General features: G+C 36.9%; 1 protein-coding gene across 3 annotated transcripts; it reads right to left on the bottom strand.

Moving 5' to 3' along the window:
* Positions 1-11,862: 11,862 nt before the first annotated feature.
* Positions 11,863-66,184, bottom strand: LOC121429554 (glycerophosphodiester phosphodiesterase domain-containing protein 5-like). Of its 3 annotated transcripts, none has more exons than XM_041626633.1 (16): positions 66,055-66,184; positions 50,679-50,831; positions 48,625-48,728; positions 45,410-45,503; positions 44,330-44,389; positions 43,922-44,020; positions 42,822-42,915; positions 41,720-41,877; positions 40,647-40,732; positions 38,710-38,860; positions 37,995-38,222; positions 34,942-35,048; positions 32,691-32,838; positions 20,606-20,691; positions 19,037-19,094; positions 12,048-12,136 (listed from the first exon to the last, which is right to left on the bottom strand). In XM_041626633.1, exons 2-15 carry the CDS (start codon positions 50,775-50,777, stop codon positions 19,043-19,045), a joined length of 1,566 nt encoding a protein of 521 aa, XP_041482567.1. In that variant the 5' UTR covers positions 50,778-50,831; positions 66,055-66,184; the 3' UTR covers positions 12,048-12,136; positions 19,037-19,042. The 3 variants fall into 3 exon arrangements, with proteins under 3 accessions (XP_041482564.1, XP_041482567.1, XP_041482565.1); XM_041626631.1 differs by having other exon boundaries at positions 12,049-12,136; positions 19,033-19,094; XM_041626630.1 differs by lacking the exon at positions 19,037-19,094 and having other exon boundaries at positions 11,863-12,136.
* Between the last annotated feature and the right edge of the window lie 5,905 nt (positions 66,185-72,089).

Below are 72,089 nucleotides of genomic sequence, written 5' to 3'. Positions count from 1 at the left end.
AAAGACTTTGGACTTATATTACCATTTTTGAAACAATCGGGTCTAGAATAAAGACTTTTGGATGATATGATTATTTTTTAAACAACCAGGTCTAGAATAAAGACTTTGGACTTATATTATTATTTTCTAAACTACCGGGTCTGGAATAAAGACTTTTGATTTATATTATAATTTTTGAAACAACAGGGTCTGGAAAAAGACTTTGGATTTATATTTTAATTTTTGTAACAACCGGGTCTGGAATAAAGACTTTGGGCTCATATTATTATTTTTGAAACAACCGGGTCTGGAATAAAGACTTTGGGCTCATATTATTATTTTCGAAACAACCGGGTCTGGAATAAAGACTTTTGGCTCATATGATTATTTTTTAAACAACCGGGTCTGGAATAAAGACTTTGGACTTATATTATTATTTTTAAACAACCGGGTCTGGAATAAAGACTTTTGATTTATATTATAATTTTTGAAACAACTGGGTCTGGAATAAAGACTTTGGGCTCATATTATTATTTTTGAAACAACCGGGTCTGGAATAAAGACTTTGGATTTATATTATAATTTTTGAAACAACCGGGTCTTGAATAAAGACTTTGGGCTCATATTATTATTTTTGAAACAACTGGGTCTGGAATAAAGACTTTGGGCTCATATTATTATTTTTGAAACAACCGGGTCTGGAATAAAGACTTTGGATTTATATTATAATTTTTGAAAAAACGGGTTTGGAATAAAGACTTTGGACTTATATTATAATATAATTTGTTAATTAACCGGGTCAGGAAATGAGACTTTGCACGTTTGTGCTAAATGAACGCATTACTAAACGATTTTAGCTTAGAAAGGAGTTGTCAAAAATCCCTTCAAATTTATTACATTTGTGGGTAAAGTCATTATTACATTTGTGGGCGATCAAAAATTATTACATTTGTGGGTAAAGTGCATTATTACATTTGTGGGTGAAATTATTACATTTGTGGGTAAAGTGTTATTACATTTGTGGGCGTTATTACATTTGTGGGTAAAGTGTTATTACATTTGTGGGCGTTATTACATTTGTGGGCGATTATTACATTTGTGGGTGTAACAGGGGGTTAACAACACTTCATTCAGCTTGAATCCTGCGTTCGCTAACGATGATAGTACATCAACTTTTGTTAAAGTACCCTGGGGAAATATGAATGAAGAAATTTACCTCAATGAAGCGTGGCAAAGCAGTTTACTCTTAATAGCCAATTAAATGCAATGGTTTTAGTAGCTTATGACAATTGTTGAATTATTTTCCAAAAACATTTCCCGACTGTCATCTGAAAATAGATCGCCCAATTAGTGATAATTAGATCAATAAGACATCGTCATATTTCTATAATTATTGTCCCCTTTCGTAGCTTTTCTGCCAGTGTGACATTTCTTTTATTAGAACATTTTGATGGATATTGGCATGTGCCAGTGCAAGACGTTTGAAAAAAAGCGAACTGGTTTATGATTTAGCGCTGAAAATGACTGCCAGTTGACGGATCGTTGTATATACCCCCCCCCCCGATTCGCTTTACAATGGGTTTTTTTCTGAATAGATACCAGATTATCATCAGTATTCCATCCTCCAATGCAATGTTCTTGGGGGTAATGTATTACAATATCTCATCAATTTCTCTTTGTATACAGTATATTTTTCATCGTTCAGTTACTTATGTAGATACTGAATCAATTATAGTTCTTTTTATTATTATTTACTTTGGAATTGGTTAGGTCATAAATTATGATATGGACTTAGAAAAGGGGTCTCTAAAAGCTCTGTTTTTATTCGGTCTCCTCGCCTCTTAATTTCATACTTCCTTTTTGCAAAGTGATTTATGTTGTCAATCTATATTAAAGTATATCATCATTGTTAATACTGAAATATTTAAAGAGGAAAATTGAAATGAATTGTAAAATATATTAATTCTTCAAACGAAATATTTATGTATAATCTACAGAAATGTTAATACATTTTTACTTCTTTTCTATTTCATCTGGAAAACGAACGGTCTTTGTGCCAACGGATTTTGTATGAAAAGACGCATGTGATAGCTGCGGCACGGTAGATAACTCATTTAAATCAAGGACCTATGAGAGTTGGACATTCATTTGTTAGTTGATGAATTCACGAATACGTTATCTGTCATTGCCATCTGAATAACAAACTCTTCATATTTATCTATTTTGATCCTATCGTGATCCTTCCGTGATAGGCATTGATATTGCATAAATCGTATGCGCAGAACATATCAAATCACTTAAGTATTTCTTTTTTGCATCTGCTAATCTTAATTCCATGGGTTTTCTTTGGGGGAAGTGTATGCAAATTTTAAGATAAGAGGCTGAATTGTGATTGATTGGTTATAATCCCATTTTTTTAAAGGTTTCCTCATGATATTTCAGAGAACATATAGCTTATACAGTAGAGGACGTGTCTCTCCCGTTGTTAGTAAGGTCATTATATGTGTGGAGTGCAAATCAATAATAACTCCAAATCTGGAACATGTGGATTGAAAGGTATTTCTGATAAAGGACATCAGCCAATATGGCCAACAAACTCAAAAGTCTTGGGAAAAAGTTCTCAAGGAGACTCGCGTCAATATTCCGTTTCTAATAGGTTCATGTTCAAACGAAATTGCTAAAATAAGGTAAAAATTCTATATTTAGCAACACCAAGGCAGAAGGAACCATGCCAAAATAGGACGAAGGACAATCTTGACGCGCAATGCACAAACACACAAACGTACACACACCCCTTGCCACGCACGCGCCCTAACTCACACATGCACCTACACACACAAACCTCTTTGATCCTCACCTTCTTATACCCCCGTCACACTTATTCGGAATCAGCAGGAATCGAGCAGAACCAGCCGGAATGAAGAACTTTCAAAATTCGTGCCACATTCGGGAGGGAATTTGAAATTTTCACTACTTTTGCAAAAATGTCGTTCCTTTTTTGCGACATGACCGGGTGACTTCTACTGCCAAATGACGTTACAACAGCAGCTGGCCGCGTTTTATGCGATTCGGTTTTCTCTAGAATGCGATCAGAATGCCTCGAATGCTCTTAGAATGTCGTAAGAATATTTAGAATGCAGTCAGAGAGCAGTCAGAATGCACTTCGAATGTCGTTCGATATTTCTCCACTTCGAATGCACTTCGAAAGTTTTGAACATGAGCAAAACATTCGGGCCGGTCACAAGAATGGACCCGAATGTCTGGAATGCACTCAGAATGCAGTCAGAATTTTTAGAATGCGCTTCGAATATCCAGGAATGTACCAAGAATTTTCATTCCGACGGCATTCCGCCTCTAGTGTGACGGAGTTTTTACATGGCCTCACCTACAGACACACACAACCACTCCCCCACCCACACTCTCACACACCCACCAACATAACGCCGACACATACTCCCTCACACACGCGCGCGTAGAATACCCTCTCACATTGCCTTCGAGACACCAACCTACGTTGAATGTTCCACACGTCGAAATACGAAAAGCGTAAACAAAAAATTCTGCGATACAGTTTTCAATACGTAGATAATTTTATTTACAAAAAAAGTAAATGAAAGACTTGAAAGGAAGACATTTTGTTTAGATTCCTACCAAACTCATCCACTACCTAAGCAAGAAAATCCCTTTATCCACACCGATTCACACCTCAATCTACTGGCAATAAAAGGCCAGGCCATATACTATACATCATTATATTATTTTGTCAAATTATATCTGCTAGGAAAGAAGTCCTATTATTTGCATGTAGCCACGAAAATACTATGTGACGCGGATCGTTACAATCCTTCACAAACCTTTAAAACAAATGTCCTTTGTCATGTTTTTTTTATCATTATACAAAACAAAGCATGAATTTTCTTCCAAAAATGTGATATACATATACATAAAGGTGTGATTTAGCACCGTCTGAAGGGTTACTATGGTGTCCTTAAAACTGTATTTGAAACAGACATGTCCCATCAATCTCCATCAACACCGCTATCTTCAAAAAAACAATTACAAGAATATTAAAAACAATAATTCCACGTATCACAATAACCACAGAAGGAATGAAATAGGAGCATGCGCATATGGAGATTTCTTGTCACCTTAGGGAGACGAGACGACCCGCTCTTACAGGCTGCTCTACAGTATCAGAAAATTCGAGGGAGGGGGAGGGCACTTTGAGTTCCCTTCCCCGGTTACACTTCGTAATTCCGAAACACGTAAATTGCATGTACCTCGATGTTCGTTAATCCGAAAACGTAAAAGGGTTCGTTGATCCGAACATTTGTGGCATTATTCCGAAGGTTCGTTATTCCGACGGCTCGATAATGCGAAAACAAAATGAGGTTCGTTAATCCGAAAACAAAAAGAGGTTCGTTGTTCTGAAGATTCGTTAATCCGAAAACGACTAAATAAGGTTCGTTGTCCCGAAGGTTCGTTAGTCCGAAAACGAAATAAGGTTCGTTAATCATTTCGTTTTCGAATTAACGAACCTTCGAAAGTACGAACCTCATTTCTTTTTCGGGCTAACGGACCTTCGGAATTACGAACCTCATTTCGTTTTCGGACTAACGAACCTTCGGAAATACGAACTTTCGGAAATACGAACCTTCGGAATAACGAACCTTCGGAATATCCGCACCTTCGGAATAACGAAGCTTCGGAATTACGAATGTATGCGCCCTTCCCCAATCATCGCACATGAATTGAAGTATATTTACACAATTGCATACTATCGTACATAAATATTTACAATTTTCGATATATTAGTCCGGGTTATAATTGAGCAAGGTGCCACACGAAAAAGGAGAAATTTTCATATAGTGCTTCTAGACCAGTTTTTTACGCTGAATATGAATATATGAGGTAACCAGGCTGTATCCTGAAGATTAACCCGTGAGGGCGCTTTTTTCAAAATGGCCGCCAAATTTTCAGAACATTTGAATTTTTGTACATAGATTTTGACATGGGCAATTCATTGCCACAAAATTAGTGTCATATGAAAGACAAATAGATTTCCTACAATTTGGTACCATTTATAGGGGATAAGTAGGTCATTTGGCTGAGATTTTAAGTAGAAAACTGCATTTTTTGTCATTTTTTCCCAAAAATTGAAAATTTTGCAAATACATGATTTTACATAATTCTAAGAAAAATGAATCAATTACCTTGAAATGTTCTAGAAAACTTTATTGATATACTACTATCATGTGGATGAAATTCCGGCTCTGTATCATCTTTCCTAGCAAATCTATAAGGTATCAAACTTGAATACTTCAATTTCAGAAATGTCGCTTTTTGTATGCATTTCCATAGACTAACACGTATAACATGTGTAATATGTACAATGTATAGTACAAGTTAAATGCAATATTATCTCCGCTCGTTAATCACTTGGATAGTTAACAATAGGCATTTCTCTATCAGCTACATAAAACAAAACGTTGGCACATCAAGGCCTAACACTCTCATGGGGTGGGGGTGTCAAAGCCCCCCCCCCCCCCTCCCCGCCGCCCCGACTTTAACATGTTGTTGTATATTGCCTATTTGTTGAAAAAAATCACTGTTTTGGGGGGCACCCATTGAAGCAAAAACAGTCATTTCTACTCTACAGTACGCCTACGGCCACTTTGATTGCTTTGAAACCACTTGGAGAGGAAAGAGTAGGCTTTGTTCTACTAGCTACATCCAAAGAAGTGGCACATCAGAGCCTACCCCTCTCGGGGGGGGGGGGGCTTTTGATCAATATTGCATATTTATTTGAAAATTCAAAATTTTTGACCCAACATTGAGGCCAAAGAGCGTTTGTGCTTTGTTGTACACCCCATTTTATTGATTGGAAACCACTTAGGAAAGATTAGAGTTTGTTCTACCAGCTACATATTAAGCACTGGCACATCGAACCCTAGCCCTCTCTGGGGCTGTCTAAGTCACCCCCCCCCCCCCACCTCTTTATCATGTATATTGCCAATTTATTGGATATTTCACTATTTTGGATCACCCATTGGGGCAAAAGCGCTTTCCTACTATATAGTACAGCCAATGTTATTTTCTTGCTATGACTTCGAGAAGAAAGAGTAGGCTTTGCTCTTTCAACTACATAATGAAGTGTTGGTAAATCGAATCTCCTTCAGGCCGCTGTATATGTTACCCCACAAAATTTGGCTTTTTGTTGAAAAGTCACCATTTGGAGCCCCCATTGAAGCAAAAAAGGTGTCACTGATATATAGTTCTGCCACTATTATTGCCTTGAAACCACTTTGAGAGGAAACAATAGGCTTTGCTCAATCAGCTACATAATTTTGTTCTGGCAAATAAAAGCTTACCCCTTCTGGGGGGCTGTCGAAATCAGCCCCCTCACCTCTTTGTGTTATTGCCTATTTATTGGAAATTCACCATTTTTGAGCCCCCATATTTCTGCCACTTTTACTGCCTTGAAACCAATTAAGGAGGAAGGAATATGCTTTGCTCTATAAAGAAGTGCTGGCACATTGAAGCTTACCCATCTGGGCAGCTGTCAAATCACCCCACCCCTCTTGCATTATTGCCTAATTATTTGAAAATTCATAATTTTTGAGCCCCTATTGAGGCGATATGTACTTCTGCTGTATAAAACACCCGATTTCTCTTTCTTGAAACCACTTGGAGAGGAAAGATTAGATACCCCTTTTTCAGTTATAATGAATTGCTGCCATATCGAAGCCTGACCCACTTCAGGGGACTATAGATGTTACCCCACCTTTTTTACGATTTTTGCCAATTCATTGGAAAACTCGCCATTTTGGACCCCCATTGAGGCAAAAACATGTTTCTTTTACATAGTTGTTAGAGGAAAGCCTGCTCTTTCCTCTCCAAGTAGTTTCAAGGTGGTAATAGTGGCAGAACTATATATCAGAACCGCCTTTTTGCCTCAATGGGGGCTCCAAAATGGTGAATTTTTCAATAAATAAGCAATAATGAAAAAGGGGTGGGGTGATTTCAACAGCCCTCTGATGGGGATAGGCTTTTATTTATGAGCATGTCTTTATGTGTAGCTGTTAAAGCTAAGCCTATTCTTTTTCTTTCCAAGTGTTTTCAAGGGTGAAAAAGTGCAAAAACATTATCAGAAATGACTTTCTGCCTCAATGGGGGCTCCAAAATTGTGAATTTTCCAATAAATAGGCAATAATACAAAAGGGATAGGGTGATATCAACAGCCTCCCGGAGGGGGTAGGCTTTTATTTGCCTGCAGTTCTTTATATGTGGCTGATAAAGCAAAACCTATTCTTTCCTCCCTAAGTAGTTTCAAGGCAGTAAAGGTAGCAGAACTATATATCGGGAACGCCTTTTTGCCCAAATGGGGGCTCCAAAATGGTGAATTTTCCAATAAATAGGCAATAATGCAAAAGGGATAGGGTGATTTCAACAGCCTCTCGGAGGGGGTAGGCTTTTATTTGCCTGCACTTCTTTATATGTGGCTGATAAAGCGAAACCTATTATTTCCTCCCTAAGTGGATTCAAGGCAGTAAAAGTGGCAGAACTATATATCAGAAACGTCTTTTTGCCTAAATGGGGGCTTCAAAATGGTGAATTTTTCAATAAATATGCTATAAGGCAAAGGGATGGGGTGATTTCAACAGCTTCCCGGAGGGGCTGGGCTTTTCTTTGCCAGCACTTGTTTATAATTATGTAGCTGATAGAGCAAGGCCTACTCTTTCCTCAGCAAGTCATTGTAAGAAAATGAAATTGGCTTTACTATATAGTAGAAACGCACTTTTGCCTCAATGGGCGATTCAAAATGGTGTAATTTCCAATAAATAGACAATATACATGATATAGAGGGGGAGGAGTTGACTTAGACAGCCCCTGAGAGGGATGGGTTTCGATGTGCCAGCGCTTCTTAATAATATGTAGCTGATAGAGCAAAGCCTACGCTTTTCTCTCCAAGTAATTGCAAGAAAATAAAATTGGCTGTATGATATAGAGACACTCTTATGCCTCTGCCTCAATGGGTGATCCGAAATCGTGAAATTTTCAATAAATAGGCAATATACATGATATAGAGGGGGGAGGTGACTTAGACAGGCCCTGACAGGGCTAGGGTTCGATGTGCTAGTAGATATTTATGTAGCTGGTAGAACTATAACTCTACTCTTAAAGCAATAAAACACTTTAAAGAACAAACGCTTCTTTGCCTCAATGTTGGATCCAAAACGGTAAGTTTCCAAATAAATTGGCAACAATAGCAAAAGGGGGAGGGGTGACTTCCCCAGCCCCCCCCCCCCCGAGAGGGGTTGGATTCGATGTACGTGCCACTTCTTTTGATGTAGCTGGTAGAACAAAGCTTACACTTTTCCTCTCCAAGTGGTTTCAAAGCAATCAAAGTGGCCGTAGGTGTACTGTAGAGTAGAAATGACTGTTTTTGCTTCAATGGGTGCCCCCCAAAACAGTGATTTTTTTCAACAAATAGGCAATATACAACAACATGATAAAGTCGGGGCGGGGGGGGGGGGCTTTGACACCCCACCCCATGAGAGTGTTAGGCCTTGATGTGCCAACGTTTTGTTTTATGTAGCTGATAGAGAAATGCCTATTGTTAACTATCCAAGTGATTAACGAGCGGAGATAATATTGCATTTAACTTGTACTATGTACATATTACACATGTTATACGTGTTAGTCTATGGAAATGCATACAAAAAGCGACATTTCTGAAATTGAAGTATTCAAGTTTGATACCTTATAGATTTGCTAGGAAAGATGATACAGAGCCGGAATTTCATCCACATGATAGTAGTATATCAATAAAGTTTTCTAGAACATTTCAAGGTAATTGATTCATTTTTCTTAGAATTATGTAAAATCATGTATTTGCAAAATTTTCAATTTTTGGGAAAAAATGACAAAAAATGCAGTTTTCTACTTAAAATCTCAGCCAAATGACCTACTTATCCCCTATAAATGGTACCAAATTGTAGGAAATTTATTTGTCTTTCATATGACACTAATTTTGTGGCAATGAAATGCCCATGTCAAAATCTATGTACAAAAATTCAAATGTTCTGAAAATTTGGCGGCCATTTTGAAAAAAGCGCCCTCACGGGTTAATCTTCAGGATACAGCCTGGTTACCTCATATATTCATATTCAGCGTAAAAAACTGGTCTAGAAGCACTATATGAAAATTTCTCCTTTTTCGTGTGGCACCTTGCTCAATTATAACCCGGACTATATAATTACAGATATATCTAAATAGCAAATATCAGTCAGGTTAGGAAGGACTTTGCGTGGATAATAATCACGCGCATCACTTCAAAATACATCATTCATGAAATAATCATAACAATAGCATTGCGATGAAAATATCGAAAATAAAAGACATCTGTATTGTAAGGCGCAATCTTGAAGGCAAATAGTAAATTATTCCTATTACATAAGATATTCACCGACATAAACAATAGATTCATTTATCTATTAAAACATAATATATATATGTACATAATATATATAAAATAACATCGACCACGTATCAATTGTGTCAGAGTATTCATTAAAAAATATTTATAATATTGAGCTATTGTTAAAATCCATAAGCTCTCCTCTAGAAGTAATGTATATGAACCATGGAAAAATTGATCCTCAGTGTGCTGCACTCAACCCAGGTAAGGTAAATGGGTACCGGTAGGAAGTAATTCCTTGAAAAGCTGTGTGCACTATGAACGCCTACCTTAGCCGGGTAATATAGGAGCGCCTTGAGCACCTAACAAGGTGGATATGTACGCAATGTAAATACCCTATATTATTATTATTAATATCACGTTACGATAGCCTCCCATGATTTTTCTAGTGGTGAAATACCTTTAACAATCATTTTAGTAAGAAAATACATTTAATGTATTTAAACATATCCTGTTTATTAAAATGCATGTTTTCATTTGGTTACATAGTCATTAACTTTGTTAATTTAGGCCTTTCATTCAGTTTCTTTACTTTTTTTTGGGGGGGGGGTAGGGTTAAGTAGTAGAGAAGTAGTTAAGAAGATGTACGAATATCACATGGAATTCAAAAAAGGTCGCCACGTGATCAGTGAACTGGAGATATTGTTCAGATATTCCAAATCCAAGGCCTTCATCAAATAACCTGCGTGAAAATAAAAACATTCGCGAGAAAGAATTCAATCGACAGAAATAAATATAAAACAATTTAAGAATTTTATATTTCGTAGATAATCTTTAAGATTCTTCAGATCATGGGGGAGGAGAGAGTTGCTTTTAAATAATGATTGTGTATATCATACTAGAAGATGCTCCCAGAATTGAGAGTAGTGAAATTACAAAAAAATGAAAGGAAAGAAAAGAAAATCGGATTAGCACTACGGGGCAATGTCAGAAACATCTCTAAGAAATATCGTATTAAGAAACATCGTATAAAGTAACATTGTATACATCTTTTCTTAAAAAAGCAACATTAAACAACTTGACATAATATAAAACAAAACTTTAGAGGAGCGACGTATATTATAAATTATCGGCGTTAAAGGGAGTCTCATGTAGAGAAATGTTGTCGACTGATGAAATCTTAATTAAAAACAGCATATCAAACCATATCGTATATATTATATAAATAGTGTACAATCTATTGTACAATATACTGGATTATATGTACGACAAATATAAAATTATCCCGAGTGCAGGTTTATTTCACCGAGGCCGAAGGCCGAGGTGAAATAGGCTTGCACGAGGGATAATTTTATATTTGGAGTTCATATAGTCCAGTAATATTGTATGATAGAACGTTCACTATTTATTATAGTAAATAGATCCCTTAATCTAAGCCCCCCATCATGGATTTTGCCATCCAAAAATCGAAAGTTATATTGTACATATGTACAATATAACTTTTTGAAGGGAGGTCACGTGGTACAAATCCAGCAAATCACAGCGCGTATTTTACTACCACTATTTACTATAAACAATTATCGTTCTTATAAATTATCTGACGACCCCCCCCCCCCCCCCCTCCCCGCCGCATATAGCACATATAGGAAAAAAGGCGAAAGCAACATTTTCATTAAGAAACGTTGCCCCAAGAAACATTGACTTAGCTCCAAAATAATGGATCACTGTCTGAATACGGGAAGTGATGCTGTTAAAAATTAAAAAAAATGAATAAGAACCCAATATAATTAATGATAAAGAACGTGTTGAATTATCACATTTATTTCATTATTTGTTCTCAAATCTGCACAGGATGATGGTGGTCAATGAATATTAATATTTTCTTTTAAAAAATCGTGTTTACATAATTTTCATACCTTATAGGCTGTGTTATTTATCGACAAGCTAGAAGATAATCGTAAAGCTGCCATCCAGGCGTCGCACTGCCCCCCCCCCCCCCCCAAAAAAAAAATACTTAATTAATAAAACAAATAAACAATTTCCCAGAAAATATGATTCCGTTATAATCTGGAGAAGCATTGGCTTATTCGTGGGATCATCTCAAAACGTTGTACTATCACCGCTTATGGATTTATCCAGCTTCGCAGCAGATCCGTAAGCGGTGGTGGTATACAGGCTTCGTCACACGAAACCCGGTCTTCGTAACGGCATCCCAAACCGTATTCAGTTCGCTAACCAGACGTAGTGAATAATGTAATATGGTGATATCCGCCTCTCTGTAATAGTCTATGACCAAAACATGAACATCAAACTTTTCATTCTCTTTACAATCCGCAAGATCCATACTGCTCCAAGACCGGGGACTGGAGAATATTCAGTGTGCTGACTGGAACAGTGAGGCATGCAACGAAATTGTTCAAGGACCTCGCGACGGAATTCGTATTGTATTCGTAACATTTCCGTTCATAATTATTTATAGGGACCGTGTGGTGAATGTCTAAAGGATGAAATTGGTGATGGTCGGTTGAACCGACATACCCTTCGGTTTCTCTGGTATCGACTTCCCAATAAAAAAAAGCGTCGGCCAAACCCTGTTAAGCCATACAGGTGGACCATTGGACGTTTTACGAGGCATACATATCCGCTGGTTTGTCTGACATAGCAACGAATTGGTAGTTATACGTAGACCCGTCAGAAACATGCCGTCTCAAACGCTGTTTCTGTCGCCTACATTTTCTGTAGAAAAACGAAGAAAATAAAAGAAGGATGAAAAGAAAGTAACGATTTTTGTCTTTTCTTGGAATTAAGTAAAACACATTGAACACAGTGTCACAGGAAAGCATTTAAAAGAAATAAAAAAGGGGAAAGTGCATGCTACTTCCTCCAATGGACACATTATATATGAGCCTTAACAAGTTTCAACGTACAACGCATGTATAGCGAAAAATATATTGAAAAGTACGTTAACATGAAACGAAATTATTTGAAACTTGATAAGTGAAACCCGAAATTTCAGGTGGAAATATTCAGGCATAGTATAGATTCCCATTTTATCTCGTAACTCCAAGTTACGGGATTATATGAGATACGAGCTGCGCATGCGCACATCAGTGAGCCTTGTGCATGTTCGACTGACCACGGGCAGTCATTTTTCGTCAGTTATTTTTGGAAGAATTTTGCGCTTTTCGCACTCTACAGGAGGAAAGCGTTAGAGTGCTTATTTGTATACTAATTTTACAAGTTCTGAGCCCGGTTCTAGAACTGTAATTTGTGAATTTAGCCTGTTATGGCTAATTTTGCAAGTGAAGAAAACCAAAGGTCCTGGTTGGAAACCGCCACTGACAGTGTATTCTCACCGGAGGCCGTCCGCACGGCGGTACGGGCCTCCAATGCAGAGGTGAGTGCCCGGAGAAACGGGACGGCTGGAGGTGATGGAGTGGTCTTCGCAGGCACGGCTAGCGATGATCAGATAAGTGAAACCTTTGTAATACCTAAGATAACTAATACTAAGTCAGACAAAAGTAAAATTGCTACTGCTAAGAGTGCTAGAGAAAAGGTTATGGAGTCTCATTTGCAGTCTCAAATGTCAGTTCCTAAACAAAGTATTTGTAAGCCAAAGGCTAATACTACTAGTATTAGCAAGGGGAAGACAAGACAAAAAGCAGGACAAGTATTGTCTGATTTAATTCCTAATCAAGGGAAAGAAAGGTCCTCTGGAAGCGGAACCCAAAATTATAATGCTAGTTCCAGCAGCAGCCAGTCAGAGTCATCCTCTGCTGTATCTGAACAAAGATTCCAGACCTTAGAAAAAGCAATAGAAAAGCAAAACCTCATGTTCGAAAAGCTCTGTGAAAAGTTATCAGTCGATGAAGCTGGTAAGAAACAATACACAGCTCATACTAGGCCAAAACCTAACCCTACCCATCAAAGGGCACAACATTATCACAATTACATGGGAAGTTTTGCCCTTGGAGAAAATGAAGAAGGGGACTTTGAACCGGATTATGAATATCCTTATGAATATGAGGAGGATGAGAATTCTTTCTCCCTCCAATCTGCTCAGGTACAGGTAGACCGTCCTGATGAAGAAGAAGAAAATGAAGTAGAACAAGTTTTGGTTCCACCAGGGAATACTGAAAACACAGTCAGCCCTGTAGTTGCAAGAGGTTTTGCGGCACGTTTTCAGGCGCAAGCCCCCTCGGGACCTGACGTGAGCGATGAACTGGCAGACAGCCTAAAAATCATGCTATCAGAGCGTTTGGGAATGGAGAACATGGCCACCCTCATGGACAAAATTGTCCCACCAAAAAATGTCCCTAACCTAGTGGTACCTAAGGTCAACCCCCTGATCTGGGAAAACATCCCCTCCAAAACAAAATCGAGAGATTTGCGTCTGCAAAAGCTCCAAAAACCTTTGATCAAAGGCCTGACAGCAGTAGCAAATTTAATGACAGAGAATTCATCTCCACAGCATGAAGAAATTCTGGCCCTGTTAGCCCATGCAAATTATGAAATAAATATGTACAGAAGAGAGAGTATCAGACCGGAACTAAACCCCAAATACCAGCCACTCTGTCGGCCAGAGGTGAAAGTCACACAACACCTGTTCGGCGAAGATCTCGGCAAACTAGTAAAAGACATGACTGAACAACAGAAAGCGGTGGCGGTGACAAAAATGGGCACTATGAAGTTCAAAGAGCTACGTTATGCTCCGTACCCAGGAAGCCAAGCCAAACCAACCTATGCTGGTAGGGGCCGGGGAAACCCGATTCCTTCGTCAGAAGCTCTCCCTTTTTTAGTCAATGTGCCGACCAGAGGGCGAGGACACTTCCCGAGAGGCAGAGGGAGAGGACTGATGTTCATGAGGGGTCAGAAGAAGATGAGAGGTGTCAAGGCACCATCCACCCACTCCAGGCCTGCCTACTAGAAAACCACCTTGACAAGACAGACGATCAGGTGAGAAATGTTTGTCCTAAGAGTAGCACTCTGAAATGTATCCCTTTCCAAGGAGGCCAAATAAACTTGCATTTAGATCAATGGGAAGACCTCACTTCAGATAGGAATATTTTGAATATTGTAAAGGGATACGAATTGGAATTCATAGGACTCCCCCCCATGCAAAAATTCATACCTCACCCTTATAAGCTCACGCTTGATGAAACAGTAGCTGTAGATGCAGAGATTAATAGCCTTTTGCAAAAAGAGGTCATTGAACCTTGTGAACACATACCTGGTGAATTTATTTCTAATATCTTCACAAGGGAGAAGAAAGATGGAAAACTTAGAATGATACTTAACTTATCCAAGCTAAATGAATACTTGGACTTCCACCATTTCAAAATGGACACATTTGAAACAGCTATCCAATTGTTGACCAAAGAATGTTACATGGCATCACTTGACTTGAAGGATGCATATTACAGTATCCCTATAGATCACAAATGCAGGAAATTCTTACGTTTCCTCTGGAAAGGGAAATTGTTTCAGTTCAGAGCGCTACCCAATGGGTTATCATCAGGGCCGAGAATTTTCACTAAAGTGCTCAAAGTGCCTTTAACCATACTCAGGAGCAGGGGGCATGTTATCATTTCCTACATTGACGACACTCTGATAATAGGAGACTCTAAAGAACGTGTAGTCCAGGCGGTCTGTGACACAAAAGAGATACTCTCAAGGTTAGGGTTTGTCATTCACCCTGAAAAATCCAGATTTGAGCCAAGCCAACAACTTACTTTCTTGGGCTTTGATATAAAGTCGGACACAATGACTGTCAGACCAACAGAGAGAAAAGTCACTGAAATTAGGGAGTTTGCTTTGAAACTGCTCAGAAAGAGTATAGTGACAATCAGACAACTGGCCTGTTTCATTGGGAAAGTTGTAGCTACCCTTCCTGCCTGTGAGCATGGGAAAATGCACTACAGAGCACTTGAGAGAGATAAAATCTGTAATCTGAGGACACATAGGGGCAATTATGATGCTAGTGTTACACTAACAGTTGCTGCAAAAGAAAATTTGGTCTGGTGGAAAGAGAACATACAGTCTGCAATCAGACACCTGAACAGGAGGAAACCAGACATTGAGTTGAGTAGTGATGCTAGTGGTTCAGGCTGGGGAGGAACAGATAATAAGGCCCAATGTGGTGGTCGATGGAAGCAATCAGAATCCCTTGCCAACGGGAACAATATCAACTATCTCGAGTTACTTGCAGCTTTCTTTACGCTGAAAGCCTTTTGTAAGGACAAGAGAGGCATACATGTTCTCATGAGAATAGATAATACCACAGCTGTTAGCTACATCAATGAAATGGGCGGAATAAAGTCTAAAGAATGTGATGAACTAGCTCAGATATTATGGAATTGGTGTATAGAGCATGATATATGGGTCACAGCAGCTCACCTTCCCGGTGTAGAGAATGTAATTGCTGATAGGAGGTCTAGGCATTTCAGAGATGAAACAGAATGGATGTTAAATCCTAAGTTATTTAGAGAACTATGTAACTCTATGGGTACACCAAACATTGACCTCTTTGCTTCTAGGCTGAATAACCAGTTACCAATTTATGTGTCATGGCAACCGGACCCTGGGGCTCTTGCTATAAATGCATTCACATTAGATTGGGGTGAATTCGAGTTTTATGCCTTTCCTCCATTCTGTATCATAAATAGATGTCTTCAGAAAGTTGTGGAGGACAAGGCAGAGGGGATAATGATTGTTCCGAAATGGGCCACACAATCATGGTTTCCCCGGTTGTTACAATTACTAATTGAAGTACCTATTGTTCTACCACAAAATGAACAGACATTAATCCAACCAGAAACGGGAAGAATTCACCCATTATGCAAAAAACTGTTTTTGCTTGCTTGCAGATTATCATGGAATCCCTCCAGGCAAAAGGAATTCCGGAATCGGCTCGACCTATCATTCTGGCCTCATGGCGGACATCAACCAGGAAGCAGTACATCTCTTTCATCAGGAGATGGATTCACTTTTGTCATGGACGGTCGACAAATCCACTGCAAACACATGTTGGGCAGGTTTTAGATTTTCTGACAAGCCTTGTAGAAAAAGGATTAGGATATAGTGCCATTAATACGGCAAAATGTGCTGTAGGGAACTACGCTGTCTTAGAAGGAGGACATTCTTTAAAGGAAAGTCAGATGGTGACTAGATTCATGAAAGGAGTCTTCAATTTGAAACCACCGAGGCCTCGGTATTCTGACATTTGGGATGTCAGTCAAGTGTTGAACTATGTTCGATCCCTACCAGTAAACTCCAGTATTTCACTACGACAATTGACTTTGAAACTTTGCATTCTCATACTTCTTGTGTCAGCACAGCGGGTACAGACACTCCATCTATTGAACATAGATAACCTGAATTTTCATGCAGATAGCGCAGTGTTTGCAGTTACAGACATGTTGAAGCAGACTCGGCCAGGACACTGTGGCACAAAGATTTGCTTGAAGGAGTACCCACATGATGAGCGTTTGTGTGTGGTACACACTCTTCGTCTTTATTTGGACAAGACACAAGCACTACGTGGGGAAGAGAAACGTCTGTTCGTAAGCTACAAGAAACCACATTCCGCAGTATCCAAGGACACTATAGCTCGTTGGGCAAAGGAGGCTTTGTCAAATTCAGGGATAGACATTGCTAAATACAAACCTCATTCTACAAGGGCAGCCTCAACGTCTGCTGCTGAAGCGAGAGATGTGCCCATTAATGACATTATGTTGACGGCAGGCTGGTCGTCTGAGAACACCTTTCGTACATACTACAATAAGCCTTTGAGAGACACTCATGTGGATGTTTTCCAAAGGGCAGTGTTGGAAGCTTGACTGTTATTTATGTATACATTACAATGCACGTTTTGAATGCAACTCAAGTTATGCCTTGCATACAAGTGGTTATGCAACTTTGAAAATATGTTATGTTTGGGTATTTTGATAAATCCCTATGTTTTTAGTTTGTTGAAGCACATGTATTGAACAAAGTATTAAAAGCTGATACATGTACTTTTCTTTTTCATGTGTGATTATAGTGAGTCCAGAGTGGCTTTCAATATCTCATATAATCCCGTAACTTGGAGTTACGAGATAAAATGTATAGATTAAACGAGAACTTACCTAAGTTTGAAGTTTGATCTTCATTTTATGAAGTAACGGAGAGTCTAGGGATTATGTGCCCGGCCCTCCCTCCCAATGCCCTCCCTCCCAAAGGTTTAGCCTAAATGTAATGCATGTAATACATTACGGAAAGGTACAATGTTTTTTCCGTTTAATCTCTCCATTTACTCTGGCATCACTATTTCCTTTCAAAACTGATGTGCGCATGTGCAGCTCGTATCTCACATAATCCCTAGACTCTCCGTTACTTCATAAAATGAAGATCAAACTTCAAACTTAGGTAAGTTCTCGTTTAATCTATACATTAAACGCTGGTTGCCCGAATCGCTTTCAACTGGTCGTTTATACGGTACCGTACAGAGATTTAAACAACCAAAACAAACAGTTGGTGCATGCTAATTCTATTGACGGCATGCGATGGTTTCAGCAAATCTAGCGTTAGTTATGCCTATATTTTTCACTGAATCTATCCAAAGTTGTTTGGGGGTAAAATCTTGTGCGAATGCATGCGTAAAAATGAAAGAGACAAACATAATTCACGATGGAAACGGGGATGCAGAAACATAGCAAATCATTTAGACCAGAATTATAAAGTTTCACTCAAAATATTGATGTCATTTTACAAAAAAATATTTGATGTCATAATATGTACAGATTCTGTCCTTTGCTCCCCCCCCCATACACGCACACATACACACCCTCTCTCAATTCACTCTCTCTCTCTCTGTCGACGTCTTTCTCCCCTCTCGTCCGACCCCCCCCCCCTCCGGCTCCCCCTGTCTCTCTTGTATAATAGCCCCCTTCTCCTATATCTCTACCTCTTTCCCTTTATCCATCTACCCCCCCCCCCCCTCTCTCTCTTTGAATCACTCTCGTCTTCTACACATTGTACCTCTGACATTTCCTTGTACAGTACCGAAGTGATGACGTCACATTCTTATTCGTATCAGAATTTCAGCATTTTTACACCATACCTCTGAGAAACATGATCAAACACCTCCACAGTCCATGGAAATCGGTCCACGGGTGCCTGAAATATGACCTCATGAATACATAATTAGCCCTATTGAAGTCAATGTATAATAACCACGCAGGCCAATAATACACTGAATTTCAATGGGGCTAATTATATATTCATAAGGTCATATCTAAGGCCCCAATGGACCGACCCCCACCAAATTTGGGTTGTAGAGGTATCTTATCCTGGTCAATCGAAGTATGGTATCAAAAACTGCAAAATACCCCAAAGAAAGTTGATGACGTCACACTTCGGTCTTCTATATATTTTCACCGGTCTCAATCCCTATCACAAAAACAATAAAATATCATGCATTCTAAATTAACTAGAAACGTAAAAAAAAATAAGAGAAGGGTTTATAATACTCATTCCTGACCAAAACAGAAAAAAATGAAATATAAACGTGAGGTCATAGCAGGCTTGCGTGCAAGTTATTTTGATTAGTGATTGTTGGTTAGTCTTGCATAACAAAACTGTGAATTACACACCCACACCGAATTAATGAAGAGAAGACATGGGAAAGCGACGAACACGTTTCGATCTCTTGCGACTGTTAGAAAGGTAAAATACAGAGCAAAAGTCATGAGATATACAATAAGGTGATATTCGTTACTTAAAGGTGCACGATCCCCGGATTTAGAGAGCGGTGTTGGACATACGGCGCGGTGCCAGCACGGAACGAAAATGAATTCATTTCCGTGGGTGCCAGCTAGCAGCTTTTACACCAACGTTATACGACGCGTAAGACGCGTACGAATATGCCACGTTCCAAATGCCCAAACTCTGACAGTTCTAAGTTCGCGTACGCTTCGCCCTCTCTCGACAATTTGTTTTTAATCTTACAAAAAGGGGGTCTTTGAGCAATTATCTTACCATTTAAGTGATCGGATAACATAAAGCTACGAACAATTACCACATCCTGAAATTTGCAGCATGTTTCAAGCATAGGAAAAGATTTTACATCAAGACAGAAAAACAAAACACCTACTCTATTTTGAAGGGCACCCGACCAGGAGAGAAAGTTCTTGTAATATCGCAAACTTTGTCATCATGTAAAACACACATTTCCACATCATATCTTATTTACAGTTATTAATCCTGTAGTCATTTATTGGAAAAGTGAAAGACCCATTTGGCGGAATATCACGAAGCTGAACCCAGGGTTTATTAGGCTTGCGTCAATGAATAAGACAACCAAGGATGAACGTGAATATGATAGCTATAAGCGCTGATAATATTGCATTCATTTGCTTATCTAGTGACTCGGACCTATATTGGCCCTATATAGATTTTCACGTTCGGTACTGGATGACGACGTGTGGGTGCCACATTTGAAGCAGTGCACATGCGCAACGAAGAGTAGCAGAATACTCGAACGTTGGCGGTTCACCCTTATTTTGCAAAAACTGTGACGATCGACAGTTTGTTAAAATGAAACACGAACAAAATTCTTCTTAAACACGTTGTTTATCGAAAGACAACATGTCGACATTGCGGGATACGTTATCTTGTCGAGTCAACTTAAAAATAGTTGGATGTAGTCATGGCGAGATATGTTAAAGTGTCGAAGAAAACGATAACGTAACTCGCTAAGATATCAGTTTTTAAAAGTTGATTTGGAAAATAACATATCTCTCCACGGCGACATTCTAACAAGGCTATTACGTCGATATGGTTCGATTATCTCGCCAAGTTGACATAACAGTGATTTTGTGTCGACGTGGCAAGATAAAATATTTCATCATCTTGTCAAGTAAATTGCACTTTGAAGCTTCCGAATGGGTGGGTGATGATTAGCATACTATTGTGAACATCGCCATCTGCAGAGTCGACGCAGAGGAATTCATGACGTCATTTTAAAGGTAAGAATAACGCATGCGTCAAGTCTTCTAGCTCATCGACTGCGTCAATAGAGAAAACGTCTGTACCGTATTCGACCATAAAAATTATTATAAATATATATATATATATATATATATATATATGTACATAATATATATGAAATGAACAAGCAAAATCCTTATCTAATCAACCAATTAGCAACGTTGATTTTAAACTCACGTGATTTGAATGACGAAGACAACGATCACCCAGATAAAAGAAGCTATATCAAAGAGGATCCACATGATGAGATAATGTGTAGGAGTCTAGATAAAGGAAATAACAAAAAAGGATTGGTTACAGTCACGTAGTACAGGTAGTGCGTTTACATCCATGGAAATAATTTATAAAGCATCGACATCTGACATTCTGAGCCTCGCAACAAAACGTTTTTTAAAAGTTTATACAACGCTATCGACTATTATGAACCTTACAGTAGTTAACAATCAATTTATTTAATTTATTGATTGAATATTACAGTTATACTTTGTTTACGAATTTAAACACTTGTTTGAACTATTTGGACAACTGCACACGGCGTTGTATAAACAAAATTAAACAGAGTTTTTAATGTATACTACTTTCTTTACTACGTTCTAAAAAAATAAATGATATAGTCAGTACTTTGGGAGCCTGTATGAACTTTAGGGTGCAGATTTTCACAGCACTTAGGTGCTTTTGATCGCTATTAAGAAAAAAAGCAGCGATTATTGAAGTGCTGGTTTAGCACCCACAGCCCAGCCCGTATGCATAATAAAATAATTTCTAAAGTGATTAATTTAACACTTCATTTTCAATAGTGTATCACTACCACTTCCAATAACAATTTAACAAGAATCATACATTGTAAATACATGTACAATACCATGATAAAGTTACACCACTTTATGCATGTTGATATTTGACGGTTCATTTTTTTTCTTGTAACGCCATTCTTAACTCCTATTGGATAACTATTTGACAAGTGAATACTGTGACCAAAAAACTAGGCAAGAAAGCGGCCTTTTGACGAATAAAGTTATTCATACGCATGACTCCTGAAGACGGACAGTCAACCTGCCCGAAACGTCGAGTCTCTCTACTGCTTCTACTCATCATTTCTACTCGCCGACTCAAGCTAGCATCTCCTCATCAGCTCTACTACTCAAGCTGTTCCCAACTCATCAATCTCTTCTGGTTTAAGTCCTTTTCAGGACTATTCTCAAGAAAGAATACTCTACTCTCAAATCTCCATTTTCTCACCTATCCATTTCTTCTTCTTCTTCTATCCACTGTTTCTATAACACTCCGCATGCATGGTGTACCGTTAACCACATCAGTGCATTATTTTACATTTAAAAAACAGACTATGTACTTGCTTTGTTCAATCATCAATTCTTTAAAAAAATAAGTTATTATGTTATGAATGAAGGGCATGCTAGAAGAGCAGTCTTATGATTTAAGTGGCTACCCTTGGTAAATAAAGCGTTTTATTATTCTTATCATCATCATCATTATTATCATAATTATTACTATTATTATTATCATTATTGTTATTGCTATTAAAGGTCAAGTCCACCTCAGAAAAATGTTGATTTGAATCAATAGAGAAAAATCAGACAAGCACAATGCTGAAAATTTCATTAAAATCGGATGTAAGATAAGAAAGTTATGATATTTCAAAGTTTCGCTTATTGTCAACAAAATATGAACGAGCCAGTTACATCCAAATGAGAGAGTCGATGATGTCACTCACTCACTATTTCTTTTGTTTTTTATTAATTGAATTATACAATATTTCAATTTTTACGAATTTGACGATTAGGACCTCCTTGCCTGAAGCACAAAATGTTAAAATAATGGAATTCCACGTGTTCGGGGAGGAATGAAACTTCATTTCACATGACAATGACGAGAAAATAAAAATATTTCATATTTCATACAATAAAATACAAAAGAAATCGTGAGTGAGTGATGTCATCAACTCTCTCATTTGGATGTAACTGGCTCGTTCATATAACTATTTTTGTTGAAAATAAGCGAAACTTTAAAATGCCATAACTTTCTTATTTTACATCCGATTTTGATGAAATTTTCAGTGTCATGCTTGTTCAATTTTTCTCTTTTTATTCAAATCAAGTTTTTGTTGGGGTGGACTTGTCCTTTTAATATCAAATTGATTTACATAATTACAATTATTTTCATGACTCGGCAATGTTCACATTCCAGATTGAACGATGAGTTAACCCCGAATAGGACATATGATGTCAACATGCCACTTTCCTCCCTTACAAATCAAATGAAAAATAACAAGACAAATTACAATAAGAAATCACCTCCACGACTAATTTTGATTTGTCAAATGAGACCATATTCTCGACTAATTATCATTTTATTAAGTGTATGCATAGCAAAACGTTCCACATATGCACGATCGGCGCATAAACCGTAAATTTGTATTGGTGGCACAATGCGTTTACAGTATATAGAAGGGTGTACGAGGAAGGCCGCATACATTCGTAATTCCGAAGCTTCGTTATTCCGAAGATTCGTTATTCTGAAGGTTCGTAATTCCGACGCTTCGTTAGTCCGAAAACGAAATGATTAACGAACCTTATTTCGTTTTCGGATTAACGAACCTTCGGAACATCGAACCTTATTTCGTTTTCGGATTATCGAACCGTCGGAATAACGAACCTTCGGAATAACGCCACAAATGTTCGGATTAACGAACCCTTTCACGTTTTCGGATTAACGAACATCGAGGTATAGGCAATTTACGTGTTTTGGAATTACGAACCTTCGGAATTACGAAGTGTAACCGAGGAAGGCTCTCAAGGCGCCCCTTTAAAAGATGTAGACACGTAACAGGAAGTCTGGTTTTTGTATACATTATGAAAAAAAAGACTTTATGATATGTATATCAGCCAACATCAATATTTTTCTCCTGGGGACTCAGAGAACTACAGACATAATAAAAATTGTATAACCTTGAAGTAATTCTTTCAAGAAATGACACAATGAGAATTCATTTTGTGGGGAAATTAAATGACACAGTGTGAAATCATTTTGAGGGAAAATGAAATGACCATGGTTTTTTTGAGAAAATGATTATTTTCTACTTTCTTGAATGGAAATAATGGTACTGGTAATTGCTTCCTATATGTTACGTAAGAGAGATAACAACTTTAATTGTATGTTTTAGCACAAAGGGTAATGAGAAAACCGATTAATACGATTTGTTCGGAGTGTTTTTATATGAATGAGCACTTCCGTCAACTTGAATATGTTTACTGCTAAATTACTTTACTTTCCCCACAGACTGTACACATGGTCCACATATTTCCAGTATGCAGTGTATTGATATACGTTTAATAATTTGAGATTTTTTTAAACATCCCTGCAGGGAAAAAGGTTAAAATTAGTATTCCTACTTAGCCTTTAAAGCTTTTTAAAAATATTTAAATGCTGGAGAAATTAGCGAATGAATTTTGTCTATGAAAGCCTTAATCCTGGAAGTTAGACAGCTACATGTAGCTATCTTGATGAGGAAAAAAACCTAGCACTGATTAGAATATAACCTGGTGGCTCAGTGGTAAAGCGCCCGTCTCCTGAATGGGAGGTCGTGGGGTCGATCCCCGACAAAGTCATACCAAAGACTTCAAAATCCAAAATAATCGACAGGCCTCAACTTTAAACATAAAATTATGTTTCTGTTTATGCACTCTAAAAAATGAAGTGCTTGAACTAGACAAATCAACACTCCGAAGTGCAGTCACTATACACGCTCTTTAAGAGCTAAATTAGCACTTCATTTTTTAGAGTGTGGTAACTCCCGTAGGAACTCGGCAGGACAGCACTTTTTCTGGTAAACACCAAGCTGGTATATGACCAATTACCTAAGAAACATTTTACGTCTGTCAATCAGTCATTCTTGGTTTTGAAAAACAAAGAATCAATAGGCCTTTATTGCAGAAACCGTGTAGTGATTACTATAAAAAGAGTGCCCTGATATTAATACTTTTCATACAAAAAAACCCAAAGCAAATGCGAACAACATGCTCGATGTGATCAAGCACTGGAGATTAAAAATGGAAATATTTCGCAAGACCATTTCATTCCATTTTGCATGTATACTATACCTGTTGGCGGAATGTTTGTTTTGTATTTCTAAAAAAAAAACCCGACCTTAATTATAAGAACGATCGTGTTAAGTCTTTTCTTTCTTTAACCTTCATGATTGATCATATCATCACCTTAGGGGGCTGTTTCACAAAGTATTCGTAAAATTACGAGATACTTGATTCTCTTATAATTGCATTAATGAAAGTTGAAATATTACAGAAATTGCAAAATATTCTTTTATTTTTTTCGTATTTTCCAGAGGTCATTATGCAAAGTAATGACACAAATTTTCCAAATCAAACGAATTGACAGAAAATGTATCAACATAATTTCACAATACAGTACAAACATAAATTACTTTGCTTGGACAATGGGGATCACACAATGGCGCTCCATAGCCTTGTCGTTTGAACAAAAAAAGGTTGCAATTGAACCTATGAACTAAAACTATGGGAGGCCGGCACCTCCAATATCTAAAATGAGTAAATCCATTCAAATTGTTTTCTGCATGACATATAGTCATGCATGTATCATTGTCTTGACAACGTCAGCTCCTCCTAGCTCCTTCGCGAAGGGTCCTAGTGTCAATTTCATGTAAGAGGAATCATGACACTGACGGCCTTCCATATAGTTGAGACTGACCAATCACAACTCTTTGTAAGATGGGGTCCTCGCACGTTTTCGACGCCTTTGCTCTTAATCTTGATTCATAGAGCAAACTGTTCATCCCCCTATTAAATCCACGACTGCGCTTATTAAGATCAGGAAATTATATCACAGTTTCTCTTTGGAGCACTTAACGAGGTGAAATTGGATCATAATCGATAAAAAATTACAAAGCCTGCACAATGACCTCGATACATGGATATTGCTATTTGCGAAGAAACGTCCAGTTTGGTACACAAAGGCTTATTAACACTGCCATATTAGCTCAAATTAATATTGAAGAGCTTGGTTTGAAAAGCTGATCGCATATTGAATTAGGCCAAGAAAAATGACATCATTCGAGTATATTATTCGTTTTTCGATGAAATAGTTTTATTTTTCAAAATGAAACATGACATAATTTGATTTATTCAAACAAATTCATTACTGAAGTAATTTTATTTGTGTATTAAACTGCCAATTTCTCTTCTTTTAATAGTCATAAAGAACCATTCGATCTCATGGGTGTTTAAATGCTTAGAATAAACTTAAAATCATTTTTCGATCTCTCTTTTGATGTACACGGGGAATCAAACGACTGATTGATATCCAAGCGAATTTGGAATCTGGGAAACCCCATATGAAGTATGATTTCATGGCCTCCTTGTCTCTTCATGATCTATCATCATCATCACCATTTTGTTATTCTTCTTCTTCTCTTTCTCCTCCTCCTTCTTCTTCTTGTTGTTCTTCTTTGTCTTCATCTTCTTATCCTTCTTCCTCCTCTCTTCTTCTTCTTTATTTTTCTTTTTTATTGTTCTTTTTCTTATACTGCTTCATGTATCAATATAAATCAAATCATTAAAACTACTATTATGAAGAAATTATAATGATATTGATGATGATGCATACAACAAAAATAGAATGATGACTATCTAAAAAAAAAATTTACGAAATAGTATCAGGATGATGGTCGGAGATCTTCAGAAATAGATCAATTTACTTTTTATTAACCACTTATATAGCCATACCTCTTCAAAACCAATCACATATCTTTATACTCCAAACAAAAGTTTTTGTCAATAAATTCTCTTTCATCTGGCAATGTTAACAGCCACCAGTCCTGTATAAACATCGGACGTCAGAGAGAAAGACCAATCCTTGACTTTATTCCACCAAATTATTCGATGAGACAACTTGATAAAATTCCAACTCTTCCTTCGATACTTTGTTAGCAACCCGCGATTGGGGAAATTGGATTCTAATTGCGCGAAGATGAATTAAAGGCCGCGGAAAACATAAACATAGCTACCAAACAATGATTCCATAAACAGCAGCTGTTATGTTTCCATGGATACGGACGCGGGTTCATGGTTAGCCGTCATTTTCTTTTTGGCCATTGTTTGCGTAACATCTCAATCTTCTTCCATTACTGTAATAAAGAACACAGACCTAACTCCTGTCTCCGGTGGACAATGATTCGAAACATTTCAAACTGTACCTTTCATTTTAATGTATGATATGTCTTCATTCTGTCATCGGGAAAATATATTAATCATGTTAATGGTATACAGAGATGAAATAATTGTTCGACTTATACATATTGGTGATTTGCGATGGTGATCAAGTAAAGATACATTTCTCCATGTTACGATTGAAAAAAAGTGGGCATGCAGACCAGTTGCGAAATATTTTGGAGCGACATGAAGTTTTGGATAACACAATTCATGAAAATGCCAAGAAAGAGAAACTAAAGCGAGCAAAAACCATTGAATTTTCAGATATGTAGAGATTAATATGTATTGAAATGTTTGTCTCATTTCAAGGAAAAAATGCGTTACGACAAACAACACTGTAAAAAAATGAAGTGCTTATTTAGCACTTACAGTGCTTGTATAGTGACTGCACTACGGGTGCTGATTTTCTAGTTTAGATTTGAAGTAGAAAATCAGCACTCGTAGTGCAGTCACTAAACAAGCACTGTAAGTGCTAAATAAGCATTTCATTTTTTTACAGTGAATGCAGGAACATACAGTGGAACTCAAAAGTTTAAGTGAAAGCCACCAGAAAATGAAGATATTTAAAGTATTCAAGTTCTGCCATGCTTAAGAAACTTATCATGAAATATTACATACAGTAAAAAAGAATTTCTAGTCTCACCGAAGTGTGTTGTAGTCTACATTCAGCACTCAGCATTAAGGGATGTATTGGATGGGGCTCACTAACAACTGTATATACCTATTTATTCATTATTATTCATCAATCAATTCATCAAGGGCGAGCGACTGCGCCCCCCCCCCCCCCAAAAAAAAAAAATACCCCTCCAAAATTCTATCTAAAAGTAAGTCAGAGGGAAATAAGTTTCTCTATAAACATGATAAAGTTCAGAATCGCCATTTATTCACGCAACCTTGTTTGCAACAAACTATAAGCAATTTGTAAGCGATCCAGATCACTCATGAAGATCGCCTTGCGAAATAAAAGAAGAACAGGAAATATATGAATTCTTAATAGGCCTATGGCAATCTATCAAAATCAAAACGACAACTTCGTGTGAAGGCCAATCTTGCAAGCAACCCACTTTTTATCATTACAATCGTCAAGTTTATTGTCTTTTGCGATTGAAGATAACTCGAGGAATCTGTTTCATAACAGGATTGGTTAAAAACAGGTGATAATACAGAATACATATGGAACACAGAGGTCACGGCCCCCCTTTTTTTGTTTAATGAAGTCATGGTAACAAAAACTTTGACGATATTACCCAACAAATGCAGGCTCAGGTTTTTTGTAATCATTTAGTTATATCCTATCATCCACGTAATTATCAGAATATTAAAAAAAAAACCCACATTAGTAGTAAGGCCTATTCCCTAAAGGTGTAGGGACTCATTATTACGATCCATGACTAGATAAAAAAGAAGGAAAAAAAGAGGATTTAAAATTTAAAGAATTTTCAACATATTTAAAGGGTTTACATATGCAGCCTCAAGTAAACAAAACTTAACCGATTTCAATCTCCGACATGTCTTTCTCTTGAAAAGTTTCTTTTAATATTGGCTCGCACTTGACCACTTCATCTTTTTCTTTGAATTAAAAGTCAAGCCATGTATGACCAAGCACTTGATAAACTACCAAGAATTTGCTTTCATTAGAGAGGAGACAGCCTTGACCGAGGGATATAATCTCATTTCACCTGTTATAATCAGATTTTGGGCCAAATTGTCACTTAGTTAATCATACCGATAGTGGAATTAATGAAAATAAAATCAGAGTCAAGGCGAGCAAAAGAAGTACATGGTTTATGATACAGGGAAGGTGCCGAGTTTCATAACCGTGACATTTTATCATTGTCACGGTTATGAAACTCAACATTTTCCCTGTATCATTTTATCATTTGTTTGATACCCCTTAAACTCTGAGAATGGTATAACAGAAAATCAAATGTTCACAGAATTGAACAATACTTACACAGAATTATATCCGTGAAACGATTATATAGGAAAATGTATAATTGCAGAAATGGACAAATGAAGATCTGAAAAAAAATACTGAAAATGACCGTCAGTTTGTGGCGTGGTCCAACACGTTGTTTTCTGCGTTAGCTACACCAGGAAAAACACGTACGTGGTAATGAAATGAACTTATACAATTCCAAGCATGCCTGACTTATTTCTTTTGAACTTTGTTTGCTCAATAATACATTGGTCACATTTTTCATACGGCGGCCGTACGGCGAGTCGAAAACAGTCGTTTTATTCATTTTTATTCAAACCACCTATATGTAGCTGGTACAAAAAAATGTTAAACAGCTGTTTTCGACTCGCCGTACGGCCGCCGTAGAACAAATGTGACCAACATGACCAAGGTATAAGTATTTTGACGCATGATTAACACTTTCGTATTGTTTTCAACCATTTCCTATCAATATTGTAATTCTAAACTATAACTCGAACTAATTTGCTTTAACCAAGATCGTTGCCATCAAGAATCTCTATACTTTCACTCTCAACTTTTTTTTTGGGGGGGGGAGCATTAAAAAATATATGTTCTTTTTTGTTTAATGACAGCGCCGTTAAAAACCAATCACCAGCAACTTTGTTGATAATAATTTCGCCCCAAACTGCGGGAATTATGCCCCATGGTCAATATCAGTTGATCAATTCGTGTGTAAAGAAAGTGCTTGTTCTAAAACAAATTAAATTTCAATTAATCCTACCTGACAACTCACACGCAGCGCGCTCGTTGTCCCAAAATTAGCGCGATGTGCCAAATGCGGACATTTTGCAGACCAACGCCACTATATAGGCAGAAGTGCTGCTCAACTGTCCGTCATCATTTTCTTACCAACGGTTGTGGTCACATTGAGTTATATCATTGACTTGTACATTTATTCTCATACTTAATATTTTTGACCTGTGTGATCATTAGTATACTTTATAACATTGACTTGTATTTTATTTGTATACTTTGTACTACAGACATACCTTATATCTTTAATTTTCATACTTTATATGAAAATGTCAATAGAATGATTATAAGTTGTTAAAAAAATTTGAGCAGATTAATTTTAAGTTTACATTTGAAATTCATATATATTCCTTTTCTCACCATGTTAAAATGTTAATGTGTTAACTTGAAACAATTAAGTTTTAATGTCATGTTATATATATATATTTTTTTTTTACATGTGATATGAGGAAGAAATAAATATGATTTAAAACAAAAAATAGAAGAAAAATAAAGGTTTACTCGAATTGACGTATGGCAAAGTTTACCTTTACATTAACGATTTCCTTAATTTTTAAGGGGGCCTTCGATCTACAAGCTCTGCTAGTTTAATTTCATGTTGGCATGAAATTTTATACCGATTGATTGACAGTATCTTCTTTATTCATCATACGAAACAAGGTACATTCAAAGTTAACATATACATTACATCGAAAATCGTGAAATAATGAAATGTTGATTAAAATCTAAAGATTTTCTTTTGAAAATAGTGATTATGAATGGATGAGGGGGCAACTAGAAAAGCAAAGCCCTGTTTGTGTTGCCACCTTGACAAAACTAGGAAATGAAAATGTGAATATTGTGGCATATATGATGTAATGCACTGTGAAATAGTAAATTGAGCTATCATTGTGAATACGCAAATGACTGAAATAAGAAAATGAATTAATTGAATTGAATCTTAAGTTTACTTTCTTGTGCTAAAATAATAATAAATCCCCACCAGGTCTACTTAGCCAAAGTAGCAACTGAGAACAAGATCCAGACGGGCATGATTTTACGAACAGTTTTATGAAAGACCACCCAGATGATATAACATTCGTTTACAAGATTATTATTACATGTCTCGAAGGGTTTATCATGCTTATCATCTATTTATTCCTACGAGTGTCCTTCTTCGGCTGATGAGGCTCAGATGGTGTGCTCACCGGGTTGCCAGCCTAATGGCTCGGAGGCGTAGAATGCGATCGATGGCAAACATCCCCGCTCATTTCGCGCTTTTTATGCTTAATTTTAAAAAGGACAAGTGTCCTCTTATCCTTAGGCTAATCAGTAACATCATATAAAATAGTTCTTAAAAAAGGCAAGGATTTTGCGAATATATTTGAAAAAATAAAAAGTCTGCTATTCTCACGCTATCGTCGTAGATACAGATGCAGATAAAGACAAAGTAAGCTGAAATTGACTTAAAGCAAGTCCATCCCAATGAAGGAATCGAAGACAAGTACATCACTTAAAATCTCATCAAATCGAATGAAAAATAAGAATGTCCTGACGCTTTTTTTCATAGTTTCGCTTATTTTCGAATTCACATTAACAAAAAAAATTGTACGTCCTGGGGTGTTTCATCAAAATGTGTCATCTGGGCCACGTCTTACAAAGAGTTGCGATTGATCCAATCAATCGCAACTATGGAAAGCCAGCAAAGTCAACATTTTAAATGCATGTTTGTTCAAATATTTTCCAGATATGAATGTATATCCATAAATTCATTGATTTCTTGACGTGGTGAGTTCTCCTTTGTTTACAAAGGACAGTTTGCAAATTTCATGTATAAGAAATAGACGGATTTCCATAGAGTTACGATTGATTGGATCAATCGTAACTCTTTGTAAGACGGGACCCAGATGCTTATTACATGTATTTGCTATTTATTTAGGGTAGCGAGAATCTGACATCTTTCCTTTAGTTATGATTGGCCGAGAGCCACAGGTGTCTGACCAGAGGCGTCGATTATGGGGGGGGGCAGGGGGGCGATCGCCCCACCAATGAAAATATTGGGGGGCAAACATATCGTTTTGCCCCCCAATAATTCCGCATGTGCTAAAAATAAAATAAGATTGTAATGTTACACAGAAATCAGCAAGCGAGATTGAGATACACAACTCGTTCTTCGTCTAAAATCGTGCTTAAAATGTCCACTTTTCAGATTGGGAATATCAAAAAATTTCAGCTCGCATTTCGCGCTCGCATCATTTATGTAACAAAAACCCATACTTTCCATGATTAAATAGGTGAATATGGTCCCGTTTTCAGTTCTAAACCTCAAAAGAACTCCCACTTCGATTTGCAATAATCTTTTGTTGGATATATATATTTTGTTCTTTATTAAAAACGTCCATTAAACTCTTTTTTTTTCAGATCGAAATATCAACATTTTCAGCTCGCGCTTCGCGCTCGCATTAATCTGCTGGTGAGATACGTATATATATATATATATAATATCAAAACAGGAAGCCGACAAGGGTGATTCAATGATGTTACAAAATAATTCTCGTGTAAAAGTTGCATGTATTATATATCAATGTCAATTCGGCTTATCACATGTTATTTTTTACAGATTACTTGGTGATGAAAGGAGATCTACACCGAAACAATCATGATTTTTTACATGCAGATAATACCTTGAAATACTTTATTCTAGATGATCGTTTTGCTGGCTTTCCATAGTTGCAATTGATAGTATCAAAGACAAATCCTTGTGAGAACTGGTTCGGGGGTGTTTCATAAAGCTGTTCGTAAAGTTACGAACGACTTTACGCACGACTGGAACATGTTCTTAGGTCATAACTCGATTACATAGAGATATCACATAGCATATTAAAAAGAAAGGATCACCAGTCGTGCGTAAAGTCATTCGTATATTACGAACAGCGTTATGAAACACCCACCAGGCATGATATTGGCCTATACAGGTCAATATGCACTATGCAATATTCATGATTTAATATTATATTACAACCAAAATTATAAACCAAGGTGAAGAAAGAATGTTATAGCCTACATGTCAGTGGTATGAGCGGCATGTCACCGCACAAGATAGGCCTACATCATAGAGATATAACATCTCTTAGTCTGGGAAATGGCCTACATACATTTATTTTAAAAAGAGATAATTATCTCGTCTCGCGAATTTCGAGATTTTCGGACCTATTTTGGGTAGCGAGAATCAATACATCTCTCAATCCATGGCGTATTAAAAATCTCATCAATCAGTGTTACTTACCAACTGCCAAACAAGAGAATTATTCCCGCTCAGCGTATGAATTGATGACGTAGTCACGGAACTTGCACCTGCGCACCAGTAATATTGAAAAAGCCACGCCTCGTTCACCGTCCACACGTTCGTAGACACATTATTTTCAAGGGCGGACCTGCAATACAGAAATTTTGATTGATTCATTGGTTTGAATTTAATCAATTTATTCAATATATTCAATCAATCAAGCAAACAAAACATGGATATTGATATTGGCGTTTGTTATTGTTACGTTATTGAATGATTATTAATATGTTTGGAGTAGAATGAGGACTGATAGCTTTTCATGGTTACAATAAATCGAATAGAGCACGATCTTGGGTAAAACTTATTGGAAAAGTGTGATAATTTCGATTGCAAATAAACATACGGATTATGGTTATGTATGATGGCGTGATGTATGATCATCCGTTCGTGTGATGTCTATATTCAGAAAAAAAACAACAATTCTTGGCATAAATAAAATGTCCCCAGTCACATCACAGACCAGCCATTCACCCCCCCCCCCCCGTCTTGACCCCTAAGTCTCTCTGTCTGTCTGTCTATCTATCTATCTATCTATCTATCCATCCATCCATCCATCCATCCATCCATCCATCCATCCATCCATCCATCCATCTATCTATCTAGCTAGCTAGCTAGCTAGCTAGCTATCCATCCATCCATCCATCTATCTATCTATCCCTATTCCCTCCAATCAAAATTGAATTGTACCGCCCGTGGCGTTCTGTAATATAATTATTTCAATGGTGATAAGTTGATCGACTTGTTAAAAATCATGACTTTCTAATATAGTACCTTACAAAATAATTCTATACATAAATGTTGCGCATTATCATCATTAAAGATATAATCATCATTCGACTAAGAAGAACTACAACATATCCGAAAGAGAAGTGGTATTATGGCATAATTTGTTGTGAAGTAAAAGTCATCGAAGTGGCCAATTCGAAATTCACGCATGTTTTGTTGCAGATCGTGCATGGAATAAAAACAAATGGAAAAGAAAACAAAAAAGAAACCCCGTGAATGGCTTTTTTTTTCAAATCAACAAATAATGGGAGAGTAAGAGAGACAAGATACAGGGTTAGAATCACGTAACGTTTTCTCGGTAACCATGGTGACATAATGATTGTGTACACCTTGGGGTTTCTTTTTTCATCGGTTTATATGACATTCCAATAACGGAATTATACGTAAGTCTTTTAATTGTATATCCTTGTACATGATTAATGTAGATAAGTGGAGTTGTACATTTAAAGATGCAACCAAGAAAAGTGACAGTGTGTGAGATGAAAGCAAAGGTAAACATTTGAAGCAGAGAAGTAGATAGACAATTGAGAGAGGGAGACAGACAGAGAGAGGGAGAGAGAGAGAGAGAGAGAGAGGGGGGGAATATGGGATGGGTCATATAGCAGGGGCGGATCCAGGATTTTCCTACAGGGGGCACATTTTCCCGATGAAAATTTGACAAGCAAAAAAAAAGGGGGTTCACCTAAAATTGAAGGTAATTTCTTCAGCAGAAAATTGGACAAGCAAAAAAGAATTAAAAACAATAAATTAAACAAAAAGTAAAAAAGGGCCTCACTTTCAAAAGGAGGGGGGTGCACTTGAGTAAAAACGACATATCTACATTACAAATTTTGATTATGGCTCAAAGGAGGGTGGCATGGGCCGGCTGTGCTCCCTCCCCCTGGATCCGTCTCTGGTTATAAGCATAAAAGAGAGAAAGGAGGGGGAGGAAAGAGGATGAGAGACAGACAAAAGAGAAAGAGAGAACAAGGGATAAATGAAGATATATATATATAGAGAGAGAGGGAGAGAGAGAGAGAGAGAGTCGAGCTGTGGCGTACGGATGGGGAGCTTTGGGGCGCTTGACCCTTCCAAACAAAATCACGAACAAAAAAAAAAGAAAAAAGGAAAGAGAGAAGGTGAAAGACATGATTTTCTGAACATAATGTCAAAATCAATCACAAAGTTTGAATTTTGTAATGAAAATGTCAAATTTTATGCTCGCTCGCTTTGTTTTCTCCCAACTTTTTTTTTAAATAAATAATACCCAATACGCCATAATGCCCCCTTATTTGGGGGCGCATTACGCCACTGGGGGAGAGAAGGGGGTAAAGAAAAGGGTAATAGAAACGTATGACAGAAAAAGAAACATGATAGAACCAGTATGCTCGACATTTATTCTGAGCACACTACTGAATGTCCTTACCTTACTGATTCGAATGCGATGTCATTGTAGACATTCTGAATGGTCCGGTTATCATAGAGTTGGATGAAAAATACATAGTGAGGGCCATCGGGTGATTCCCAGTAAGTCTGTAGGATAACAATTAAACAAATTAAGTAAATTGCGGAGCGTTGTGGCCCAGTGGATTGGTCTTCTGACTTTGAAACGGAGGGTCGTGGGTTCGAATCCCAGCCATGGCGTAATTTTCCTTCAGCAAGAAACTCATCCACATTGTGCTGCACTCAACCCAGGTGAGGTGAATGGGTACCTGGCAGGATTAATTCCTTGAATGCATGAGCGCTGAAAGGCAGCTCGAGCTAAAGCCGGGGTAATAACAATAATAACATCGCGCCTCTGAATAGAATATTTGTAGATAGACGGCGCTATATATATATGCCTATTATTATTATTATTATTATTATTATTATTATTATTATTATTATTATTATTATTATCATTATTATTATTATTATTATTATTAAATAGATGGTTTTGATTATTACTAGTGGTCCAGTTATATGTAGGATGATAAAAAACATATGATAATAATCAAAATATACATTAGGAACATTACGAAAGTGTGGAGTAAGATGATGATTATGATCATTACCAGTGGGGTATTGAGCCAGAAGATTTGAGGGGCACAAACTTAATGGCACATGTTGGGAAACTGGGGCCTATTTGAAAATATTTTTTTTTATTTCATATACACATTACGACAAAATATTGACCAAATCATAATATTTTAATCCTTTTTCCTTTGATCCTTCTTTGCTTTTTTCTTTGTCGTGAATTTCTCTTTTTTTGGGGGGGAGGGGATTGGCCAAGCCCCTTCCCCATCAGTACACCAGGGACCTTTTGTACAAAGAGTTACGATTGATCCGATCAATCGTAACTCTATGGAAATCCATCAGTGTCATAATTTTTTCTACGAAAAATTTGCACAATGTCCTTTTTATGCAAAGAGAAGCGCAGTGAATTTTCAAGAAAACAATGGATGCATGAATATACATCTCAGCTAGAAAATATTTTGAACAAACATGTATAATAGATGTTGACGTTGCTGGCCGTCCATAGTTGCGATTGATCGGATCAATCGTGACTCTTTGTACAACAGGGCCTAGTAATCATCACAAGATGATGAATAATATACATGTATACCAACAATTGATTTCCAAAGTTCTTAGACCGAAAGGGGGAAAGAACGACAGAAAGAAACAACGAAATGAGGAGGAACAAAGGGAGAAAATAAAGGAGGGAAAAATGATAAGATATGATAAAATCTAAGTAATTTGGTTCGGTTTTGACTATTTGCGACAACAACCTGTACAATCAGTATTATCATAATTGCGAAGTGTGTAAAAGATTTAGGGGAAAAACATTAATTATAATGGAGTTCACTTATTGATGAATGAATCAAACAATGTCTTAAATTGGGGGTCAATTAGATTTTCGATTCGCAAACAACATTTTGGTCTTGTCTCCGTGCATTGTGCACAATGTCAATCGGAAATGAAAACATTGTATGACAATTCAGCTACATGATTACTGCGTTGCGAACTTATATAATATGAAACATTGATCTAGAGGGAAATTTCGTCCTTTTTGGGGTAAATTAGATTTTTGAATCGTAAACAACATTTTGGTCTTGTCTCCGGGCATTGTGCACAATGTCAATCGGAAATGAAAACATTTAAATGACAATTCAGCTACATGATTACTGCGTTTCGATCTTATTTATATAATGAAACATGATACTAGAAAGTAATATCGCTAACTGCAAGCCGATACATTTATATTGCATAATATCCTGATTAATTATTTATTTAATTTCAACTTAAAGAACACTACCGGACATTGGTACCTCCTCACAATGCCCGATTCACGGGGAGGGGGGTAAAGGAATTTAACCCCCCCCCTTTGGCTTCCAAGTAAAGAAAAGTAATTACCTTCATTTTGGAGTCAACTCCAATTACCATCATAGTACAGTGAACGTGAAACCCTTTTTCTTTGCTTGTAAAAAAAATCCGCGCCAAAATGACCTTCATTTGATAGTGAAGCCTTTTCTTTTGCTAATCGAATTTCTCGGTCAACCCCCTCCTTGAAAAAAGCACGATTCGCACTTGCCTCATAATATAAAAGGACAGTCAATCTTGATTTTTTAAATCAAGGTTTAGAATCAAAATTTAAAAATCACAAAACTTTGATCGCATATTCCCAACCGTATATTGCTTGAACAATAATGGTACCTGTCATGCACTTGTTGGGGTCTTTATATGCGGATTTGATACATTCAAAATTGTATATATAAAAAATTATGTAAGTATACAAGGCTTTGATAAGAATTGGGTGAAATTGAATAAAATTTGTGAAATTAACAGGTCGAAAAACACACTCTATATTCCAAGGATTCAAAATAATTCCAAAGCGGTTGTGAATTGTGACCAGCCGATTGTTGAATTTAATTTGAATCATGGAAGTATTTATTTCTAAATCTGAAAAGATTTGAATTCAACATTGTTAGAAACTTTATCTTGACAAGTCGACATGATATCCTTATTATAATGTTGACATGGTGAGAAAATGTATCTCGTCAAAGTGACTTATAAAAAGACATATGCCGACATGGCGAGATACATTATCTTCAAAGTCGACGTATGAAAAATTATTTCGACAGAGCGAGATACATTATCTTGCCAAGTCCACTTATAAAAAAGTTATTGTCGACATAACAAGATATATTAGTCGATTAAGATATATTAATTCCTAATGACGACATCAAGCTTTTTGTAAGTCGACTTGGCAAGACATCTACCTCACCGTATAAACAAAAAACTGCCATAAGTCAATTTCGACTTCCCGAGAAGACGTATCTCGCCACGTCGATATAAGGCAAGATAATGTATTTCACCTTGTCGACATAATAAGAATATTTTGTCGACATGGTAAGAGGAAATATCTCGCCACATCATCAATTAGATGGCACCTATTCCTTAGACCTTCCGTAGATTTAGAATGGAAAAAAAATATCTTACGAATTCACTTGGATCAAGCCCGATCTCCGTTGTTATGACATCGATCGTTGTGTTGAGCCAGGACGTTGCGTACGGATGCTCGCTAGGGGGCGGTCGTAGATCGAAGAGGAGAGATTTCTTGCGGGCGAGAACGAGCTCAAACATTTCAACCATTGTTAGGATTCCTTGCTGGCTGAATTCTTCCTTTTCCTCGTCAGATATGAACCATGCGGTCAAGAAAGGTTTTTTCTATGGATAAAAAGAAAACAAAATCGGATAAAAAAAATATTTCTAACTTTAAACACGCATTGATAAAATAATTCAGAGATATTATATTTTGCCTTTTAAGATTCAGAAAAAAATTGTTATTCAAACGTCAAAAGACGCAGTTTTTTTTCGAAGCGATAACAAGGACTGTCCTTCAAGAATTAAAACAAATATTTTTCAATATAAATACACATTAATGCTGAAAATTCAAACTTTGCCTTTCAAAACTTAAATCAGACAAACATTTTGTTATTCATAAACCAAAAGACGTATTACTTAAAAGGGATATCAAACTTCTTCTACTTTATATTCTTTTTCTCATTCTTCTTTGTCTTTTCCATTTCTCTCTCCTTCTTCTGATTATTCTCTGTTTTTTCTGAAATTAGAACAAAAAAATAACAGATTTTGAAATAAAAGTAAAATAATTTTCTTTTATATTTTCAAGATCTGTTATTTCAAAGATGTTTACCCTAGCAAACCATGATCCCGCGTCTAGCTCCCTTAGTTCATCCATGGTAAACATGTCTGCGGGCTGGCGGTAGTTCTCGGGGAAAGTATCGATGGCATTTGTGGTTCGAGTAAGGATCTCGTCGTGGAAAACATATGGGACACCATCAAAACTGTTAAACAAAAAAAGGAAAGAAAACTGTTAAGCCAATAACCCGAAAAACATCGTAATGTGAGATGAGTATTTAAATCAAAACAAGTACGATGTTAATTGACATTAATGATGTATCCAAATATACATCAGTCATTAAAGAATAAATAACAAGTTGCATAAATATGGTCAACAAACACCTACGAATTTTAGAAAATGGAAAAAATATATAAAGTAGTTGTGTAAACGAATGACAAAGCTTTGCTCCACGAATGCATAAATATGAAAGAGCTATCAAAACACATGACATTAAAGGACAAGCCCACCCAAACAAAAACTTGATTTGAATAAAAAGAGAAAAAAATGAACAAGCATAACATTGAAAATTTCATCAAAATCGGAAGTAAAATAAGAAAGTTATGACATTTAAAAGTTTCGCTTCATTTCACAAAACAGCTATATGCACATCTCGGTCGGTATGCTAATGAGGGAACTGATGACATCACCACTCACTATTTATTTTGTATTTTATTATATGATATAGGAAATATTTTATCTTCTCGTCATTGTCATGTGAAATGAAGATTCATTCCTCCCTGAACACGTGTAATTCCACTATTTTAACATTTTGTGCTTCAGGCAAGGAGGTCCTAATCATCACATTCATAAAAATTGAAATATTGTATAATTCAAACAATAAAAAACAAAAGAAATAGTGAGTGAGTGACATCATCGACTCTCTCATTTGGATGTAACTTCATATAACTATTTTGTTAAAAATAAGCGATACTTTGAAATGTCATAACTCTCTTATTTTACATCCGATTTTGATGAAATTTTCAGCATTGTGCTTGTCTGATTTTTCTCTATTGATTCAAATGAACACATTTCTGAGGTTGACTTGACCTTTAATCATATTTCCTTTAAACATCTGACAGAAAGATTTCGACTCTTCTTGCATGCCAAAGTTATTAAAAATTGACAAATAATATTAAAAAATTATCAGTTCTGGGGCTCGATCGCTTTACTCGCTCGAAAATATTGTACCGTAATAAAAACAAACCAGTTAAAACATTTGCTTCTTACACCCTTCCAATATCTCAATACCCCTCGTTTATGAAAAAAATTATCGGAAAATCAGTCAATTCGGCGATTGTTCATATCATTTTTTTCTTTGGTTATTTTGTAAAGAATCTCATATTTAAAACTATTATTTTGTTTCCTTTCATTTTGATTATCTGCACACCCATGAACGCCACCCCGGCGATAGGCCACTTGAGGAATACGATGAAAATAATCATTATAATACCACGATGATAATGATAATAATAATAATATTCCTCTTTAACATTGATGTCAGGTTATTGCTATTATTTGTAATGATCTTAACCCTCTGATATTTAATAGTTATAGACATTTATTTATAACTGATTGTCATTGTTTCACTCGATTATCTATAATGCTATAATTAATTCATTGCTATCATTTCATTGTTTTTATCAGTGAATAAATTATACAATTAGTAGCTTTATATTTATTAATTGTTCCCTTTCGAAAACTTAAATATTTCAGTTTGATTCATATTATAATTTAAGTAAAAATATTTGTGTATTTATGCTACCAATCATTATCTTTGACTTAGATTTTGACTTTATTTTCATGTACATGATATGATGATTTATGTTGTTCTTTGTTTTCATCAGGTCATTGATGAAAAACAGTTTTATACTGATCTTTTGTACCTGAATAAATATGTTTAAATAAATAAATAAACAAATAAATGAATAAATAATAAACGATCATGTTACCTTATTCTGACATCTGTTTTTATCCCATATGCATCGTAGTCATCTAATGCGATCATGAAGGAAATATTTGTGTTTTCGGGAGCAATCTAGATTGGAAAAATACAAACAGAAAGAAAACTCATGCGATACAAATATAAGTCCTTTTTATGTTGCTGAATTCTCAGATCCAAAGCAGGTTAACTTTGACATTATTTTGATGTCTTTTTCATAATTAGTACATACATTTCATAATTGATTACTGGATAATTTCATATTTTAGAACCGTTATTTCAGCACAAGTGTATGATTGTTCCTCTTTTCTTTTTTTCAAATCAAAGTTGCAAACTCGATTTTTTTTTAAATGGATTTGTCATACTTCACAATTTATCCCGAAGAGAAAGCAGGCCAACAAAATAAAATTTCGTTCTTCTGATGTCTTGGTCCAGAATATTAAACAATGATACACGTGCTGTGGTCAGTGACTGGTTGAAAAGTGGAAATATTGAATTATTTTGAATAATATTGAATTATGTTTGGTGTAACAAACACATAATATTTCCACCAATCTCAAAGGAATAAAATTAATGTAATAAACATTATGTGCAATTCAAATTTTGAAATGGATAGCATAGGCGGCGGAAGCGGGGGGGACGTGCCCCCCCCTAAATTTGAGGAGGGGGGGACGGTCCCCCCTAAATTTGTTGTTGATGACCTTTTTTTTTTTTTTGCTTGTCAATTTATTTTCCTACGTCCCCCCTAAAATTTTTGGGTTGAGAACCTTTTTTTTTGGCTTGTCAAAAATTTTTGGGTTGTCCCCTCCTAAAAATTTTGGCTTCCGCCGCCAATGATGGATAGACATTTTATGTAAGGACATATATGCATTCCTCTTCTGTGCATTAATCAAGGGGGCTTCGGTTGTCACCATGCTGCTACATAATGGTAAAACGTGATTGGGCGACAGGAATCATGACGTCACTGCTGGGTTAGCCAATCAGTAAACACCGCTTGAAACTCACACAAAATTACACACAACTGTAATTCACACGAAACCAAAGAGATGTACTGATAAATCTCTATGCATGTACGAAACCTACCTCTTCCGCGCCTCTGTGAGCAAAGAGGAGTGGCTTGGGCGGATTGTCTTCATGATGTTGCGTCATAATGCAAGGTGATTCGATGAAAATCGGCGTAATGTATAGACCAATCAGGACCAAGAAATACCAAAATGAGGCATCACGAAACGGAATACCAGCTGAAAGAAAATGATATGATAATGACCATATGCATCATTTTGTTTTGATGTACTGCATATCTTAGGGGCCGTGGAACCGCGGGGCTGGAGGGTGGTGGGTGGGGCTTCAACCCCCCCCCCCCACTTTTTTTCCAAAACCGTGTACAACAAACGTAAAAATGACCATGGTTGTGATTTTTAGCATGGTCAGCCCCCACTTTTGGCTCAGCCTCCCACTTTGAAAACCATACCGCGGCCCCTGTATCTATTACCCCGGCCTTAAAACGACTTCTCTTATCAGACGCTCAGCATTCAAGGAATCCTTCCTCCGAGGTACACATTTACTACACCTGAGTGTAGAGTAACAAATGTAGATAAACACCTTGTCAAAGTTACACTCAATGGATGAGTACGGCATATCTATTTGTTACAAAATGATTTTTTTTTTCTGAAAATATTTTTATTTTTAAATGTTAATCTTGTCACTGGCGTAATGAGAGGAGGAAGGGTTTCTGAAAACATCACCCCTTCCCGACCCTCCAAAAATGTGACTCATTATGTCCTTATATAGTCAATAAGGAATACCAGATTGGCAAATTTGTGTTTGAACAATGAAATCGCACCATCCAGTATTTTCAAGGGGGGGGGCACATTTTCCGGAAGAAAAAATTTACAAGAAACAAAAACAAAGAAATAGGTCTTCACTTTCAAAAGGGGGAGGGGCACACTTCTGTTTTAACGGCATTTTTTACATTACAAATTAAATTTTAATTGTGCCTCTCAAGGGGGGGGGCGCACGGGCCGGCTTTGCCACCCCCCCCCCCCCCGATCCGCCAGTGATTTCAGCAGCTTGTAACAGTGGCTTAAACTTGACACTGATACGAAATTTGTATTCTTTGTAAATATTGGGATGCATTATGATTTATGATATGATAAAGGTTTGTGGAACAAGGGCAGATACGAACCTCTTCTCTGCAGCGTGCTTAGACTTCCGGCAACAAACCAACTCATGATGGTCAGAAAGGCAACGGCTACCAACTGAAGGAAAGGTCCGATGTACTGGATAATGTAATGTAAAGACAGAAGAAAAATAATGAACGAAACAATATTTTTATTTGCCCAACATTGTTACGTTATCATCCTTCTTTAGGAGTGACGCCGTAATCATTTTGATTTGCGGGAGGGGAGGGGACGACATAATCCTCCAGGTGGGTGTTTCATAAAGCTGTTCGTAAAGTTACCCAAGACTTTACGGACGACTGGTAACTTTACGAACGACTGGTGACCCTCTCTTGTGCCACACTATCCCTATGTAGCTGACTTAGCACCTATAAAGTCATGTTCCAGTAGTGCGTAAAGTTGTGCAGCTTTATGAAACACCCACCTGGAAAGAACACAATGTCACATAAAATTCTCATATAGTGGACTATGTGAGAATATTATTCACACTGTTAAAATGCTCAAATTTAACAGTGTGGAGATATTTGCACACTGTGGACACTTCAGCAGTGTGGCTGTTTACAGCGTGTTCACATAGATGACTTTGTGAATATGTGATTCACACCCTTGAAATGCTCAGAAAGACCGTCCCCTACAGCGAGCATCCGTACGCAACGTCCTTGCTCACCTTGCGTTCCACACTGTGAACACACTGTGGCACACTGACTGTGGAACACACTGTGAAACACTGTGTTCTTTCCCGTAGAAAACGGTCGCCCCCTGTTGTAATATTACCTATAGGTGTAAAACTAACACCACCAATTTAACACCGGTGTAAAATAACTGATGTGGTCCTCTATGTACACCGGTTAACACCACAGTTTTTGCTGTGTACCAAATAATGGTGATACTGGAAAGCCTTGTTTTGATAATACTATAAATACAAATTTCATATCTTTAGAAATTCAAGCTTGAAAAGTTATTAGGGTTAGAACTTTGAAGTCAATCTTTTTATCCAAGGTCCCAAAAGATTTTTTTCAACGAATTCGTGAGATGATTTATCGCTGGACAACATCAATGTTAATATGTTTCAGGTAATGGATTCAAAATATTCGGCATACCATACCTCCAGAAGTTCTGGAACAAAATGCCAAAGATGACGTAATCGAATGCTGACAAAGACAAGGAGAGTTATCGTCATCACAAGCGACATCACAACACCGATCTGGAATCATTAAAAAAAATAGACTTTGATAATTATTTTGTTCTGAAAAAGGTATATTATTGTTGTTTGCATCGTTCCCGTTTTGTTCTGTCGATATTGCTATGTTTTCCTATTCTTGTTTTTCTGCTCACCCTTTCGTCTTCTTATACTTTATCTTCCTCCTTTTCCTCTTCCTCCTCTTCTTCTTCTTCTTCTTTTTCTTCTTCTTCTTCTTCCTTTTTACTATTTTTCTTTTTCCTTTTCTTGCTCTAATAATCTTCTTATTTCTTTTGAATAAATGAATAGCTGTGTTAATAAAATAATACAAACCTTATGTATCATGTGTAATTGAAGTCTTTCCACCAGCGCCATGTGTAGAAATCCAAATAACTATCAAATGAATAGAGAGAATATGAATCATAAATCATTTCTAACACACAAAAATCAAATAATGTTCGATAATAAAAATGATAAAGGTATTTATAAAGAAGGAGAGATTTTTTAAGTTGAAGATAACACTTTGATATTGCTAAAGGTGTTCGCATGTCATCGTCGGGGGTATTCGAAAGACCCACATCATCAATGTCGAGAGAGGGCGACCTTTTGCTTTCGTGACGAGAGCCTTCATCAACGCAAACAGTTAAAGTGATGTCAGTTCCCCCAAAAAAAACACTTACGGGACTTACGCTGTTTACTGCATGAACCTTACAGTAGTTGTTTAAACAGTCGTTTAAACGGTTTTAAAAAAATCTTAGACAACAACGAATAATTTTTGACATTTAATTCTCAATAAATTAAGTATGACTGTAAATACTGTTAAACAATACTGTAAGGTTCGTATAGAAAACATTAATGGATTAAATTTTAGTAAACTGTGTTTTGCTATGTATCAGACGTCTAAAGAATGTCCATTAAAAGGTAATCAATTTTGCTAACCGGACATATGCATGTAACAGACGTTGGAACTAGGAGCATACAAATTGTCCATAATCATTGGGATGCAAAAAAAAAGAGATACAATTTTGAACCCTTCAAATGCAACGTCATGAAAAAAAATGTCTGGGGTGCAACTGTGCACCCTGAAAAACTTGATGTACCTTTAAATGTGTAGTTGGGTACAACATTTTGCACTATTTTCGGTTGTAGAGCTGTAGGCTACTACACTTTTTTATGAAAGGTACGAATTTGCACCCTTTCAATGCAATAATATTAACGCACCTTAAGTGGTGCGAGGTTGCAACTTTAACGGTGCAAGCGGATGCAGAAATAGAAACAAAAGATGCAATTTTGGCACAAGATTGCACGCAATACGCTAACGAGATCGAATGTTGCCTTTCGCGGATGCTAATTTGAACTTTTTTTGTTTCTGTTTTAGTATAAAGAATAATTTTTGTTTCAAGGTGTACTTACCATAAGGAGCATGACGTAAGCAAATGTTACGTAAGAGATGATCTGAAATGTAAAATAGAATGGGAACCATACTCCTGTCGACTTCCAGAAACCCCTGTATAAAAAAGAAATTTGGGGAAAGAAAAACAATAAATCGAACTGCCGCCCCTCACCCCCCCCCAAAAAGAGAGTAAATGTCTTGCTTGGTGTTTCAGGTGTAAGCACCATCTGTCATTAATTTGTGTCTCTCTACACTACAGAAACTCCGGTGTTGATTTAACACCAGCCCTGAATCTATATATTTATGTTCACACCAGAGAAGTATTGAAACAACACCAGTTTGGAATCAAGCCGATGTTGTTTTAATACTAATTGGTGTTGCATAAACACATATCTGGTGATAGACCAAAACGACACCAGTGTTGTTTAAGACTTCTGTGGTGTGGACATATATAGATTACGGGCTGGTGTTAAATCAACACCGGAGTTTTGCAGTGTAAATTAATTTCTCTCAAGGAAAGTCATATATTATGAAGCATTTTAGACTATAAAGGTAATGCAATCTTAACTATGTTAAATTCTTATTGTACTACCTCGTGTCCAATGCAACGAATTGAATTAAGATAAAAAGGGAAATAATATTGAGCTGAAATTTCAAAAGGGGGGGGGGTGATAAATTTTCGTATGGTATGAAGATTCTTTGTTTCCTTCAATTTCATGAATTCCTCATCGTGTTTCTTTTAAATTGTATAAATCTCATAAAAATAAACCAATTCGGTGACTGTGGGGCTTATATGACTGATTGCATAATTTTATTTGACAAATTGAATGAGCGGAAAATGCAATGTGGAATGTCACTAGACATGAACCCATTAATAGATCTTTAGATGCCTAAAATATATTTCAAAAAATGTAGATTCATCAATGAAATATAAAACGTATTCCGGCACTTCCGTGGTTTCTTTCATGGCCTTGTCCTGTAGCATTGTGACGTCATGCTAAAATTGACGTCACCAAACCGCTCTAATTTCTACCCTAAAGTCGTTATTGCATTAAGTGTACATCCGCCAAATTCACCAACTTCCTCAGGCAGACAGGCATGCTTTGATGGAAATATTTAATTTCTCAAAGTATAAATAAAGACTAACGGTCCTTTGCTTTTTTTTTCATTTGGGTTCAAAGGAAAGGAAATTTCGGAAGGACATGGCTCAAACTTGATGAGTGCAGAGTCGATATGACGCGGAAATGCATTTTAATGAATGTTTTAGGTAAAGAATGTTGTGCAACCTATAACTCTTTGCCCGCCACGGACGACTCGCGGCACATACTACAGCGGACTGCCAACGACGACTCAAGTCACAGTTCGCACACAATGCATACGCAGGTGATGTTGATATTAACAAGTGGAATGCCTCTGGCCGTCTCACCTGCATCACGCGGTTCAATATAGCAGCAGTGCTGACTTTGAATACTACTCTAACTCGCACAAGATGTTCAGTGATACATGGTTACTCTTATGTCCACTTTTTATGAACTAGACCAATAAACTTACAGAGATTCACAAAAAAACCCCAACATGGCCAAAGTTCATTGACCTTACATGACCTTTGACCTTGATCATGTGACCTGAAACTCAAACAGGATATTCAGTGATACTTGATTACTCTTATGTACAAGTTTCATGAATCAGATCCATAAACTTTCAAAGTTATGATGGTAATTCAACAGATACACCCAATTCGGCCAAAGTTCATTGACCTTTGACCTTGGTCATGTGACCTGAAACGTGCACAGGATGTTCAGTGATACTTGATTACTCTAATGTCCAAGTTTAATGAACTAGACCAATAAACTATCAAAGTTATGATGGTAATTCAACAGATACCCCTGATTCGGCCAAAGTTCATTGACCCTAAATGACCTTTGACCTTAATCATGAGACCTGAAACTTGCACAAAATTTTCAGTGATGCTTGATTACTATTATGTCCAAGTTTCATGAATCAGATCCATAAACTTTCAAAGTTATGATGGGAATTCAACAGATATCCCCAATTCGGCCAAAGTTCATTGACCCTAAATGACCTTTGACCTTGGTCATGTGACGTGAAACTCATGCAGGATGTTCAGTGATACTTGATTAACCTTATGTCCAAGTTTCATGAACTAGGTCCATATATTTTCTAAGTTATGATGACATTTCAAAAACTTAACCACAGGTTAAGATTTCGATGTTGATTCCTCCAACATGGTCTAAGTTCATTGACCCTAAATGACCTTTGACCTTGGTCATGTGACATGAAACTCTAATAGGATGTTTAGTAATACTTGATTAACCTTATGGCCAAGTTTCATGAACTAGTCATTTCAAAAACTTAACCTCAGGTTAAGATTTGATGTTGACGCCGCCGCCGCCGCCGCCGTCGGAAAAGCGGCGCCTATAGTCTCACTTTGCTTCGCAGGTGAGACAAAAACTATGTAGACAAATTTATGTATGGTACAACACAAATATTTCTGATTGCAGTGAATCAAGTTTTTCTTCTAAATCAAAAGAATACCCCCCCCCCTCCCTCCATAATCTGACTGAAAAAAAACACACCAGCAACTAGCAAATGTAAAGCAATCCATGATATGAAAACAGTTGTAATAAATTGACAAAAGAAAAACATAGATTGACCACGGTCAAATCAGGCGGCAACCGGTGCAGTACACCATGAACACAGTACAACTGTCTAACTCTATTTAGCGCCCCCAACGAACCACTCTCATCATTAATGAGAACTTTTATTGCATTCATTCGACTATGGATTTACAAATAGATCTGACGATGATCATCCAGTCTAAGATTTTTTTTGCGTGTGTTTTTTTATCAGAACAACGTTGGTGATCCAGCATCAATATTTTGTCGTACTTCCTCTTCAAAATATAGATATGACTATAAAAGTATTTTTTATTGACTATGACCCGTATTGTCAATATCATGGGAACTGAAAATGTCAACATTTAGTATATTATGTTTCCTTTTTACTAGACTCTTTCCTCGTGCTTTCAAGGTCAAGGAAATTATTTAGTTACTATTCCTAACAAGTTATGAGTGAAAATATTAACCTATAATGTTAAAGATTTACATATCATCTGGCTTTCCATAGTTTTAAACTACAACCTTAGACCAGAGCTTTAATCAAGCCCGAGTTCAGAATACGAGACTGAGTCTTTTATTCACAATGGTATACTCACGCGTTCACACTGTCAGCGTCGTTATCGGAAGAAACCCATAGGAACATGTTTGCAAGTGTAGCGAGGAATGTGAACGCCATCACACAAAACCATACGCGCTCCGCCTGTGGGAAAAAACATTATAATTTGAATATAAATTTATTGACATCATAACACAAAGTTACAAATGATTCATGTTATTGTAAAATATATTCCCATACATACATGAATAAGCATGCAGACATTATTTATACAAGGTAATAATTATGATTATGATGATTATGATAATAACAATAAAGACCCATCGCTACTCTGCACTTTAATTCTATGTAATGCATGACATGGTTATCGTGTTTGTCTCATATACGTATTGCCAACTTTCTACGTTTCTGATAAGTAAAAATAAATGTGTCATGTGAACAAATATACAAGAAAGATTAAAGCTCCTTTAATCCATAAATAATGTACCGAAGTTAACGAGCCTAATAAAGGCATGTGCAACGCAATAATATACTCTTTCACAAACATCGCTTTCCAAACACATTGAAAATAGAATTCACATAGGATAAATGAAGCTCTTCCTGGTACAGAGCTCTTTGCCTTTTAGTGGGATTTATCGAAGCGAATTGTGTCTTTTTTTGTATTGCTGTTGTTGTTGTTGTTTCCTTGCAAAATGAAGGGTCAGAACTCGGGTCACACATTTTCTGCCGATATTCTTAAGTCCAGGGTCCAGCTTGCAAAAATGTTAATAACTTTGCCAACCAATGACAACTACTATAAATACCATGGTAACAAATAAAACTCTGAAACAGCCAATCAGAATGAAGGAAGAGACAGCTGAATGGCGCAAAATTATCGAACTGTAAAAATTGGGACCACAAACCTAAAGTGTTGAAATTACACCCTGAAGACTGATCATTACACCAGCGAGTATGAAAGTAATTACCAAAGGTGTTGTAATATTAAACACGCATAGGTAATGAACTAACCACCGGAGTAAAAGACTGGTTTAGAGGAGTCTTCGTAAATCCAAACCAGAGAATGGTACACCGGTCAACATCTGGGGCCCGTTGCATAAAACTTTTTACCTGAGAAAACTCGGGTTGTTTTTACCGGAGTTTTTGTCCTGTGTAAAAGTCAATGGCAGATATCAGACTAACCTTAGTTTTCAGTTTTTACCAGAGTTTTCTCAGGTAAAAAGTTTTATGCAACAGGCCCCTGGGGTTTTGCGGTGTCTTATACGTAATAGGGCTCTGGGTAAAGTTAGTCTATCCTGAATCTTCACGAGGAAAAGATTATATTTGATAATGACACCAGACTTTGTAAGAAGGAATCGAAATTTCTATTATCATAACTACAAAGAAAATTGAGAGGATCGCATCATCTGGTGTTATATAATTACACCATATACTTGAAACTAAACACCAAACAGTGTCAAGACAATACGAAATAATTACCGGTGAAAAAAAGATGGACGTCCTGATCTATAAGATATCGAAAACAAAACAATACATAACATCTTGTGAGAACATCATTTAATTTACATTCGGTAACCTCCGATACAGTCCAACCACCCTCGGCTACGACTCGGGCGTTTCAAAACGAACCATAAGTGTACTTTGTGCATGGAATTCTAAGGTTTGATCGCCGAAGTGTATTATTATTTTGGGGGTGTCAACTTTTCAACTGATGGTGATCTCTATCACGTGATCTGACAAACTGTCCACGTAACCATGGTAACCATACAGCCATGGCCCTGGGAAGCGGGGGTGTTGGGGTGCTGAGGGGCTGAGGCATCCCCAATAATTGTTCTGGGCATGCAGCTCCCCCGCCCCTGCTGGTAATAGTGTAGAATTATACCTTAATCATTCTCCATTTCATTTTTTTGCTTGTAAAATTTTTCGTTAACAAATTATCCATCTTCATTTTGGTTCGAACCCTCTTTTTTTTTTTATATATATATATATACAATCCAGCCCCCCCCCCCCAAAAAAAAAATCGTTCCCAGTCCGCTGCGAATAAAATTCATCAATCGTTGGTGAAAGAAGTTATTTTCATTTTGGGTTATTTCTCACCGTTTTCGTGGTCATCTTTTGTGTGTACGACCGGTGCCTCCTGCAGCCATAGCAACACGATACACAGCTGGCGCAGCATCTCGAACAGCCTCCGCCCATCGTGGTAACCTTTGTGACGTCACTCTTGATCAATCGATGACGTGTCAAAGATTACTGCAAAACATTGAAAAATAAGATTATGATTATTTATAGATCACATTTTTAAATATCACATGCATCAAAGAAATCACAAATGAAAATAAATTTAGTTTATCTCCTTGGTACCTATTTTTGCATTCTAAGATTTTTTTTAAAGAAAATTTAGGGCCCCAGGAAAAGTGATGAATTGACAGTGTAATTTTTCAAACGCATCGTCTTATTTCTGAAAGACGTGTATGCATTGTTTTTTTTTTGGAGGGGGTATTCCACCCATAACGAGTTTCACCGGCTAGACCCACTCCCCATAATATTCCCTGACACTAAATCTGCGTAATATAAGGTGGAAAAACTCGCATTTCCAAATGTCATGCAAATGAAATGTTCTCATAACTGCACACAGTTAACAATAATTTAAACAACGCTGTTTACTATGTGAATCGCACAGTATAGTTGTTTAGATAGTTCAATCAAGTGCTTAAAATCTTAAACAACCATGCTTAATTTATTCATAGTTAAATATTTGAAATTAAACTTTGTTATTTAAGATTTTAAACTACTGTGCGATTCAACTAGTAGACAGCGTTGTTTAAATTATTTCCAACAGTGTACATGAGCTTAAACTTTAACAGACAATCCCGGTTGGGGGCACAGCTCGACCGAATTTCTAAAAACGTTCTGACATCTTCTTCAAGTTTAATACATGATTCATCTTTGGTTTTGGGAACCCCCTGGGGAAAAAAACTCTTTGTCAAAAATACTTCTTTGACAAGCTCACAGCAGACTACAGGGCGAATAGTTTTGTTCGTGGATGTGCTATTTAAACGGCGGTTGTAGATTTAAAATGATATCGTAAAATTTATGAACTATATAAGCACTTTCCTTCAAATTTCCTTGTCTGAAAGCCATAAATAATGGTAAAATCATGGAAAACAACCTTATGTAAATGTTTTCACTGTCAGAATTATGTGTCGTGTGTGTTTATGTGTGGGGTGTTACGTTATGGAGATTTTGTTTTTCACTATTACCACTTTTATTGATTGATGTAAGATGATTTTTATTAAGCTTACACTGGCAATAAGTTATGTGTAATTTGATGAAACAAAAAATGTCGATAATATTTACATCTGCATTCACTACTCATGCATGATTTATTGTGTTTTCAGGAGGAAGAAATAAATCACAATATAAAAACAAAGTGACTGATTGGAAATTTAACATCGGTGTGATTTGAGGAAATAAAACATGATATTTCCAACCTATTATGTAAATGCATTTCTGCTCCTATTATGTACTATAACACTAATTACGCTAATATGAAGTTTGAAATTAACTATTTAGAATATCAATATCGAAAAAAAAATTGTTAGATAATTCCGAAGAGTGTAATCAAGGTAGCTATTTTTGCTGGTACTTACAAAGAGCAGATGATTAATTGTCAGACAAACCCCTTATAGAAAGATGAAGGAAAATTGATAGCATCATTGTGTACTGTGTTCATTTTATATCACACAGACGAATGTTACATAATTCTCTTTCCATTACTGATTACTGAATTTTTCCTGCATTATTTCCTTATAACTCATTTCCAGAAACTAGCTTCCTAAGAATGATATCTGTCTACAAATATGAAATATTTAAAACATGGTTCATGGTATATTTATGCTCAATCGTCAAAGCTGGTCGCGGTCATAGTGTTCATTTTTCCTCTCCTGTTTGTCTTACAGGCAATACCATAACTTCCCTTTCTGTTTTACTGTGATAAGAAATTTGAGGCCTACGTAAATTAATCACCCTTGTCACTTTGGTATCGTTTCGAATTAAGTTGACCGCTATTCATCGCTAATTTATTCACACGAGGAACACTCTTAATTATTCAGACAGTTTATCAGGATATTGCTCCCGGGGGTAACACAAGGTTTTTTTTGTTTGTTTGTTTTTTTCTTACAGGGTCTGGGCAATATGTGGCCTATTAAGTGATATCATTTGCGTTCTAAAATTGATAAAATGGAGTATCATGATCCTGACCTCCATGGCTGTACGCTTACGGGGGGGGGGGCAAAGCGCCTAAACTTTTTCTAAAGAAAAAACTGTTAGCGAGAGAGCGAAGCAACCAAGTTTGTCGTTAGAGTACTTTTGCATTATAGTTAACTGAAACTGAAGGATTTCGTGAATACTTTTAATGAACTTTGTGAAAAATATCAGTAAAAAAAAATAGTTTTCAAAATTACTTGGGGGCAACTGCTCCTCTGCTTCGGATGGCCATGAGGGCCTCTCTTTTCTTTCTCCCTACTCTTCGTTAATAATTTCTCCCAATTTTTCTTCTTTACTCTCCCATTTCCCTTTATGATCATTTTGGAAATCACCATAATAAACCAGTCTCCCCCCCCCCCCACTCTCTCTTTCTGGGCCTTGGGTCACATGAGGCAACATGATCAAGGTCCAATGAGATTGGAAATAACAAATTTTTGGCAGATCACATTAGAGGTTTCATTTTGACGGGTCTGACAAATAGAACTCATTATACTGTAAACCTAGTGTCAAATCTATCAGGGGCCGTTGAAAAGAAGAAAAAAGGTGGGGCATATGGGGGGGGGGGGGCTTTGATCGGTTGAAAATCATCGAGTTTCTGTGTTTAGAAGCTGCATTTGACATGCCATGATAGAGAATATCCCCTTCATTGACTATCACGTCTGCTGCGTGCAACTCATTTGGATACATGAATGAATCATTCAAGGTTTTAACAGATATCTGGTCAAATTAAAGTGCTACAAGATCTCCTACACCGCAAAAATTGGGGATCTAAAATACCAATCGTGTTAGCTAACACCGTTTTTGTGCTTACACGGTTTTCAGGATACCGTCCCAGTTGGATGCCCCGAAAGGACCACACCCTGAGATGGTAAAATTACACCCTATATGTAGATTAAACACAACACCAAGGTGCACAGCAAAAACTGTGGTGTTAACCGGTGTACATAGAAGACCACACCAGTTATTTTACACCGGTGTTAAATTGGTGGTGTTAGTTTTACACCTATAGGTGTTATTACAACACCTATGGTTGTTACATTTACACTCTTTGGTGTTATGTTCAATCTCTGGGATGTTATTTTAACACCTCAGGGTGTGGTCCTCTATTAACACCAATTGGTGTCAGTTTTAACACCACAGTTTTTACAGTGTGTGCACAAAAAACAATCACAGGTATTGCAATAACAACCATAATACTGAACTAGCACCGAACAATTAATACGGGGGTGTAAAATGACTGGTGTATGTACACGACGCCATCTAGGGCAGCAGAAAAGTAGTCTGCTGTGCAAACCCTTCACTCTAGTTAAGGGTCTGAATGTGCAAGCCTGAAACAGCAAGTTTTGTATGTGCTATAGTCTTTGCGTGGAGACACACTTGTTGATCAAATTCTCAATCAGGGTCTGTGCCTGCAGACTAGTAGAAAAGGTAGAATGAAGGGGGAATAAAAAAAAGAAGGAAAAGAGACTAGACGATTTTATGCGATAAACAACTAAACCAGTATCAAATTCAAGTATCGTAAGTTTGGAAGGGGCCCGACTTATCGCGTCCTTGGCGTCACGGTGTTCCTTCATCATTCCACTGGCATCAAGTTCTTTCAACATTAATCTGAAAATATGAAGTTCAACCATTCACTTTCATGATCATGAAGTTAAAGTCCACCCTACTCACCCCATCTACTTTTAAGAGGTAAAGAAACACGAACAGATGGGTTGGATACATAATGGGTGTTGTAAATAGATATTTGCAATCATTTACAAATATTCCGTTGCAATTTTACAAAATAGATCAAATTTAATTGTAGCAAATTAGATTACATTCCTCGTTTCAAGGAGCAGATTAGCATTCAGTCACGCATTTGCAATTACCTTTAGAACTTAAAATTGATTTAGGGACCAAAATAGACTTGCAATTGATCGCAAGTTTCTTGCACCGCCCCAATAAATTGAACAGGGCGTACTATAACGGCAATACTGAAGTTCTATCAAAATCGCATGGAGAAATCAAGACCTAATAATGGTGTTTATTTTCACAAAAGTTATATTATGGGTTGTATGCACTGAAGAAGCACACCATGTCATCATTATACATGTTATATGTGTTTTATCATTTTGTGGTAACAAATTTGAATTTGTCAAATTCCTCAATATTTAATTAAATAATACAAAACCCGGGACGGCAGGGGCCCGTCTTACAAAGAATTGCGTTTGACCCAATCATCGCGAGTATGGAAAGCCAGCAATGTCAATATATAAAGTGCATGTTTGTTTTTAAAAATGCTAGATGTGATGCATATTAATAAATTCATTGATTTCTTGACAATTTGGTGCGTTCTCCTTTCTTTACAAAGGACATTTTGCAAATTTCCTGTTGAAAAAAATATGATATTGATGGATTTCCATAGAGTTACGATTGATCCGATCAATCGCAACTATGGACGGCCAGCAACGTTAACATCTATTATGCATGTTTGTTCAAAATATTTTCTAAGTATGATGAATATTCATTCATTTTTTCTTGAAAATTCACTGCGCTTCTCTCTGCATATACGAAGGTCATTGTGCATATTTTTCGTAGAAAAAATTATGACACTGATGGATTTCCATAGAGTTAAGATTGATCGGATCAATCGTATTTCTTTGTAAGACGGGGCCCTGATCTGACAACTTTCGTTGGATCTGATTGACTGACAAGCACGTGATTGTTACTATGGTTACTACAGGTAGTTGTAAAAAAACAACTTGTCAGTGCATACAACCATTACAAAATCGATCATTGATTTACCTGGTAGTGTTTTCTTTTTCCTGATTGCTAAGAAAACATGAATGCTTGTAAGCAAGCAACAAGAAGACCGACGACTTAAGGTCCTCTCCGAGGAACCTGTGTGGAAATGAGGATTAATGCTTTACCAAAGGGCATGAGCGCACCAAGTGGGAATCGAACTCGGGTCACCGAAATCCGAAACCTCCGCTTTACCGACCGAGCTATCGCTAATTCCTCAACAATTCCTAGTCATAAAAACTCCCAAATCATTATCACAATTATAACGATTTAGCCGGTTCAGCCGATTTATCATCAAAATCTACACCAATTCAATCATTTGATATATTATGACACAAAATAAAATAGTGCCTGTGTGGCAGCGGCAGATTTTCCAGGATGTGTATTATTGTTATATGAAAGCATAAGTGAAACTTTAAAAATGCCTTAAAGTCCATATTTTAAATCCGGTTTTGTGATTTTTTTTTCTACGCTTGATTAACTTATTGCAGTTAACACGTTGACATTCAATGTGTTACAAACTTTCACACATATCTCGTGATTTAAAGTAGAAACTTATCGTAAATCAATTTTGATTGTCTGATGATAAACAGTATTGTAATCAAAAGTACTTTAATTGATTAATCATCTAATATGGCTATTTATTCCTAGCACTGTCTCCTCGTCAGTCTCTCAATGTGACCAAGCACTCTCATATTGATATAATGAAATTAATCGTTTTCATTAACAATTATGTATGACCTTTAAGAATTATTGCCTTATTTCGTTTGGGGTTTTATTAGGGAATTTAAAGATACAGTAGTTGCAGTAAATTGTTTTCATTAGAAAGTCTTTAAAACCAAGATTAATTGCCACTCTAGAAGCTGAAAAACAATCACACTGAAAGCTGCCAACACAGAGAAGCACATGTGGGACAGTGTATTATTATTGCTTCGAAAAAGACCCGATTTTTTCTCGAATTTCATACTTTGCTTACTTCTCAGCGATTTCGTCCAGAATTCTTTAGCGCATAATTTGTTATTCAAACATGATATAGACAATTGGGTGGTCCATATCTGACATTTATCTTTAAAGCAGAAAATTTATTCAAATGTATATGAAAATCACAGCTATTACAGTAAAGTGTGGGAGTATAGTGACGGAAAATGCAGTTGAAAATAAACAGGATTCTTTTCAATTCAAATTAAGCATCGTTTTGAACAGATTTATCTCAATTTCTCCTTAAAGTTCATTCAGTTTTAGAAGATAATCTAATAAAGATGAATACGATCCATTAAAAAATGTGAATTGAATTTTGATCTGGATCCTAATTGGATTTTGAAAAGTTCACTTTAGAGACCCCCCCCCCCCGCTCGTCATAACTCAAGTATGCAAGATACATATAGGGTGTCGTGAATTTGCTTACTAAATCTATGGCATGTTGTCTGCGCATGAAGATGTATAATATATTGGCCGAGCTTAATTGCCATGTTAACAAAGTCCATTTAGTCCAGGGATTGCAATACGATTCCCGCCAAAATCCATGGGATCAAGACCCGGATGTTGGCCGCAGGTTGTAAGAAGCTAAATAACCTGTCCGTTTTCTATAGCTTTCCAAATACACGAAATAAGAAATTGAACAATAATATGACAAAATGTCTGCCATCATGAGCATACTACGTTTCAAATGGTCGATGCAGGATTTAAGATGAATTGATTCAAAATTCAAACCCTGACATTTTGAGCTGTAAATATACTCCGGGAATATTACGCACTGTTCCCTGTGGAAGTGTCCACAATGTAATATTACCTTTGCAATGAACGTCTCATATTAATGACGAAACGATTTCACGCTGTGGAATCGTTTCAATTTGAGAGAGCAAATTCGCATTATGAATGAGAACGCCGCAATATTTCACACTGTGGAAGTGTCCACAGTGTGCCATTATATTTGGACTGCAAGTCTTCACATCATGATACGAATACATGAAGTGAATTCACATTGAGGAATTTGGGATCAAGGATTTACAGCCACTGTGTGGCATTTTCACACTTTGGAGATGTCCATAGTGTGAGAATAGCTGTTCACAATGTGCATTTGAAAGTTTGAACTTTATCAATTACATCTTTATAATTATATCAAGTGGAATCAAATTGCGCTAGGAAGAAAGCTACTATCTACAAAAACATGTTTGTTTATTCGCATTTCACTCCCCTTGTTAGTGGCGTAAAGGGTCACTCCATTTGGAGTGAATTTAGGGTGATCATACGATTTATTTTGTTGGGAGTGACATCACCTTGTATACAATCTTCAGTATGTCAAGAGTGCACAGTGAGTGTAAATTTCTATCATCGCAAAGTTAATTTCAGCACCGGAACATTGTAAGTCACATTTTTCGCATAGTACGCGGGTAACCCTACTGGGGAGAACAGTGTGCCACAGTGTCTTCACAGTGTGGAACACGATGTGAAATCACCTTCACACTGTTAAATTTGAGCATTTCAACAGAGTGAATCACATATTCACATAGTCGACCATTGAGTTCGTTGTGAACTCGATGTGAACAGTCACACTGTCAAGGTGTCCACACTGTGTAAAATAACTTCACACTGTTGAATTTGAGCATTTTAACAGTGTGAATAATATTCTCACACAGTCCACTATGTGAACACTCTGAGTGACACTGTGTTCTTTCCAGCAGGGAAATGTACAGTGTGAACTCGAATAGTACGATGAGAACACACTGGTAAATCCCACTGTGTGGTTGTCCACGGTGTAAGTTTATTTTCAGTCTTCTCAATTCATGAAGGAGATAACTCACAGAGTGACATTGAACTTCACCGTGTGAACACCGCGATATTTCACACTTTGACAGACGTTTTGTGGTGTGACATCACATTCAGCGCTGTGAGGTTCGAGCTGTGTATCCACAGTGTGGAACGCGATGTCGGTGAAAGCACCTTCGCACTGTTGAATTTGAGCATTTCAACAGTGTGGATCACATAGGCTATTCAAACAGTCGACCATATGAACATCCTGTAACCGAACAGTCACACTGTCGAGGTGTCCACAGTGTGAAAATATCTTCACAATGTTGACTATCTTCACACGGTTGAAAATAATCCCCCGGGGGATAACGCCATGTAGATATATATATTTCGTGAGGCCGTGAGGGAATTATTTTTTGAGAACTACATGATTATGACTAAGTAATCTCGAGTTTGGTTGCGAAACACTCACATAGAAACTACATGTATCATGAGGGGAGGTTATTTTGTTTATAATTAAAAACACTCACACAAGTATATACAGAGAATAAAATGGGGATTCCATAAATATTCTAACAAAAAATGATAAACAATAAGACTGACAAAAAGGAATATCACATCATTCACTTATGTATACTGTAGTAAATGGTTTTACATATACAAGACCGTTTACGATTACAATTTTGCAAATATTATTTGTACATTATTGCATGTACGAATTAATTTGAATAATATCCAGCACTATATTGAATTATTTAACAATCCCATTGGATGCTTTGGAAGGTAATGTAATTTTACGGATATAAGCATGATCATTATATTATCTTCTTCTTGAATTATGATTATGGTCAGAGAACAATCAATCTAATGGGAAAAGCAGGTGTTGCAGTGATCGAATTTTGAGGGCCTCTCGAAAAGAAATTAGTGCTTATTACATAAACCCTCCACTAATGATGCAATTATAATTGAATAATCATTATTTTAAGACAGACTGCCATGATTTCAATGAACTAGCACATTGCCTGAATACTTGAGTGCTGTATCGTTGCTATCAGGTCAGTCTAAAAATAAAATACTTAAAATGACGAGATGGTCACGAGGATTATGTTTTGCTTGAAAAAAAAATACTCTCTACAAAACATAACTATAGTCATTCGTTTAAAATATGAATTTTCTATAAGTGCGCCTGAAAAGGTGTCTATTCAAAATTTAATATGATAACTTGATTTCTGGCACAAACATGATGATGCAGCATCTCCACTCCTTGGGCTAAGTTGCTGCCAATTTGCACGGTTCGCATGAGGAACTTTAGGGCAAAAAGGTGGCATTTTGATATTTTGATAACATTTTCAATGCTATATGGTTGTCTTCTTTTTCCCCCTTTTTTCTTTCTAAATTTTCTTTTTTTTTGCTCAGATATTTTTGCTTGGATAGGTTTTACCTAATGCATGACATCGTGAATTAAAGGGGCCCTTCTTACAAAGAGTTGCGATTGATCCAATCAACAACTATGGAAAGCCAGCAAAGTCAACATATAAGATGCATGTTTGTTTTTTTTTTTTAATCTAGATATGTATATCCATAAATTCATTGATTTCCTGACAATTTGGTGTGTTCTCCTTTGTTTCCAAGGGACATTTTGCAAGTTTTTCTGTAGAAAAAATATGACACTGATGGATTTCCATAGAGTTACGATTGATCGGATCAATCGTAACTCTTTGTAAGATGGGGACCATGGTCTCTAGACTAGGGAGAGCGAGACAACCTCCTCCATAAGCCGCTGTACCCAATCCGAAATTCGAATGGTTCTCGGGGGGGGGGGTCAACCCCACCCATATCTATAGGAATGATGTTTCAGCTATGTCACTGACACGCAGTATATTGGCTTTGAAGCATGTCAAGTTTGAAGTGTTAATGTGCAAGAAAGTTTTCGGTAGCTTGAAAATGGGTCGGGATGAAAGATCGATCCCTTATCGCGGCATGCGAGCAAACACGGTTTCCTTTTTTTTTCTCGCTAGGGTCCACACCCGACGAGCAAGGGCGGTGAGCGAGTGACCGTGTAGTTCATGAAATATGGTCACCATCATGTTGATGGTTTATAAGGAGAATGAGCTAATGATGATGAAAATGATGATGATGATGATGGCGATGATGATGACGATGATGAATATGATGATGACGATGATTATGATGATGATGATGGCGATGATGATGATGATGGCGATGATGATGATGATGGCGATGATGATGATGATAATGATGGCGATGATGATGATGATGGCGATGATGATGATGATAATGATGGCGATGACGATGATGATGACGATGATTATGATGATGATGATGGCGATGATGATGATGATGACGATGATTATGATGATGGCGATGATGATGATGATGACGACGATTATGATGATAATGATCACGATGGTGATTATCATGATGTTGATGGTGATTATTATGATGAAAATCACAGATATATTGATGATTACTATCATGGTCATCATAATGATGAATGATGATGGTGATAATGATGGTGATGACAACCACGACAACGACGATGATGATGGTGAAGATGGTGAGGAGGATGACGGTCAAGATGTCGATAGTGACGAGAAAGGGGAGGAGGAAAACGAATAGAATATAATGTTGACATGGTAAATATCAAAATCAGTGAATATCAGAGAGATGGTTATCGTGCCCTCAGTCGCACGGTTGGAATGATGACGTTGATGCCGAGAGTGGCGTGGGCATTGATGGCGATGGCGACTGAATTTGTTATGGCAATGACACTGACATAACGCTAACTACGATTTCACAATATTATGGTCGAAACAATTACCGTCAGCTTTGTTGTTGGTTGAGCAACATAATTGTTACTCAAGATATTCTTCCCTTTGAATTTTGTCGTTAGAGGATACTGTCTAACTAGAATAATACAAACGTTATAGGCATATATTCAACCGCTAGTTGCAGTGATCAGTGACGGAATAAACCTGATTTTCTTTTTTTTTGAAGGGGAAACAATATGGCGTAAATCCAATTACACGAACTAAAAAACAATAAATCGCAAGCGAGCAAAATCTTCGACATTTTCATCTTTAAAAATCTGATTTTGTTAGAGGCCCATATTTGATATCAAAATGAATCATTATATCGCATTTCTTTCCCTTTCCTTTCATTCATCTTTTTTTTTCATTTTATTTTTTTCGTTGTAGCTAGAAAATTTTGGGGTGGTCATTGCATTTAACTGCCCCCATCTATACCAGTGGCAGTGATCATGGTGATGATGGTTACACTACAAAAATACTTACTGTGTCCCTAATGTGACACCACAAAGAGCATTCATATAGGTCACGGGCATGAGAGAAGAGCGGAAATTGTGTCTCAAGATTTACAAATTTAACTCTTTGAACTTTGTCGTCGTCTTTGCATATAATACACGAACTTGATTTTGGACCAGGCTGTTACAAGACTCCATTCATTAAACCACTAATACAACCATGATTCGATTTCAACATCACGTAATGCTTGTTTTTTTTGTATGAAACATCGACAACTTTCCCTTCGTTCGACAACACAAAAAACATAACAAAATCATGACTTAAAACCTATTCCGACAAAACTCAGACATTCATTCAAACCCTTTTAATCGCTTCACATCCATCGTTTCCTGGTGCCTGTTTCATAAAACTTGTCATAACAACAACTTGGCAATAACCGTTAAAAGCTTCTGAAATCCTTCCTTCTGATTGGCTAATTGTAAATTTATTACAGAAATTGTGCATTAGTTGTTTCATCAAGTCTATTATGAAACGGGACCCTTGTGTCTTTATAACATTCTGTATAACCTTAAAACCTTTTCTCCAAATATTAGAAAAGGGCAAGTAACGGGCAAATGTTTTTCAGGCAGGCGTCGAGGATATCTTGTCCTAAAGGTCCCTGGGATTGTTTTTAATTAGGTTTGACTATCCAAGCAGCTAGCTGTACTTCTCTTTAAAGGTTGGGTTGTAAATTGAGAAGGGCCATTCCCCTTATATGGTGATGATCGAAGAATAACAGATTTAAAAAAAAATGAAAAACAACTGTTCATAAGTATAGATAGATTTAAATTATCAACCAAAACCAGTAAAAAGTGAGGAGGTATAGACCTTAATTGCTCAGTAGTGAGCGAAATAAGCGACATAAGAGCGATAATCGGTCACTGTCACGACTGTGCCAGTCATTGCTTGATAATATGACACATTCCCACGTGTGATTAATAGTGTTGGAGATCTTCAGCGTTACTTATGACATGGGGGCGTAACAAGAAACTTAAGTTCAGTTTCAAATCAAGGGCAAGTGCCCAAATCAAGCTCAAGCCATAACTGATTAAACCCAAATTTGTAATTGACTTGCGTACTATCGTAACTGAACTTTCTTGCAACACCAGATTATGCTTGATTTGCAATTGAAATTGTAATTGTACAAGTTTCTTGCAAAGCTCCATCAATTTTTTAGTTGTAGTTTTCATAATTTTGCAACATTTTGATTGATAAAACCATGAACCTAGTATAGGTCCATGATAAAACTTAGTATTATGATATGACGACAAACCACCTTGATTTTGTAAACTTTTTCTAGGAACTGTATGCTCTTGGAGATTTCTCGACATGGCTTTATTCATTGAATATATTTATGTATGCATTTTTTCACCCATCCATTCATTCATTCAATCAATCATTCATTCATTCTTTCTTTCTTTCCTTCTTTATTTCCCATTTATCTATTCATTTATTTATTTATTTATTCATTCATTCATTCACTTATTTATTATTAATCTATCTATTTATTCATTTATTTATCTATTCATTTATATTCATTCATTTCATTTCATTTTATATTGATTTATTAATGTATTTTTTATTTGATTATCTATTTGTTCATCCATTAGTTTATTTTCCATTCATTTTTTTTTGTTCCTTAAATAACTTAAAGGGGAAATAGATGTGTTTATTTAACTCAACATCGAATAAAACACGTGAATATTCTTGGGTAACAACTGGCAAAGGTAATTCAGGTACATTTTAGCCATTGGCGGCGGAAGCCCAAAAGTTTAGGGGGGCCCACCTGAAATCTTGGGACGGACACAGGTAAAAAAATTGATAAGCCTAACAAAAAAGGGTTATCAACCTAAATTTTAGGAGTGGATCACCAAAAAAAGGTTATCGACAAAAAATTTAGGGGGGGCGTCCCCCCCCCCCCCCCGCTTCCGCCGCCTATGCTCTTAGCCAATTAGCTGGTTATGAATAACTGTCATATCGAACACGATCATTATTAACAAATTATCCTTTGCTTAACATGCCAAATTAAATATGGTTATTGTTAACGACTCTGTTAGTGACTGTACATAACAAAGTCACTTCAAAACAACTTGCAAAATCATACACAACTGAGGCAAATGTCATCCAACAGTCTGGTTATAATTACCATCTTGTTTTGATATATATAAATATTCCTTTGTTATCTCACACAATTAAATCAATTAGTGTTCCAATCATTTCGCCAAAATTAATCAGATCGGTGCGGTGTGAAAAGGTCCCGTCAATGACCATATAGTCATACACTTGCACTTTCAGTCTACACACTAATCTTTCTATTATCAATGCAAGTGCATCTACTATCCGATATACATGTATAATCTCGAAGCAATGATATACTGATGTAACGTTGTTATTTGATATAGTTGACTTATTGTACCACGCCTACATATCAAATTGGAGGGAAAACAAGTGTGAGTGCTGAGTGTGATTTAGTCATTCAAATTTGAACTAGAAAATCAGCACTCAAAAAGCAGTCACGATACAAGGGCATTAAGTGCTAAATTAGAACTTCATTTTTAGAGTGTATAACTATCTATATCAAAATATCGTTATGTATAGGAAACATAATGTGAGGTACTTTTTAATCTGGCCGTAGTCATTCGCTCTTGGATGTACTAATCCTTGTGTCATAGTGTGTTTGCTTTTGCTTCTAAAAATAAATGACGAAACAATTAGGGGTCCATTGTTCTTGGTCTAAAGATAAATCAAAACTGTTCACAGCCTAGATATTCGTAAGTGACTTCGGAAATTTTGGACATCGAACATGTCGGAAGTAAAACAATTATTCACCAAGGCTGCGAACGCGATTTGGTAATTTCGTGCATATTCAAACAAGCATGGAAATAAGCTCTACATCTTTTTTTTTTAAATAATGGCTATGGATTTTCAAAAACTATTTATGATCATAATGTATAGTTTGGAATATATTTGATTTATATTTTTCAAACACTGTAGTTTTGAAATCATGCAGATTCTGATGGAAGAATTACGAGGCATATGCTGATCGACACATTCTAACGTTACAACGGTTTATTTCCAATTCGTCTAATGCCGATTCGTCAAATTGCCAACTCGTCTACTATCATTTGGTCTACCATCAGTTGCTCCACTCAACACATGATCTACTTTCATTTGGTCTAATGCCATTCCGTCTAATAACCATTTGGTCCAATAACCATTAAGTCCATATACCATGTGGGCTAATTAAGCTAAAGTGTTAATTGTGCAAAATGAATGAAAAGAAAATGGGTATTAGACCAATTGGTTATACGACGAAATGGTAATAGACGAACTGGTGATTAGACGAAGTGATGATTGGACCGAATGGTTATTGGACCAACTGGTTTTCAGACGAAATGTTGATGGGCGAAATGGCATTAGACGAAATGAAGGTAGACCATGTGGTGAGTGGACGAGTTGGCAGTGGACGAATTGGCAATTTACCGTCACAACATGTAACATGTATAGAGAGATAAAGGCTATATAAATAAAAGTATACGTTGAGTAGAATTTGCGCCATAATGATGGACATGGCAGTACTGCTACGATGGGAAAAGGGCAATAGATCCTATGATTGTTTAGTGAAAAGGGGGAGAAAAGGAGGAAAAAATAAAGAACCTAAAAATATCCTTTTCATTTGATCTAACCTTGATGTCAGCTTGCCCCCATCCCCCCCCCCGCCCCTCCACCAAAATATACCGGCGCTGCCCCTGCATAACTTGATCTTTCATGGGGAAATTGTATCGCAAGAGTTGGTAAACTTCACACAATATTTCCTACCATTTTAACCAATATCGATTGTGATTTCAATTCAATCGCTATGGCTATAACTCTCCCCTTCTTCGCCTTATCGTGCATAATATTTTGAATGCCTTTTTAGCATACCATATTTTGATTCGTAGAATTGGACTTTGCACTCTTAATTGAAACTCACTCAAAATGTTGGGAGTTTTTTTACGAAAAGCAAATAACTGATTACTATCAGATATTTGATTTGGTATGTGTATCTCTTTAATTTTAGTGAAGAATTTGTGGACCTTCATGTACATAGTGTAGATTTAAACATTACATTATTGTCATCATACATGTACTTATAACTATTAACTTGCATAATCTTTACATTTTTCCCGAAATTATCGTTTAGCTACATGAAAGCTTCCAATAAACCATTGTCATTATCATAATAGCTATTATTCATTCAATAACATCATTAGACCTAATTGAATTCAACGTTATTGAATGCGAATTAAACAACACCCCCCCCCCCCCCTCACTCATTCGTTTAATAACGAAAATACCATAATTGCTTCACTTACCTCAACAATCGAATCCTATTCTCCTCCTTCAGGGCTTTCAGATTATCCAAAATAAAAATCCATAGAAAGGGGTCAAAATATCGCGTATATAACCAGGGCCTGGAAGTGTAACACAAGGATTATGAAAGAAAACGAGAGAGAAATGTTAAAGCGTAAAAAAACAAAGTATACTGAAAAGTTCTGGAGGGACACGGGCAAGATCTGTCTTAGAAATCTCGAAGAAGATAGGACAAGGAGGGAGAACGCAGAAAATAGCCATGCACAAACGCTCTCTTGTTACCCCCTGAAAAGTTAGAGGAAATTTAAAAAGGAAGTGCCTTTAGTCTGCTTGCAAGACTGTGTGGGCGCATCGTTTTTGTGGTTGGCGCGCGGTTTTCAGGCATTTATGGAGAGGATTTTGATGCATAGTTTTGCCTTTCTCTTGTCTCTCTCTCTCTGTCCCTCTCTCATGCTCTCCCTCGTCCTCTCTTTATTTCTTTCTCACATTCCGCACCATTCCCACTCTTGTCCCTCATTTAGTTATGAGGAAAATATTCATTTCTTGAGTGACGAATCATGATGACATCATTGGACTCCCTTCGGAATATTTTCGTCCTCATGCTATGGGGGTTTAAGGTAATCATTTCGTCTTTTTGTGGTCATATTTTGCGCAAATCATAAAGTAAATGATTTCAATAAAAAGAAACAAAGATATCATTCTGAGATTATTTCCAACTTATGTCATAACAAGAAATAATCGTATGATATACTTCTTTCAATAATTATAAAGAAAATATGTAAACTCGCTTTAATGTCGTAAATCCACTCATTCACTATTAAACGACAATTGAGCCCATTGAGCCGTGAGCTAAGTAATATACTACATACTAAAAAATGATGACAACAATTCTGAAATATCTTATAAATCTTAGAAGTGAGACTATTGATCTATAGTCATAATGTTTAAAGACCATGAGTGAGTTTACAAAATTCTGAGTTGAATTGCGTGTTGCCATGGTAATTGTCTGCAGGGTTTGAAAATGGGCCTGTGGGCCTACAGTAGATAAATATGAGTAAATGAACGTGGCGTAGTTTCCTTCAGCAAGGAATTAATCCACGGTGTGCTGCACTTGACCCAGGTGAGGTAAAGGGGGTACCAGCAGGAAGTAATTCCTCAAAAAGCAGTGTGCACCTGAATAGGTAGCCTAGCTTAGCCGGGTAATTATAATAGCAGGGCCCGCTGGGAGAACAGTTATCGGAACTGAAGTGGCTATACCCTGGGTAAATTTACCGTTATTATTATTATCATTAATAAATAAAATTGATAAATGAAGCGTTCCTTTAAAACTCGAATGGGCATCATTAAAGGGGAATGAAACCTTTGGAACAAATAGGCTTGTGTAGAAACAGAAAAATCAAAGAATAAGAATAAAGAAAGTTTGAGAAAAATCGGACAAATAATGAGAAAGTTATGAGCATTTGAATATTGCAATCACTAATGCTATGGAGATCCTCCCATTGGCAATGCGACAAGGATGTGTGATGTCACTGATGAACAACTTTCCCTTTGGTGGACTATAAAATACCCTCAAAATGTCTCTTTTTGCTTTTTCTTATGATGATACAAACTCTTTATCCATGATGTATTCTTAAAAAATATGTAGTACATGCCCTCATGTAGAAAGAACACATGATCTATGGATAGATGTTATAAAAGAGGCAATTCAAGTGAAATATATACTAAAGTAATGGGGAGAGTTGTTCACAAGTGACATCACACATCTTTGTCGCATTGCCAATTTGCTATCTCCATAGCATTAGTGATCGCAATATTCAAATGCTCATAACTTTCTCATTAATATTTGTCTGATTTTTCTCAAACTTTCGTTGATCTGTTTCTTTGATTTTTCTGTTTTCACACAAGCTTTCTTGTTCCAATGGTTTCATTCTCCTTTAAGGAGCACTTCATAGCATCCGTAAGAAAGCTTGCCATGTAAACAGGTTAGGGTTGATGGGCGAAAGGAAATTCTGATTAGCTCAACTCTCGTGTTGAAAGCTGGGAAAAAAAGACCTCCAAAGAATTATAAACAAGTCTGCCTTGTCGAAACTCTCAGACCGGAAAAGATTTATTGCAATATGGTGGCTTATGAAGTGCTTATATGTGCAGGGGCCACGGAATCATTTTGAAACTTGGGGAGTCCAAACATGCACATATCACGATAAACAGATAAAGGGTGGGTTTATGTCTAATATTATGTATAAACGTTTACTGCACAAAATTAGACGGAAGCCCTCTCAAACCACTGCCCCCATCCCACCCGCTTCCCACATCCCGTGCAGCAGAGGGGTGGTTGGATCGACGATTCACGTTTGATGCTTGTGTGACCTTATCTTTCCTATTTAATGTTAAAAGTAATGATTGAAACAGATTTCTGGCTTTAAATTTACCAAGCTATTTTTGTTCTCATCCTCTTCTACGTAATATACGTAAGTGTTGCTCCGATCTAGAATAGAAATTCTACAGAAGTTGGCATCCTTTCTGAGGCTCATACTTTATGAAATTCTTCCTGGTAAATACGGTAAATGCCAAGTATCATTGCCATCCCTCCCCCTCCCCGGGGCGGGAGGTCGTACCTCAGGAGCCTATGAGAGGATCGTCTTGCCTTCATCCCCCCCTTCATGGACCCAAACTTTCGTGTGCCAATACCAAGAATATTTAAGTCCCTCCTAAAACAAGTGGTAAAATTGAATGTCTATCTTGATTTAATCAATGAACATAAGAAATAATAACAACAACAACACCACAAATGGACGCTGAGATTGGAATGGTGTTCTCGATAGTTAGCTATAAAACAATGCTAATGAATAAACTAGGTTAGCAAGTCTGGCCTCGCCATAATTGCGAGACGATCAATCCACGATTTCCGTTCTGTTAATTCATTTAAATCCACATCTATAATGCAAACAGCAGCAATACACACTTGTAATGAACATGCTAATGTATTTTGAAAAGTTATACAGTTGAAGATTCTCTTCTGTGTGTTTATTCGACTATGAACGGTAGAGACGTGGTGTCATAGAAACTCGAATTTCATATTTTTGTCCCCCTTTTTATTTTTTAATGATAATGCGCTTCAGAAGGGCGCACCTATAGGCGCTTTACAGATTGACCCCGGTCAGTTATTGGATTCTGGTCTGTCCGCATACAAAGTACGCACAATCTCTAATCCCTGGGAATAGATAAATTGCCAATTCGTCCACTGCCAACTCGTCGACTCACCACATGGCCTACCTTCATTTAATCCAATGCCATTCCGTCCATCCATATCAACATTTCGTCTAACAACTATTTAGTCCAATAAACATTTGGTCCAATCATCACTTCGTCTAATCACCAGTTCGTCTATGACCATTTCGTCTCATAACCACTTGGTCTAATATCCATTTTATTCTCATTGATTTTGCACAGTTAACATTTTAGTTAAATTCGACCAAATAGTATATGGATTAAATGGCTATTGGACCAACTGGTTATATACGAAATGGTGAGTGGACAAATGGTAATTAGCGCATCTGGATAGCTGACCCCTTATGGAACAAACACAGTGTTACCACAGTGTGTTCACATAGTTGACTATGTGTAAACTATGTGTTAACTATGTGGTCACAGTGTTGTCACAGTGTGAGACTTCAGATCACATAGTTAATCACATAATTGCCCACATAGTTGGGTAACAAACACAGTGTTACCACAGTGTGTTCACATAGTTGACTATGTGTAAACTATGTGTTAACTATGTGGTCACAGTGTTGTCACAGTGTGAGACTTCAGATCACATAGTTAATCACATAATTGCCCACATAGTTGGGTAACAAACACAGTGTTACCACAGTGTGTTCACATAGTTGACTATGTGTAAACTATGTGGTCACAGTGTGAGACTTCAGATCACATAGTTAATCACATAATTGCCCACATAGTTGGGTAACAAACACAGTGTTACCACAGTGTGTTCACATAGTTGACTATGTGTAAACTATGTGGACACAGTGTTAGACTTCAGATCACATAGTTAATCACATAATTGCCCACATAGTTGGGTAACAAACACAGTGTTACCACAGTGTGTTCACATAGTTGACTATGTGTAAACTATGTGGACACAGTGTTAGACTTCAGATCACATAGTTAATCATAATTGTCCACATAGTTGGGCAACAAACACAGTGTTGCCACAGTGTGTTCACATAGTTGACTATGTGTAAACTATGTGGTCACAGTGTGAGACTCAGATCACATAGTTAATCACATAATTGCCCACATAGTTGGGTAACAAACACAATGTTACCACAGTGTGTTCACATAGTTGACTATGTGTAAACTATGTGGACACAGTGTTAGACTTCAGATCACATTGTTAATCACATAATTGCCCACATAGTTGGGTAACAAACACAGTGTTACCACAGTAAGTTCTTCAATCATACCCGAGAAAAATTTAACAAGCAGGAACAAGGGTCTTCAAGCTCGCGCAGGGCGGGGGGGGGAGCAGGGAGGAGTACTAAACTTGAAAAATTGTTTGATGCACTATTCCCAATACAATCTCCATTTAGTTTTTAATTTACACTGAAATTTTGCCGGTAATTTTGATATTTGATGATTTTTTTATTTTTTCTTTTAAGATCATCAGCGCAATGGACAAACTATCAGTAAAGGCTATAACGTTACTAGTAATAGAGTTATAGATCTATACTAGATATCCGGAACTCTTCGGTAAATCTCGGCCTCGGAAATCTATTTTCGGCGAGGCATGCTAGCGCGCTAGTGTAATACATGTACATGTATGTGCGTTTCAAATTCACTCGCTAAAGCTCACCGACACCCGTTACAGTCTATGATCGCTTCATCCAATATTTACGCCCGTTAGAATCTGATCTTACTGCACTTTGTCTTAATCTTCTTGAATTGATAAGGATATCAACCATGTGCGTCTTAGTACACTGGGTGGAAACAAGGAACTGTTACTTCTAGCGATTTTGTAACAAACAAAAAGATGTCGGTCAACTTGGTGGACCCGAAGTTTGAGGGCCTGGTGGAGTCCGGAACCCCGCAGAGAAACGGCCGAAACATTGGCTGGGATGTGGAAGGCCAAGGTGTTAGTGGCCAGTGGTAAATATACATTATTATATCCTGATTTGTACCTAATATGTAATTATTTATGCTCTCCCTTTGTCCAGGGGTAATTGCCGAAGAACCGTATGTATATAAATATATAGGCTATGTGGTGCTCGACTAGCCTGGAGGCATCTGAAACTGAAAGTCATGATTTAATTTAAGGCAGTGTATAAAGCCACACGCGTGTGTCTTTACCATGATCCAGCCACACGCGTGTGGTTATATCCAAAACACCTATCTCAGTATCTGTGGATACCGCCACACGCCACCATCAGTAATAACATTAACAGTAAAACACGTATGTAGGTCTGACCGTCTATATCACGATCAAAATAACCTCATTTCTTCATTAAATTCTTACATTCTAAACCCCTTTGATATCCTTAGATCGTTTCAATTTCATTCTCACCGTCTTCTCTCCTTGCTTTTCTTGTCTTGTTACAAACGGTCGTCTGTTTAACAGCAAATTCTCTTTTTCTACTTGTGTCGATTCTGGCTTCCTTCGCAGTGGCAGACCCATACAGCGTTAGCGCAGCGCAGTAGTAGACATACACAGTTTGGGTTTCGTACGTACGCGCACATAGCCTAGAGTCAGTAGAGAATCGACACAAGTAGAAAAAGTGTGGAAATTTGCTATTTAACAGGCGGCCTTTTGTAACAAGACAAGAAAAGCAAGGAAAGAAGACGGTGAGAATGAAATTGAAACGATTTAAAGAAATCAGAGTGGTTTAGAATGTAAGAATTTAATGAAGAAATGAGGTTATTTTGATCGTGATATAGACGGTCAGACCTACATACATACGCGTTTTACTGTTATTTATACTGGCGGCGTGTGGCGGTATCCACAGATAGGTGTTCTGGATATAACCACACGCGTGTG

This window comes from Lytechinus variegatus, chromosome 16, assembly GCF_018143015.1.
Source record: "Lytechinus variegatus isolate NC3 chromosome 16, Lvar_3.0, whole genome shotgun sequence".
In the NCBI taxonomy this organism is placed as follows: domain Eukaryota; kingdom Metazoa; phylum Echinodermata; class Echinoidea; order Temnopleuroida; family Toxopneustidae; genus Lytechinus; species Lytechinus variegatus.
This window is presented reverse-complemented; position numbering and strand designations above follow the sequence as displayed.

What these genes read in the sequence shown, in the direction of transcription:
- LOC121429554 (XM_041626630.1), bottom strand. Translation starts at nt 50,777, where the DNA reads ATGGGCGGAGGCTGTTCGAGATGCTGCGCCAGCTGTGTATCGTGTTGC. An exon ending in AATTACACATGATACATAAG is followed by an intron (nt 44,021 to 44,329) that starts GTTTGTATTATT and finishes TAATGATTCCAG; the next exon opens with ATCGGTGTTGTGATGTCGCT. An exon ending in AAAACAGATGTCAGAATAAG is followed by an intron (nt 38,861 to 40,646) that starts GTAACATGATCG and finishes TTTGTTTAACAG; the next exon opens with TTTTGATGGTGTCCCATATG.